We start from the raw sequence: 58073 nt of genomic DNA on the forward strand, positions 1-58073 counted from the left end.
GGACATCTGTATGGGGTGTCCCCAGGCCCCTCCGCCCCAGTGGGTCCTCAACTACACTCATCTCCTGCCTCTCAAAGCTGTTTCTTCTCCTCTGTTCTCTCCTTCAGTGAATGTTAATTACTAAGTCACCATTACTGAGTCACCATACTGAGGCTCGGGGCATCCTCTAGCCTCTTTCCCTCCCTCCCACCTGCCTCCTTCTGTCGCCCTGTCATTCGTAAAATCTGGCTGACTCTGCCCCAGAAACACCCTAGTGCTCCCCATTCTCTGCACCACCCACAGAATGTTCAGTATTTCCTTCATCATGACCTCGACAGCGGCCTAAGTGGACACTTACCCCTGGCCACGTGCACCCCACCATTTCTCAACAGTTCTCCAGAGCCTTCTTTCTAAAACCAGGCATTCACCCCACTAAAACTTTGGTTGCCATTATTGCTAGGAAAAGAAGCGGAGTGTAGGCACTAGGAAACAGCAGTCTTCGTCACAGGCAATGAGAGACAGGGACTGTGCTAAACAATTTACATAAACCTCTCAATCGTCAGGTGTTTATGAAACAGTACATGCAGAGCCCCACTTCAAGGCCATTCCCTTTCCTTTTCCTGAGTTAGCCTCTCCTCAAGTACAACTTCCTCCTTGAGGCAGCAGCTAGAGGTCTTTGCTCAATGGCTGGGGAAGCTCCCTTAGGGAAAACATTATCATTATTTCCACTGAGACTCAGAGGCTCAGAGAGTTGAAGTAACTAGCCAAAAATCACACAGCAATGAAGCCTTCATCTTATCTTAGATAATCTGACTCCCCAGGCCATGTGGTTAACCATTTATACCACCCTCAGGATGAGTAACGAGGTCCTTGCACCTCAGGAGCACCTGGGCTGGCCGAAGAACTAGACACAAACAAGTAACTCCTAGAAAACATGATTCCTACATTAATGAAGTCTGACATTTTCTGGAGCCCCGAGGAAGTAGTGGGCCAACAGTTGTTTCCCTTAGCGCCTCTCTGCACCTCACAGTCTGGCTTGTGCACCACATCAGCACCGTCTTCACAATCTTTAAGTCTAAATATTTCCTTACAAATATTAGGAAATACTGTACAATTGGAGAATGGACCCAGCACAACGACTATGCTCCCGTGCCCCCAGATCACACCCCTGATCAGTGCAGGGCCTTTTTATCCTGCTATTGGAATCATGAGTAGATTCTGACAGGATCTGTTCTTGGGCTGCTGGTGAAGTCGCAAGGGGTTCTCCCTTTGTGGGGTTACAGCAGGAGGTCTGACAGCTCACAAAAGCAAACCCCACAGATCATCCATCAGCTTTTCTCGCTCAGAAATGTAACTGGTGACTAAACGGGCCCTGGTCTTCATTTCCAGGAGATATGTTCCTGAAACTGGTGTCTCTCCTTTCTCTCTTATGTCTCTCTTCTTTCCTCTTTGAACTTCTAGGAAGCATCTATCTCTGCCAGGTACAGTGCTGGGAGCTCAGATGCAGGGATGAATAAGACATAGACCTCATGCCTGGAGAGACTATTTCCACAGCAGCAGGAAAGAATGGACTTTAGAGCCTGAAGGTCGTCACAGTTATAATTCTAGCTACACTCCTTACCAGTTGTGTGACCTTGACAAGTAACTTAGCCTTTCCAGATCTTAGACTCCCCATCTGTAAAATGGTATAACATAGGTATCTACCTTCTGGGGTTGTTGTGTGAGTTAAAAACAAGATTATATATTCTGCATGGAGGACAGTGCCTGGCACATGAAAATGCTATGTAAGCATTTATTGTTATTTGCATACACTACAGTATACTTCTGAAAGCTGTGATTTGATCCCTTTTATTCTCCCGAGATACATCACACAACATGCTAAGAGTTGCCTGGCACACAGCAACCTCTCAATGAATAAAGTTAGCAATCATCATGATTGTCCCTGGTGTGATTTGAATGGAAAAATCCGGATTATTTCAGGGAAGCTGGTATTTCATTACTCGTTGCTAAGTGTGAGGAACATAAAACTGATTTGTTCGGGGGGTTTTCTGAGCATGACATCTGTTATGTCAAGAGACAAAACAATGGTGAAAACCTAGTTGGGAGGAGAAGCTGCAAGACTTAACAGTAGAAGGAAACATGACATCTTTGATGGCCTGTGGTGAATTCTCTCTCCAGACAGCCAAAAAGTGGTGCTAAGCCATGTAGTTAAACTGAAAAGACTGAATTGTTGGCCTGCTGAGTCTAACTGGGGCTGGCCTGTGCGGTGGACTTCAGCCCTGCTCCGCCTGGAGGAGGTGAAAGGAAGAACCAATTTCAACCAAGCTTCACCGTCCACAGGATGCAGATTGTGTGTTGCGTGTGTGTGAGTTGTGTAATGCAAGTGTGGTACGTGCGGGGGGTGTGGTGTGTGGTATGTGTGTCTGATATGTGGTGTGTGTATGCGTGTGTGCATGTGTCTAGTACGTGTATGTTGTGTGGGAGTTATGTGGTTTGGATGTGAGTGTAGATGTGTGGTATGTGTGATATGTGGGTGTGGGGGGTGTTTGTGTGTAGATGGGTGTGGGGGTGAATGTGTATGTGGTGTGTGTGGTGTATGATGCATGTGTGGTATATTTGTGGTGTGCGTGGTATATGTGAGGTGTGTGTGTGGTATGATGCATGTGGGCTGTGTGTGTGTGTATGTCCATGTGCATTGCGAGTAGAAGGCAGGGAACCTGATCTTGCTTTATCAATGAGGAGGCAAGCATTTTAAATTATTCTTGGACTGGATTTTTTCTGTTAGTTGGGCCATTTCTTTAAAGGTGCTGTTAGCAATAATTATTGCTCTCCTGGGGACCTTACTTTATTTTTATAAACTGAAGTAATCATATGTGTTTGAAGTAGGTCAACAAAAAGGAGTTGTCTGGTTTTGCTGTCTAAGCAACTCTGCCTGTATTGTCATCAGCATGACTTTTTAATTAAAGCCCCTTCCAAGTTCACAAGTTAGAACTTCACCCCCTGCCTGAAACCACAGAATTATTCACACTACCAGATGTCCCAAGAATGGCATGTCACAAACATGAGTAGACAGAAAGATTATGCATGTTCATATGACTTAAAGCCTTGGTTCAAGTGTCTCTACAGAGATGAATGGACTGGAGCCATCAATATTATTTTGGAAATCATAATATAGCTTGGGGCTTAGTAGGACTCAGGTTGCTTACCTGAAGTCAAAATTGAAACAGAATGATGCTAAGGGTGAGTCAGGCAGATTGACAAACATTCCAATCCTACCCACACCACTTACTGTGTGTCCTGGGCGAGTTTTCTTTCTTTCTTTCCCTTTCTTTCTTTCTTTCTTTCTTTCTTTCTTTCTTTCTTTCTTTCTTTCTTTCTTTTTATTTTTAAAACATTTTCATTTATTTTTGAGAGACAGAGGTTGATCTTGGGAGGGGCAGAGAGAGAAAGGGAGATGCAGAATCCAAAGCAGGCTCCAGGCTCCAAGCTGTCAGCACAGATCCCGATGTGGGGCTCAAACCCACAAACTGTGAGATCATGACGTGAGCCGAAGTCAGACACTTAACTTACTGAGCTACCCAGGTGCCCCATGGGCAAGTTTTCTGAGCCTCAGTTTCTTTGTCTGCAAACCACAGCAAATAATATAGCCCCACAATGTCTTATCTACAATCCCCAAATCCAAGCCCTATAACAACTGGCATCCTTTTCTTAACTCATTTGGCAGTGAAATCTAATTGATCTGAATTAATTTGGCCATAAAACCCTTCCCTGAACTCACATAAGCCTTTTTATAGTCTGTTTATTTTACTTAATGTGACTATACATGTTTTGCTACAGATTTATGAATGTATTAGTTATGGGGTATAGCCCCAGACCATTGGGTACATAACATTAAATGTTTGGTGCACTTCTCATGATGAGCACCAGGTATTGTATGGAATTGTTGAATCACTGTATTGTACACCTGAAACTAATATAACACTAAATGTTAATCAACTGGAATTAAAATAGAAACTTAAAAAGCCAAAAAAACCTTAATGCTGTCTATTATGATAATAAAAATATACTAAATTTCAATAAATACCATTAGAGTAGAGCCCAATAAATAATTTCCTGAGTTGATAAATGGTATTATCAATTGGCTCAAATAAATATATTTTAACAAAAGAAATAATAAATTCTTGCAACATATTATTTCTCTAAATTCCAGAAATGTCTGAATTCCAAAACACATTGGCCCCAGGGAGTTTTGATAATGGACTGTGGACCCATGTCTTCGTCATAGGATTGTGAAGACCACATGAAACAATATTTGTAGAACACCTCGAACACCCTAGGTCATGCTATTTCCATTCCCCTTTCTCTCAGTCAGGTGCAACTTCCTCCTTCAGGTAGCCTCTCAGAGGCTGGCTGGTCAGGTTTATTGCACTTCTGGCACTTCTGGCTATTTGCCCACTTGCTTGCTAGTCTGTAGACCCCTTGAGGGTAGGGGTTCAGTGTTAGTGATTCACAGCACAAAGTCCATGAGCAGCATTTAAAAAATTAAAATTTAAACATTTAAAAAATGAGTTCAGCACTCATTTAGTGGGCATCTGCTGGGCCTCATGGTCTCCAGATCACCTCTCTTTCTGGCAAAGGTGTACTGCGGGAGGGAGCTGACGTCAGGTGTCAGAGAAGACAAGGTGCGCACTCCTGGGAGCACCAGCAGGAGAGGCCAGCCCTGGGGAGGCAGTGGCAGGGGCTCCTATATCTAGGTGTGCCCAGCACAGTTCTGGTTTGCCTGTTATCACAGGGTAATTGTTAACTCCCACTTTTACTCTTTTATTCTCAAATGTATCCTCATTTGGGTAATAAATCATGTGGTCACCTTATGCAATGAGCATCAGTGGGAGTCTCAGGGTGCAAAGCTTTTGTGTGTGTGTATGTGTGTGCCTGTCGTGCCTAAAATGGTAAGGATTGAGGGATAGAAGAAACACAGAGGTGAGGGTCACTAGCAATAAACTTGACACCCCAGCAATGATTTAGAGCATAAGCTCTGTAATTTATCAACTGTGGAACATAGGACATTGAGTTGAATGGTGCCTTCTCCTTTCCCCCTGAAAAAGAGAAGTCTACCTTCTAATCCCAGAAACCTGTGAGTGTGAGCTTATTTGGAAAAAGGGTCTTTGTAGATGTAATTAAGTTAACGATCTTGGGGTGATATGGCCCTAGATTATCCTGGTGGACCCTAGATTCAATGATACTATCCTTATAAAAGAAGCACAGAGTACCCACAGGGAGAAGGATGAAGCTGTATGAAGGCAGAGTCAGAGACTGGAGGGATGTGGCTGTGAACCTGGGGATGTCTGGAGCCACCAGAAGCTGGAAGAGGCAAGGAAGAATTCTTCCCAAGAGCTTTTGGAAGGAATACGGTCCAGCCAACACCTTGATTTAGGATGTGTGTCCTTTATAACTGTGGAAGAATAAATTCTTGTTGTTTTAAGCCACCAGGTTTGTGATCATTTGGCACAGTGACCGTAGGGAACTAGTTCACATAAGGGAGTTACCTAACCTCAGTTACCTCATCTGAAAATGGGGATAAGACTCAGACCTACTTTATAGGGTTGCTTGGAGGAGGAAAAGGAATGAAGCATATAAATTGCATAGCACTATAATCGATAGAAATTATAATAATGGCTGATGAGTGGCCATGAGGAAATGCTGCTTTCACCCAGCAGATGGCAGAAGATGGATTTGCAAAGGAGAGGACTTGGATAAGGTTTACTCCCTAGCAAAGCCTGGCTGACCTAAAGTGGTCACAAGCTGAAAGGGAATTAACCCTCACTGCCTCAAAATGAGCTTTCGGTTGTGTTGAAATTAAACTGATTCTGTTTGCCTTTGACATTGTAAGCAAGACTGGCATTGGGGGCAACAAAAAAAATTGGGGTTATAGGTTCAGCTCTGTGACCTCAACAGGACTCAGTTTCTGCATCTGTAAAAATAACAATAAAGTGAAATACAAAGGGCAATATACATTAGAGGGTGCTATGAGGACAAAATGACCTAATGTGTGTAAGTGCTGGGAAAGCAGCATGCTACACAGCCCAGCAGGGGCCCAGCAGGGATTAATTCTGCGGGAATCGCAGGTCATGGTCGATCTGCTCGTTCAGTTACTCACTTGGCAAACATTTATTTGTGCCAGGCATTGTGTTACGGCCTGGAAACGCCGCTGCGATAAGCTCACATTCTAGTTTGGGAGGACAAACATGTGACAAAGGCGTGCACAGGACATGATTTTCTCCTAGATGCCAGGATAACATCCCAACTCTGTATTTTGGCTTAAGAACACATTTGAATGAACAGACTATCGAATATTTATATTTCCTTCTTAATTGCTTTAAAAACTTCCACCCTTTGGGTCACCTGGTGGCTCAGTGGGTTGAGCATCCAACTTCAGCTCAGGTCATGATCTTGTAGTTCATGAGTTCCAGCCCCACATCGGGCTTCCTGCTGTCAGCCTGTCAGCACAGAGTCTGCCTTGGATCTTCTGTCCCCCTCCTTCTCTTTCTGCCCCTCCTCCACTTGCACTCTTTCAAAACTAAATTAAAATATTTAAAAATAAATAAATAAATAATACAACTTTCCACATTAAAAACAAAAACAAAAACAAAAACAACTGTTTATGCTTAAGCGAAAACAGAAAATTACAGGACAGTCTTCACAGAAAGCTCCATACAAGTATCTGAATAGTGGCTACCTCTGGGAATGGGTGGAGGTGGTATTTGGGAAAATGGGGCTTTCCCTTTTATTTTCTATACTTTCATACCATTTTCATTTTTTTAACAAGCACCTATTGGTTTTCCCATTTTAATAAAGAACAATGATAATGTTTTGAATAACCCTGTCCCCAGAAAACTCTTCTGCACTTGGCTAATTCAAACACTGTGATGTGCATTAATGATGGAGTGAGTTCTCTCCCTTTTTAAAAGAAAATTAAAAGGAAGAGAAAAGTTCATACGTGCTCTTTGTACTCTTGTAGGTCATCTAACCGGAAGTGATCTAGTTTTGAAGCCCTTCTCCTCTTCTAAGTGGTTTGCTAACAGTAGCTCAGTGACCCACAGGGCCTCCTAGTGAGATGGACTTATAATAAGAGGCCCGTGAGTCACTCAGAAGTGCCAGGCTGTAGATGCCCTGTGTCAGCCGGTCATAACACCCCTAACGTGTGTCTAGGGTTTTATAGTGTTCAAAGGGCTTTCTCCTGCATTATCTAGTATGACCCTTTCATGACCCTTGGGAGGTCAGGTTAACATTCCTATTCCTGTAGTGTAGATGGGGGTGGGCACGGAATGAACGTAAAGTGAAATGACAAGCCCAAGGTGGGGAAGCTAGTTAACAGCAGAGTTTAAAATCACTTACGTGTCAGTTACTGCTCAGCACAGAAAAGATGACCGTTAACATCAAATTCTCATATAACATACCTTGTGAATTGAGGGGGTAGGAGAGGGAGAAAAGGAAGAGGAGACAGTCTTCCTGTCTAATCTTACCCTCCCTTCCTTTCTCCCTCCTTCCTCCTACTCTTCTGGGAAAGAAGAGGCGAGGAAGAGGAGGACCCTGTGAGAGAAGTAAACAGATCATTACAGTTCAGAAGTCAAGTTGTGTGCAGTTTTTAATTACACTGCAGATTTGAAGCAGTGTGGTAGAAATATAGTAATTGAGTCCAATTTATGTGCCAATATTGAGGAAATGAGAAGCTTCTCAAATTATAGGGGCGCCTGGGTGGCGCAGTCGGTTAAGCATCCGACTTCAGCCAGGTCACGATCTCGCGGTCCGTGAGTTCGAGCCCCACGTCAGGCTCTGGGCTGATGGCTCAGAGCCTGGAGCCTGTTTCCGATTCTGTCTCCCTCTCTCTCTGCCCCTCCCCCGTTCATGCTCTGTCTCTCTCTGTCCCAAAAATAAATAAACGTTGAAAAAAAAATTAAAAAAAAATTATAAATTGGTTGAGTTGCTTAAGTTTAATGCAGGCAGACCTGGTGATTTGCAGATGACGTCCACACTTTTGCCACACGGGGTACCACCATTACTTGTAGATAGACACACGTGCCATCCCATCAGGGTTGGTGCTGAATTATGGGAGTTTTGCATTATACAAGGTTGTCAAGGACCTCTTCTGCCTCCTCCTCCAGCCCACCAAATACAACCACTCGATTCAGCGTGATGAAGGCTAATGGAGACAGACAGAGCTCAGAGGAAGTCACCTAGCTCAGCTTGGAAGGTAGAGAGAGTGAAGTGGCTCTCAAAGGAGATGATACATAGTCCTGAATCCTACAGTGATGGAAATGATTTCCATTCGGGCGTGTCCTTCTCTGCATAGCCTGCTGTCTGTCACGTGGATTTGTACAAGCCAGTGATGTGGTCTTGGAGGATAACAGAAGCTGTGGAGTCCATCCCCTTCTCCCAGGCTGGGCAGGGTGCCCCACTGGGCCCTTACTTGGACTGTTTACTCACATCACTCTGCTTAAAATGACTACTAACACATCTGTCTCTTCCACTAACTTGTGAATTCCTCAGGGACAGGGACTAAACTTATTCTTCTTTTTTTTTTTTTTTTTTTTTTTTTAATTTTTTTTTTTTTTCAACGTTTATTCATTTTTGGGACAGAGAGAGACAGAGCATGAACGGGGGAGGGGCAGAGAGAGAGGGAGACACAGAATCGGAAACAGGCTCCAGGCTCTGAGCCATCAGCCCAGAGCCTGATGCGGGGCTCGAACTCACGGACCGCGAGATCGTGACCTGGCTGAAGTCGGACGCCTAACCGACTGCGCCACCCAGGCGCCCCTAAACTTATTCTTCTTTTAAGCTCTTTCTCCTTGACCAGTGTCTAGCATGTAGAAACTTACCAGTAAGATTTTTTGTCTTTTAAAATATTTTTAACATTAAAAATTTTAAATACATACAGAAATACGGAGAACAGTAGAATGACTTCCCATGTACCCATTATCCAGCTTCAGCAACTATCAACTCATGGCCAAAAATCTGTTCTCTATATTCTCCATTTGGCTACTTTCTCATCTCATTAGATTAAAGTAAATCTTAGACATAAATACATAGAGGTGGATATTTGGGTGTCTATAAGTCATTGTAAGTAAAAAACAAGAAAAATGTAACTTCTAGGTCTCTCTCACTGTCTTAGAAATGCCTAGATGGGCAGGGGTAGGCAGCGGGAAGGAGGAGCTTTTTGTGAAGGTCTAAGGCTTTTGTGGGACAATTTCCAACAATGAAAACAATTGGAAAGGGAAAGAGGAAGGCATAGTGCTTACTGTGTGCCAAGCACTGTGCATTATAATTTTATTCATCCCCCTAGGAGATACAGTTGTGCTTTTTAAAATTAAATGTTTAATTGTTTTTGAGAGAGCATGTGTGCAAGCAGGGGAGGGGCAGAGAAAGAGGGAAAGAGAGAATCCCAAGCAGGTTCCGTGCTGTTAGCGCAGAGCCCAGTGTGGGGCTCAAGCCCATGAACTGTGAGATCTTGACTTGAGCTGAAATTAAGAGTCAGATGCTTAACCAACTGAGCCACCAAGGCACCCAGGAGGTATAGGTGTTATTATCCCATTCGAGGATAAGACTGAAAGAGATAGAGCACTGTATCTAAGGCAAAGCTGGGATTGGAAGCCGGCTCTATGTGGCTCCAGGGGCTGTGTTGGTAATCCTATGACAGGATGACACCTGCAATGAAGACCCAACAAAACCCATCTCTGGTATGAGGCTACTAATGAGAATTTCCTAGGCTACTGGCTCTTATCTTCCTTTTCTTTTCATGTAAAATCCAGCTTACTTCACAGGGTCCTAGAAACAAACCCTACAGGCTACTCCAACCATAGGAGGAGGAAGGGCTTCCATGCCCAGGATGAAAAAGGGGGAATTAAGTTCCTTATCAAAAAGAAGGCCATTTCCTCCTGGTGCTAGTCCCCAGGAAGTGACAGCCAGGAGTCCTGAAGGACTTGTAAATAAATTTGTAAAGGGTTAAACACTGAAATAGACATATAGAGTTGAGATAAGCCATTTGTGGGAAAAATCCAGGAGATTACTTTAAATGTGTTTTTGAACAGATGAGGCTGGATTTGGTTGTGACTGAGAGGGAGTCAATAAAGCCCCAGTTACTTAGGGGGCAGGACGACCACATAGTAAGAGATGGGGACCAGCCAGTCGTGGAAGCTTAATGGCAAGTCTCAAGGGCAAACGGTGGTAGTGTCCGTCCATTCTGCATCCAAGCGAGAAGCAAGGTTGGCAAGCCGACCTGAGCAATGAGGTTGACTGGGCACAGCCACCCCCGTAGGTGGGTGAGAGTGCCACAGGCAGTTCATCTAAGAGAGAAAAGTCTAATGCTCAACCATCACCCTGCCCCCGATTCCTTGCTCACAGTCTTCTGGATAATTTGGCATCTACAGTATTCATTTTTCAACCAGGAAAGAACAAGCCATTCTGGCCAGTGTGAACTTCCAGTACTCTTGAAAGTTGATTTTCTCATTATAAGCAAATACATTGGCTTTCTCATTGTAACTTAGCTTTTGCAGCAATTTGCCTTCGGGGAGGGAATGGTCAGATCTCCCTACTAGCGTGTGCTGTCTGCCCGCCAGCTGTATTTCTCTTTGTAAAATAACGAATGGGAATTCTGTAGTTTAGATATCAGGTTCTTGAGTGTGTCTGGTTAGTGCCTGGATGCCTGGGTAAAAAGGCCCTGGCTGGGCAGTGCCAACAAAGTCGGGTCTCCAGGCTGGCAAGAGAGCAGGCTCTGTAGGGGGAGAATCCATCAAGGCAGTGAATGCAATGTCCTGGGGTCTCATGGGAGAGAGCTAGCTGCCCTTTCCCGAGGATAGCTTCTGGACCACAGTGACACCTGGGCCTTAATACAGGGAACTCCTTCCTGCCCTCAAGGAACCGAGTTTGGATCCCCTTACCCCTAAGTAGGCCTGGTAATGCCAGTTCAGTTGAGGAGTGTCCCTGCCTTTACTCTCATGGACATGAGACAAAGTGGTTCAGGGAAGCAAAACTTTGCGGTATTACTCCTTCGGTCCAAACCTTCCCTACCACTTACAGCATAAAGTACAAACTCCTTGGCAAAACTAGCCCTCGTGGAAGAAGAAATAAAAAGGTTATTACCACCCTATTTCACCAAATGAAATCCTCTTATAATTGTAAGGTGTATTATTATTTGAAGTACTAAAAAAAATCGCCAAATAAGCTGTGATACCTCACTGGGGATAAGACACATCCAATTTCAGAGAGGTTAAAATATGGAAAACGTTTCACTGAAATATGGTATTTAAAACAAAATCTGGGAGTTGTTTTTCCCTCTAAAGGGAGAGACACAATTCATTTTAGAGGAAAAGGATTCTGTTGTGTAGGAGCATCATTTATTTGTTTGTTTATTTTGAGAAGAGCTGCCCTGATGGACTAGGCCTGGATAAGTGAGAGCGAGTCAGAGAGAGGGAGAAACAGACAGCAAGAAGAATTGCTCTGTATAATGAGGTAATGGGAACCAGAGCTTTCTTTAGTTAACTAGGACAATGGGGGAAGGGAGGATCTGAGCAAGGTCTAGATACAGAGCAGTATCCCCAGCACTGGAGGCCCCCTAGACTCACCTGGAAGCTTTAGGGTATATACCTGCCCAGTCCCACTCCCAAAGATTCTGATGTAAATGGTTTGAGGTGGTCCAGGGCATTGGTATTTTTTTAAATGCTTATTTATTTATTTTGAGAGAGAGAGAGCACACAGAGCGTTAGTGGGGGAGGGGCAGAGACAAAGAGAGGGAGAGAGAGAGAAACAGAGAATGAGAGAGGGAGAGAGAGAATCCCAAGCAGGCTCCACACTGTCAGGGCCCTCTATGTGGGGCTCCAACTCATGAACCGGTAGATCATGACCTGAGCCCAAATCAAGAGTCAGACACTTAACTGACTGAGCCATCCAGGCACCCCTGGGGCATTGGTCTTTTTAAAAGCTTCTAAGTGTTGGGACAGAGAAGGGGTGGTCACAGGAGCCTATGAAGGTAAAATTGGCTGGTAAGAACATTCCTTTGCTGGAGGTGGTCAAGGCAAGTCGGGGCCACCATGGCTAGTGTTTAATAAGAAGCTGTTTCCTTTTGCTCTCTCATGCCTGTAGCAGAAGTTTGCCATGCCTGCAGTTGTGGAAAATGAGTTGGTGCCCAGAAACGATCAAGGGGATGCACAAGATGAACTATGGCAGTGGAGACTTAGAGCCATGATGAGTGACACCCAGTGACAGGGGAGTGGGCAGCCAAGGTGCCAAGTGGCCCAGGAAAGTCTCACCTCCACCAGAACCCCATGAAGACTTGGAGATATCGGGCTTCCCACTGTTCATGGCATGGCTGCTTCGGCTATTTCTATTTGAATATTGAACAAAAGGATGTTTCTAGAAGGCTGGTGGACATGGGGGTCACTCAGGACCAACACTTTGGTTACACTAAGTCTTTCACGGTCTGGTTCCTGCCTATCTTATCATTCCCTCTCTGCATCCTATACCCCACCCCATCCCACATGCACCCCATATTCCTCGGAAAAATGCCCATTCACCTGTCAAGACAGTCCAAGGTTTACCTGCTCTGAGAACCCTTTTCTGTACCCTTTCCCCACCCCCACCTCCACTGGAGTAGATTATTTCTTTCACTGCCCCACTGAATCCTGTGCAGACTTCTCTCAGAGCACCTCTGATCTGGGCTAAATTGTGTCCCCCCCAAAAAAAGTTATATTGAAGTCCTAACCCTCAGTACCTCAGAATGTGACCTTATTTGGAAATAGGGTCTTTACAGAGGTAATCAAGTTAAAATGAAGTCATTATGGTGGGGCCTAGTCCAGTATGAGTGATATTCTTTTAAAAAAATGAAATTTGGAAACAGAAACAGGCACACAGAGAGAACACCATGTGAAGACTGGAGTTCCACCACCATGAGCGAAGAAACCATCAGACGCTAGGAGAGAGGCCTGGGACACATCCTCCCCCAGTGCCTCTAGAGGGAGCAGGGCCCTGTTGACACCTCAATCCTGGGCTTCTAGCCTCTAGAACTGTGAAACAATAAATGTCTAAGCCAGTTTGTGGTACTTTTTTAGAATACCCCTACAAAACCCATCCAACATATCACTGCCTTTATCTTTCTAGGACTTATTACCCCCATTAAGCTATAAGCCCCTTAAAAACAGAGACTTCTTTAGTCACCTTTGTACCCCACTTAGCTTCACCTAAACATTTATTGAATGAATTAGTGATTGTAGTGCATCCACCACTTTTCTGAATCGGCTTTCAGAAACAGCACCAGGTGGCAGAAAATGCCCTGGGGCTTAGCCTGGTTGCTGTGATCTGCTTGGCCACCAGCTGTCCACAGTCATCGTCAATAACCACAGCAACAACAATAATCCCATTTTCAACTAGGTTTCAGTGGTCATCAAATTGTAAGTATGCTTTCAGGCAGTCAGTCACTGGACAACCATTCACTGAGTGACTCCCACAGACTGGGTTCTGTGGTAGGAACTGGGGATATGGTGGTAAACAAGACCAGCTGGGTCCCAGGTTTCATGGAGTTTCTACACTAGCAGGAGAGACAGATTAAGTAATTATGTAGTTACGATGAAGGTAAGTGCTAAAAGGAGAAACACAGGATACCAAGAGAATAATTAACAGAGGACTCTGGCTAATTCCAGAAAGCTTCTCAAAGAGAGTGGTATCTGAGCTGAGCAAAGAGGGAATTGCAGGAATAAGCTAGGCAAAAATTTAGGGGAAGCATGATCCCTGTGGAGCGCATAACACATATGAAGGCCATTCACTCATCAATTATTCGTTGAGACTTTGCTAGGGGCCAGGCTGGTGTTCTAGGTCCTGGGTATGTGGCAGAGAACCGATAAAAACCCCAGCTATTGAAATGCTCACATTTAAGAAGCCAGAACGAGCTGAGGAAAAAGTACCAAGGAAGGAAAAAGCGTGGTGGGCGTCTTCAAGGACATGAGATGTAAAAGGTCTGACTCACCGAATCTGTTTTGATCATTGCTACACTTCCCCCACATATAGCAGTGCCTGACTCATGGTAAGAGCTTACTACATTATTTGCTGTGGATGAATTGGAATCAGTGAGGAGGGTGGAGATGGGTGCGTGTGGTGATTCTAGCACAACCTGGGTGAATGAGCCCTGCACTAAAAAGTGCTTTAGCGTTTGCAAGAATGCTCTTGAGCTGTAACGTTTGCAGCCCGATTTTTCACTGCTATTCAGTGGTATGGGTTGGTCTTGGTGATCTTAAGAGCTCTTGTGGTAATAAGGTGTTCTCAGCGAGTGAGTGGCACCGTGACCTGTCCAGTTTCAAGTCTAGATTCATGACTGTTGGCATTCCTCACCTAAACCAGATTGTATGGCTCTCCAGTGCTTAGAAACCTCAGAAGGAAAATCTCTGTCCTTCCCATTCTGGTGGCTTCCTCCCTTGCTCAGGTCATTAAGACCTTTACTTGGGGCTATTACATAAAGGGAGAGGTACAATCTAGCTCCAAGGTAGATGAGTCTATTGTTTAGAAAAATACTTTGATGGACTTTTTGGTTGATAGATGCCCCCTTTTTTAAACACATGATATTGTTCATTGTAAGAAATAATATACACAAAGTCAAATGAAAAATAAAAGTCTTCCATAATCCCACCTACTGAAAATAACCAGTGTTGCATTTGGGCGTATTTCTTGCAGAGACTTTTTTCTCTGCAGATATACCTGGTACATGTGTGTGTATTTATATTTACCAAAAAGTGAGATTTTACATAATATCAATTTGCAACAGACTTAAGCTTAGAAATTTATATTCAACATCTTTCTGTGTCAGTAGATATTCATCAACATCACTATTTTAAATTTTGGCCTGGCCTGGTGTTACAAACTCCCTAATTTTCCATTTCTGACTTCCCCTCACCCTGGGGGCAGTTTATTCCTCCTGAAGCATCATCCTAGTCCTGTCACTTTCCTGTTGAAACCCTTTCAAATGCTTCCCACTCCTCATTTCCTACAGATGCAATCTAAATTATTTCACCCCAAATTGGAGACCCTCCCTGACATGACCCTGCCCCCAAGCTACTTGCCCATTTTTATTTTCCATTTCTTTCCTAAATGGACCCAATGCTCTAGTGAACGCTGGAGTTCACAGCTTTTCTGGGTTACCTGTTCTGTGCAAGCAATGGCATTCAGGGACCAGACTCCCTGAGAAATTGAATTTCCTCAGCTTTTAGCTTGGTGTTTCCCAAGGTCCTCACTGTCCTTTCCCATCCCTGCTCAAACTGTTCCCTTCCACTTAGAACGCCATCTGCACAAACCCCCCAGCTACTGGAACCTCAGGTCAACTTCTAGATCTAGCTCAGGTGCTAACTTCCTTCAGAAAGCCTTGTTCCTCTCCAACAATTGTCCTCGGCACTAAGCCAACTGCTTTTCTCATTGTGGGGAAAAATATCATTTACCACACCTTGTCACTGCTAAAGCATACTTTGCTGCTTTGAATGTGCATGTGTGCACACACACACACACACATACATGATGGTAAATTGTGCAAAGGAGGGTTAGTTACAGGACAGACTTAGGACTTCACTCCCACAAATGCTTTTCTCATTTCCATAAAGTATTTGCATACATCTACATATCCACGTAGGTATGTCCATAGAACAGATATGCATGTGTGCATTATGTGTTCATATGTAGGCATGTATGTATGTGTATATATATATATATATATATATATATATATGCAGTGCATATCAAGATTCTTGCAATTTATTTTCTGGAAGCTGCTACTTCTAAGGTAAAAGCTAATCTTCTTACAGCATTTATAGGTTTCAGTCAACCATAGCATTGTATTAGGGAGCTTGCAGGGAAAAGGCACCTGAGTCATACACTGCATAAACCTGACCACCTCATTCGAGAATCTGGCTCCTCCTTGGTTTTATGCTATTAAATTGACAAATAGCTCTTAATAAATCCACTGAGCTTACATAACCCAGTTTGGGCACTGTGAGACTTGACAGCAGGATGGTATGCTGATTATGGGTAAATTCATATTTCACCAACTAGCTTTCCTGAGTTACCTGTTCTGTGCAAGCAATGACATTCAGGGGCCAGCCTCCCTGAGAAATTGAATTTCCTTAGCTTTTAGAATTAACCCTGTAGGAGTCCAGCATTTCAATACTGCAGAAATAGTAAGGAGGAGCACAGGAAGGAGGTTGACATGGAGACTTTACCAAGAGAAGTTTAGAGTTTCAGTAGTACCCCACTCGGGAACTGACTTCTTTCAGGGTTATCAGGTTGTAAGAGTGTACTTCCTTCCCTCCCACCTCCCAGCCAAGGCTGCCTTGCCAATTGCTTGGCTGACCTTCACTCATTGCTGATCCCATAAGCTCCAAGCCCTACACGAAAGAATCAGTGTTGGCCACACGTGATCATCTTCTGGCCCAAGTCTTTACTGTTGATGATGCAAGTATCATGAGGACTTTATTCCAGACTGACTCCTGTCTGTTTTAACTTTCTCTTTTCACTCTGGCCTCTCCCTGAGTGATCTCATCCATTCCTATGGTCTTTAATGCCACCTGTATAGTGACCACTCCCACATTTATACTTGCCCTTTCAGATCTGTCTTCTGAGCTCTGTCCCACGTGTCCAGCCACCTATTTGTCATCACTATCTGCATATCTGCCTGGCGCCACAGACTCGATACAGGTTTAAAGTGAATTTGCCAGCTGTTCCCTAAACTCATTCCTCCTCTTTGGTTTCCTATCCAGAGGATGACACCACCTCCCATCTAGATACCCAAGGATGAAATCTGGGATGTGTCCTCATTGACACCACTTCTCCCTTTCACCTCCCCTGCACCCAACTATATGATTGGATAATCATCAAGCCCTGACAATCCTGTAATCTCCTGAGGAGTTCCCAACTCTCTCCGTGGCTCTGCATTTCTCCTGCCAGCTCCCTGCTCCCAGGTACCAGAGTGTCTTACCTGGACTACTACAAAAGACTTCTAACCAGTTCCCCCACATCCATCCTTGCATTGTCTAATCTAGCTCCCACATAGGAGCCAGGGAGACTTAGAAAAAACAAGAACAACAACAACCTAACCGGGATGCCTAGGTGGCTCAGTCGGTTAAGCATTGGACTCTTGATTTCAGCTCAGGTCATGATCTCCTGGTTTTCTGAGTTTGAGCCCCGTGTCCAGTTCTGAGCTGGCAGCATGGAGCCTGCTTAGGAGTCTTCTTCTCCCTCTCCTGCCCCTCTTCCACTCTTACTGTCTCTCTCTCTCAAAATAAATTTTAAAAACTTAAAAAAAATTTTAACTAAAAAATAAAAAATCCAATTATATTACTCCCCTATTTAAATACTGTCAGTGGTTTCCCATTTATTTTATTGAAAAATTCAAATCCTTTGCCACAGCTCACAGTGCCATGCATGACCTGGCTACACCCTCCTTATCAATGTCACTCACTATCCCTATCTCCCTTTTTCTATCCTCTTGGTGCTCTTGCCACACAAGCCTACTCTAAGTCCTTAGATGTCATGGATGGACAGAGATCCTTCTATTCTTTCCTCTTTGGCTAATTCCCATTCATCTTTTAGGTTCCAATTTAAATATCTTCTATAGCCCCTGGGACCAGATTAACTCCTGATTATGCTTCTTTGCACAACGCCTCTCTGTGCTTCTGATCATAATGGCTGTTATCTGAACAATGATTTGTTTAATGTCAATTTTTTAGTATGTAAGCTTCATGAAGTTCGGAATTGTATCTTCTTTTTTCCCAAGTAAATGTCTTTCTAACACCTACCACAATGCTTGATATTTAGCAAGTGTTCAATTAAGTATTTACTAAATGAATAAAAAATGTTCTAAGTCTAGATCTTTCTGATATAGTGGAACACATTAGTAATTTTTGTTAGTGTCCTTCTAGTTTTGAGTAACTAGCTTTAATCATTGTTTGTGTGTGGGTTGGTTTTACCTTTCGTTGAATGAACCCTAAGTAGTTGCTGTATCCAGATAATGCACTGGGTACCCAGAATCAAAATTGAATTAGACTTTGATCCTGCCCAGGAGGAGTTTACCAATTAGCAGGGGATAGTTCAAGTTTATATTTTCCATGGGAGGACACAATGAAAGGTTTGGGGATTTTCATAGAAGCAAGAACACCTACACCTGTTATATTCAGTGAAATCATTCATCTAAGAGCAGGCAGGGCGCCAGAGAAAGGGTTATAGGTTCTCTTGGCTGAGCCACTATGGCTGTGGCCAGGTTAATTACAGTCAGAGTACAGCCCAAGGTCAGGAGGGTTGAGTTGACTCATTCTGCAAAGAGAGCAATCCAGAGTCAGGCCAGGTAAGGTTAGGAGGTTGGGGTTCACCCACAAGGGTACAGCCACAGAGAACTATGGGTGCTCAGACTCACTTTGTCAAATACCTGGCTGGCCCTGGCAGCATCTCCCTGGCCACCACAAGGCCCCTTTGCAGTTGCAGTGTCCAGGTTTATAACTTCTCAGCAAGGGCTGAGCCAAGGTCTTCAGGCAAAAGGTTGAGCAATAAGCCCAAATTCAGGCAGAGCTGGATTTGCATCTGGCACTGCTGGAGCTCCATGATTCTAAGCAAGTTTCATCAATTTTCTGAAACTCAATGATGAGTTTCAGTAGTAAGTGAGACAGTTTTATATCCATCACTCATTGGGCAGATAAAACAATGTATGGGAAGTACCTCTCTATGGTTGCTACTCATTATTTTTTATTGAGTTATAGCTGACATACAATATTAGTTTCAGGTATACAACATAGTAATTCAATATTTGTATACATCACAAAACGATCACCATGGTAAGTCTAGTTACCATCTGTCACTATACATAGTACTACAATATTAACGACTATATTCCCTATGTTGTACTTTACATCTCTGGGACTTGTTTATCTATTAACTGCAAGTTTGTACCTCTTAATCCCCTTGAATCATTTTGCCCACTCCCCTGCCCTCCTGCAACCACTGGTCTGTTCTCTGTATTTATGAGTCTGTTCCTGGTTTGTTTTGTTCACTTGTTTTCTTTCCCAAAATTCTACATATATTTGAAATCACAAGGTATTTGTTTTTTCATGTAGAACTTATTTCACTTAGCATATTGCTCTCTAGGTCTATCCTTGTTGCAAATATCCAGATTCCATTATTTTTTTATGGTTATCTTTATCCATCCATCCATTGACAGACACTTAGGTGGTTTCCATATCTTAGCTATAGTAAATAATGTTTCAATGAATATAAGGGTGCAATACATATTTTCAACTTAGTGTTTTTTTCCCTCAGGTAAATATCCAGAAGTGGAATTGCTGAATTGTATGATATTTTTATTTTTAATTTTTGAGGAAACTTTGTGCTGTTTTCTCCAGTGGCTGCACCAAGTTGCATTCCCACCAACAGTGCACAAGTGTTCCCTCTTCTCCATATCCTTGCTAACACTTATTTTTTTGTCTTTTTGATTTTAGCCATTCTGACAGGTGTCAGTTGATCTCTCATTTTGGTTTTGATATATACCTCCCTGAGGATTAGTGACATTGAGCATTTTTTCATGTGCCTGTTGGCCATCTGTGTGTCTGCTTTGGAAAAATATCCAGGTTACGTGCCCATTTGTTAATTAGATTGCTTTATTTGGTGTTGAGTTGTATAAGTTTTTAAATATATTTTTCATATTACCTTCTTATCAAATAATATTCTTTGAAAATATTTTATCCCATTCAGTAAGTTGCCTTTTAATTTTGTTGATGGTTTCCTTCACTGTCCAAGGCTTTTTAGTTTGATATAGTCCCAATTATTTATTTTTTTCTTTTGTTGCCCTTCACTGAGGAGACAGATCCATAAAAATATTGCTAAGACCAATGTCCAAGAGTTTACTACCTATGGGTTTTGTTGTTGTTGTTGTTGTTGTTGTTGTTGTTGTTGTTGTTTTAGGATTTTTATGTTTTTTGTTTTAGGTGTAACATTTAGGTCTTCAATCACTTTATTTTTGTATATGATGTAAGGAGGTGGTCCAGTTCATTCTTTTGCATGTAGCTATCCAGTTTTCCCAACACTGTGTATCGAAGAGCTGTCTTTTGTCTTTTCCCCATTGTATATTCTTGCCTCCTTTGTCATAGATTAATTGACCATATAAGCAAAGGTTTATTTTTGCGTTCTCTATTATGTTCCATTGATCTCTATGCCTATTTTTGTGCCAGTACCATGCTATTTTTGTGATTACTACAGCTTTGTAGTATAGTTAGAAATCTAGGAGTGTGATATGCCCACTTTTGTTCTTCTTTCTCAAGACTGCTTTGGCTATTTGGGGTCTTTTGTGGTTCCATAAAAATTTTAGGATTATTTGTTCTAGTTCTATGAAAAATATTATTGGTATTTTGATAGAGATTGCATTGAATTTGTTTTGCTTTGGATATTATGGACATTTTAACAATATTAATTCTTCCAGTCCATGATCACACAATATTTTTCCAGTTATCTGTGTCATTTTCAGTTTCTTTCATTAAGTCTCAAATTTTCAAAGTATAGGATTTTCACCTCCTTGGTTAAATTCTTAGGTATTTTATTCTTTTCTTTTAAGTTTATTTATTTATTTTGAGAGCAAGAGAATGAGGGAGAGAGAGCATGCTCACTAGTCAAGGAGGAGCAGAGAGAGTGGGAGAAAGAATCCCAAGCAGGTGTCATACTGTCAGCAGTATGCCCCCCGACAGGGGGCTCAAACCCATGAACAATGAGATCATGACCTGAGCCCAAATCAAGAGTCAGATGCTTAACCGACTGAACCAACCAGGTGCCCTGGTATTTTATTCTTTTTGATGGAATTGTAAATGGGATCGTTAATTTCTCTTTTCTTTTTTTAATTTAAATTTTATTTAACATACAGTGCAATATTGGTTTCAGGAGTAGAATTCAGTGATTCGTCACTTACATACAACACTCAGTGCTCATCACAAGTGCCCTCCTTAATACCCATCACCCATCTAGCCTATCTCCTACACCTCCCTCCATCAACCCTCAGTTTGTTCTCTGTCATTAAGATTCTCTTGTGGTTTGTTTCCCTGTCTTCTCTTTCCCCCTCTTCCCATATGTTCCTCTGTTTTGTTTCTTAACGTCCCCATATGAGTGAAATCATGTTATTTGTCTTTCTCTGATTGATTTATTTCACTTAGCATAATACATTCTAGCTCCATCCTTTTAAAAAAAAATTTTAATGTGCATTTATTTTTGAAAGAGAGAGAGAGAGAGAGAGAAGGGGAGGGGCAGAGAGAGAGGTAGATACAGAATCTGAACAGACTCCAGGCTCTGAGCTGTCAGCACAGACCCTGACCCAGAGCTCAAACTGTAAGATCATGAACTGAGTTGAATGAAGTTGGACGCTTAACTGACTGAGCCACCCAGGCGCCCCTCTAGCTACATTTTTCATTTCTCTAATAGTTCATTAATGTATAGAAATGCAACAAATTTCTGTATGTTAATGTTGTATCCTGCAACTTTACTGAATTTATTTATTCTAATAGTTTTTTTTGGTGGAGTCTTTAAGGTTTTCTATATATAGTATCATGTCATCAGCAAATAGTGGCAGTTTCACTTTTTCCTTACCAATTTGGATGACTTTTATTTCTTTTTCCTTGTCTGATTGCTGTGGTTAGAACATTTAGTACTATGTTGAATAAAAGTGGAGAGTGAGTATTCTTGTCTTGTTCTTGGTCTTAGAGGAAAAGCTTTCAGTTCTTCCACACAGCTAACATCATACTCAATTGTGGTTTGTCACATATGGCCTTTAATAGGTTGAGACATGTTTCTTCTATACCACCACCTTATTGAGACTTTGGATTATAAATGGATGTTAAGTTTTGTCAAATGCTTTTTCCGTATTTATTGAGATTGTCATATGATATTTATCCTTTATTTCATTAATGTGGTCTATAATGTTGATTGACTTACAGATGTTAAACTATTCTTGCATCTCTGGAATGAATCCCATTTGGTTATAGTGTATGATCCTTTCAATGTATCATTGAATTTGGGTTGCCAATCTTTCACTGAGGATTTTTCCACCTACATTCATCAGGGCTATTGGCCTGCAATTTTCTTTTCTTATAGTGTCTGGTTCCTTATAGTGTCTTTGTCTGGTTTTGGTATCAGGATGATGCTGACTGTGTAAAATGAAGTTGGAATTGTTACTTCCTCTTCAATTTATTGGAATAATTTGAGAAGTCCAGGTATTAACTCTTTAAGTGTTTGGTAGAATTTTTCTGTGAACTCATCTGAACCTAGACTTTTGTTTGTTGGGAGTTTTTGTTTACTTATTCACTTTCATTATTAGTAATGGGTCTCTTCACATTTTTTATTTTTCATGTTTTAGTCTTGAAAGACTACATGTTTCTGGGAATTTATCCATTTCTTCTAAGTCACCTAATTTGTTGGTGTATAATTATTCATAGTATTCTCTTATGATCCTTTGTATTTCTGTGGTATCCATCCTAATTTCTCCTCTTTGACTTTATTGGGCTCTTTCTTTTGTTCTGGATGGGTCTAACTAAAGATTTGTCAATTTTTGTTTATCTTTTCCAAGAACCAGATCTTTGTTCCATTGAGCTTATTTATTTGGTCTCTATTTCATTTATGCTCTGATCTCTATTTTCTTCCATCTACTAACAAAATCTTTGTTCTCCTTTTTCAAATTTCTTTAAAGGTAAAGTTATATTATTTGAGATTTTTCTTGTTTCTGGAGATAGACCTGTATTTCTATTAACTTCCCTTTAGAACTGCTTTTACTGTTTCTCAAAGATTTTGTTTCCATTTTCATTTTTCTCAAGCTAGTTTTGTTTTTCTCTTTGATTTCTTTATTGACCTATTGGTTGTTTAATAGCATGTTGTTTAGTCTCTATGTATTTGTGTTTTTTCTCAGTTTTCTTCTTATAATTGATTTCTAGTTTTATACTGTTATGGTCAGAAAAGATGCTTGATATGATTTCAATCTTTTTAAACTCATTGAGATTAGTTTTGTGTCCTAACATGCAATCTATCCTGGATAATGTTTATGCACACTTGAAAATAAGGTATATTCTGCTGTTTTTGGATGAAGTGTTCTGTATATATCTATTAAGTGCATTTGGGCTAATGTGCTGTTTATTTATTTATTTTTTTTTTTTTAATTTTTTTTTTCAACGTTTATTTATTTTTGGGACAGAGAGAGACAGAGCATGAACGGGGGAGGGGCAGAGAGAGAGGGAGACACAGAATCGGAAACAGGCTCCAGGCTCTGAGCCATCAGCCCAGAGCCTGACGCGGGGCTCGAACTCACGGACCGCGAGATCGTGACCTGGCTGAAGTCGGACGCTTAACCGACTGCGCCACCCAGGCGCCCCATCTAATGTGCTGTTTAAAGCTAATGTTTTCTTATTGATTTTATGTCTGGATAATCTATTCATTGATGTTAGGGGGCAATAAAGTCCCCTATTGTTGTATTGCTGTTTATTTCTCCCTTTATTCCTGTTAATATTTGCTTTATATATAGGTGCTTCTATGTTGGGTGAATAAATGTTTGAAAATGTTATGTCTGCTTGTTGGATTGAGTCCTTTACTGTTATATGATGCTTTTCTTTGTCTTTTGTTGCCATCTGTTTTAAAGTCAATTTTGTCTGATATAGCATTGCTCTTCCATCTTTATCTTTATTTCCTTTGTATGGCATACGTTTTTTCCATACTCTTACTTTCATTCTGCAGACACCTTTAGGTTTGAAGTGACTCCTATCAGCAGCACATAGATGGGTCTTAGTGTTTTAATCCATTCAGCTACCCTATGTCTTTTGATTGGAGCATGTAGTCCATTTACATTTAAAAGTAATTATCAATAAGTGTGTACTTATTTCTATTTTCTTAACTATTTTCTGGCTGTATTTGCAGTTCCTCTCAGTTCCTTTTTTTTTCACTCTTGTAGTTTGTTGTCTTTAGTGTTACACTTAGATTCCTTTCTTTTGTGTATTTATTATAAATTTTTTCTTTGTGATTACTGTGAGATTCACATACAACATCTTTTATATATAATAGTGTTTTTTAAGTTAACCAGTAACTTAACTTTGAACACGTGCCAAAACTTTATATTTGTATCCTTACACACACATTTTATATTTTTGATGTATCCCTTATTTTATGTATCCCTTAACTAATTACAAAGTTTTAATGAATTCTACTACTTTGTCTTTTACTCTTCATACTTGCTTTATAAGTGGTTGATCCACTACCTTTATTATTTTTTACCTTTTCCAGTAAGATTTTACTTTTACATGCTTTCTTATTATTAATTAGTGCCTTTTATTTTTAGCTTAGAGAAGTCCGTTAACAGTTCTTGTAAGGCCGGTTTAGTGATGATTAATTTCTTTAGCTTTTACTTGGCTGGGAAACTCTTAATCTCTCCTCCAATTCTGAATGATAAGTTTGTTGGGTAGAGAATTCTTGATTGGCAGTTTTTCTCCTTCAGTACGTTGAATATGTCCAGCCACTCCCTTTTGGCTTTCAAAGTTTCTAAGAAGAAGTTTCTAAGAAAAATCTGATATCCTTATGGGGTTTCCCTTTGTGCATAATACGTTGCTTTTCTCTTGCTGCTTTTAAGATTCTCTTTTTTTGCTTAACTTTTACCGTTTTAATTATAATGTGTCTCGGTGTGTTTCTCTTTGGGTTTGTCTTATTTGGAACTCTCTAGGTTCCCTGGATCTAGGTGTCCATTTCCTTCCCCAGATTAGGGACATTTTTGGCTCTTACTTCATCCAATAACTTTTCTATTTCTTTCTTTTATCTCTTCTCTTTATGGGACCCCTATAATGCAAATGTTATTCCATTTGATTCCTAGAGGTTCCTTAAGGTATCCTCACTTCTTCAATTTTTTTTTTCATTTTGCTGCTCTATCTTGGTTTTCCACTACATTATCATCCATCTTGCTGATTTGTGCTTTTATTTTATCCATTCTGCTCTTGAACCCCTCTAGTGTATTTTTTTCACTTAGTTATAACTTCCATTTGGAACTTTTTAATATTTTCTCTTTGTTAAAGTTCTTGCTGTGTTCATCCATTCTTCTCCTGAAATGGGTAAGCATCTTTATTGCTATTACTTTGAATTTTTTTACCAGGTAGGTTACTTATATCCACTAAAATCTTTTTCTAGGGATTTGCTTGTTCTTTGGTTTGGAACGTATTCCTATGCCTCTTCATTTTGCCTATCTCTCTGAGTTTGTCTATATGTATTTGGCAAAATGGCTACCTCTCTTGGTCTTAAAAGAGTGGTCTTGTGCAGGAGCTGTTCTATGTGGCCCAGAAGTGCAATCTCCCCTGGCCAACATAGCAAAGCACTCTCTGGGCATCCCTCATGTGGGCTATGTGTGTCTGCAAGTGTGATTGGGCTGTGCTTGCTGTGCAGAGAAGGTGGGGCTCATGGCACTCATCTGGACTGGTTTCAGCTAGGTTGCTGGGGTGGACAGGGCTCTGAGCATTTGTTTGGCCCATCTGGCCCATCTGCTCCAGTAGGGTGTGGCTTGGGGCACTTGTCCATTCAGGATATGGCACAGGGTGGACAGAGTATGGCCTCTGGAGCTAGCAGTTTAGAGGGAGGGCACAAAAAATGGCACCTGTTTGCTCCCACCAGCAAGTCAGGATGAGATTGTAAAAATGGTATCTTCTAGCACTCCCATCCCTGGATAAAGTCTCTGTGGTTTCCTGCCTTTACAGTAGCAGCTTTAAAATTAGTAAGTGAGTCCCCCTTGTTTATATTTTAGTGCTTTCCAATTTGTTGCTTTTGTGCTGGGGTCTCAGGGTGAGTAGGTTTGTATGCAAGCTCTTTAAGAGCTGGATCTCCATTCCCTATAGTTCTACAATTCTTCTGGTCTTAATCCTCATTGATTTTCAAAGCTAGATGTTTTGGGGGCTGGTCTTCCTGGTGCTGGCCCCCAGGATTGGTGTCTTATGTGGGGCACAATCCCCCCACTCCTCAAGGGAGAGTTCCATATTTTGGGGATCCCTCCTGCTTGTGGGGTCACTGAATCTGTGGTAGGGTTCTGGGCAAGGCCATGTCTCTGCCTCTCCTACTCTTCTCAACACACCTCTCTAATCTTTTGTTGTGGAGATGCTATTCATCTAGTTCTCAGGTTCTTTTCAGGAGAAAATTGTTCCATATGTAGCTATAAGTTTGCTGTGTCCATGGGAGGAGGTGAGTTTAGGGTCTTCCTACACAGCCATCTTGAATCCCCTCTGAAAGTCTTAATTTCTAATTCAATTCCACCACAGTCAGCAGACAACCTTTAACTGTCAACTCCTTCAGGGATGGCTTTGCTGTTCAGTCACCTTGCCCAAGGTCCTACCCCTTCCTAAGGTGACCCACAGTTAATGAGTCATCAATGCCTGAGTATATGCCTGTCAACTCTGCCCAGCTCCAATAACTCTGAAGGCTATTCTAGTGCCAGAGTCTGACAGTCTGAAGCTGTCATCATCAGGCCTCCATTTGGCTTGAGTCCTTCTGCATTTTCTGCTCCTTTCCCATCCTTTATTCAAGTGTTCATCTCTAGGAAAGCTAAATATGATCTCTGACCTTACAGTATAATGAGAAGAGAGATCTTAAATAATGGCATATCCAATATGTTAATCATGGTCACATGGGAGTTACCAAGGAAAAGAAGGTGGGGTGAGAGTTTATAATAGGGGACTTGGCCTGGGGAGGCCTCCCCAAACAGGGGACCCATAAGGTGATTTTGTAGGATGAGTTGGGGGGAGCCAGGTAGGGGGACAGCCTGCTGAGGCCAAGGGGACTACACATCATAGGAAGGAGTTGTGTTGGAGCAACCAAAAGGCCAAGATAGCTGGAGCCTAATGCAGCAAAACTTCAATGTAGGAAAGAGCTTCGTTTCACGGGCTTCTTCCATTCTTCACCTCAGCCGCTCACTCGGAATCCTCTGTCTTCATGCTGCCTGGCAGATGCCTGAGCCTTCTCATTCTTTGTCCCTCTTTCTCTCTCTCTCTCTGTCTCTCTCTCTCTGTGCAGACCTGCTGCTTTCCTGACCCTAACTCCCTTTCCTTTGCCCCCCAGAATTAATCTATTCTTCACCCTTTGGATCCCCCTTGGACTTCTTTAATGAATCCAAAAAATGAATGACAATGTGCCCCTTCTCAGATCATCTATCTGGTTTCTTAGCACCTTTGGGGCAATAACTTGGTTGCAGGTGTGCAGAAGGATTATACAGAGAGGAAACGGTGGAGGCAGAGGTTGGAGCCAAGTGGAGAAAGAAAAACCTTTGCTTAAATGCCACGCCAAAGGGGGGTGAGGTGCAGGAGCCAGGTCCTGGCATGAGGGAGATGGACCAGAACCAGGAAACAGGTCAATCAGAGGCCCGATTATTGGAGTGCCGGAAAGCTGAGTGTGGGGGCAGAGTGAGCTGGAAGGTGATTGGTCTGTGGTTGAGCTGCTCTTTATAAGGAGCCAGCCCTGCCCTGGCTCCACTTGGGAGCTGCAGCCAGAGGCCCTGCCTCTGTCTGCAGGTGTGAGTAATGCTGAGAATGGCAGGCACAAGGAAAAGGGGAACTCTCTGGAGCCAGGAACCACACCTGTCTACGTTTTTCAAAGCTTTATCACCTTTGCAATTTAAGCAGTCTCATTTCCACCGAGATTAAAAGTGAGCGTGAGCAATTAGGTAAATTATGTCTGATTTAGTACTCCCTAAGGAAGTGTGAGAGAATAACCTTGAACTTCATCCCACCTATCAAATATCTTGGTCATAATTACCTTCTTTGTATCATAAGAGTTTTGAATTATTTTTTTGTTTTCTTAGGTACACACCTATATTTTTATAGACAATATTTTTTGCATACTTAATATTTTTGTAAAGAATACATACATTTTTGTAAAGATGCTTTTATGTTTTTATCTGTAACCATTCAATTCAACGACCTCTTCTCACCGTGATATTTTAGGTAGGAAATACTGGTTTTGCCTTCCCTTGTATTGCTTGGCAACAGGCCAGGGGTTTGTTTTCTCTCTGCACAGACATTTCCTTCTGCTAGTAGCTCTCCAAGCTTGTCCAGGCCTCTCTCACCCCCAACCTCTGCAACTCCTATTCATCCTTCAACTTCAGCTTAAATGCAACTTTCTCTAGGGAGCCCTCCAACCTCCTGGATCTCCTCTGGCATCCCCCTTTGGGCTTCCACATGGTAGGGGTAGTTTCCTCAGGGTGGCGTTTATACTCTGTTGGAATCGTTATCTGCTCATCTGCCTCTTGTACCAGACCCATTTTTTTGAGACTGAGTTGCAATCACTGATGGACTGTGAAATCAGTGTAATGGGTCATGACCAGTACACTTAGATTTTGTAATCTTTATTTGGGGGATTTTTTTCTATATCGTATTTGAATAGTAATAAAATCACATTTGCTACTTTACTTTTTACCTGTTCAAATGTAATGAGTCAGTTTTGTTTCAGTGTGTGTGTGTGTGTGTGTGTGCACATGTGTATGTTTGTGTATCTGTGTGCACAAAAGTGAATAAGACATAGGCCTGGGCACTTTGGAGCACATGGTGTGGAGTAGTGGTATTTTTTCTTTTTTCAGATTTTTAAACTATGACCTGCAGTAAGAAAAACATTTTATACTGTAACATTTGTATATGGTAAGAAAAACAGTTTATAAAGTGTTCTATACTGTGTGTATATACCCATTCACATACTTTTCAAAGCATATATATGTGACTTTGATATGTGCACCTCACATAAGGTAACTATTTTTAACTCATTTTAGATGTGATGAAATGGAGATTGAGCAATTAAGTGACTGCAAAGGTCCTACCTCTCGAGAAGTTGGAGCTCAGGCTTCAAAACCAAGATTTGGATCTAGTCCTTTTTCTCACTCATGTGATTTTTATACACTTACACACAGAATCAAGGTAGCATGAGCTCTGAAATCCCATCACTACATATAGGATTGCAATTTGTTATACAGAACATTGTTCTAAACCCTAACTGCACGGCTGTGGAGTGAGGCAATAGGCGACAGACAGCCCTGGCACTTGGGAAAGCCACTTAGAAATAAGTGCATGCAGCAAATAGGGTGTTTTTGCAAGTAGAGAGCTGACCTTGTCACAAGTCCATGTTTTGTCCACCAAGAAAAGCCTATTATTTTTATTTCTGGACCCCACCATGAGAAGTAGAGTATGAAGGAGAGAAGTGATTATTTTGTACTTTCCTAAGGGCCTTGTATTTCATCCTGGGTAGCACACTTGGAAACTAAAGACAAATGATAGATTGTTTTTAGAAGAAAATGCCCTGAGAGGGGAAGAGGGCTCAGGACCAAGCCATAGGAGAAGATGGAAGGTCAGAAACCGGGGGGGAGGGGGGAGCAGACTGGAGGTGGGGGTGGAATGGAGCTCTTCAGATATGTGAAGGGCAATCTGGTGGAGAGAACTTAGACTTTGGCCTCATGTGGCCCCATGGATGGGAACAGCATGGGGACTGAGTCCCATGTAGACACACTGGGGTAGAACTTTGTGGGGTTTGCCTGCATGGTGTCTGCTTTTCTTGTCACATAACCCACATCTTGTTCAGGGAACAGCCTCGTTTTACTCTTGGCCAGCACGGTCATTTTGGTGGGGTGAGTCTTTCCCTTCGTCTAGGTGATTTTATGGCTCTGGTCTAAGATAATCAGCATACCCTATCCTTTCTAATCACAATGATTGTCTAAGAATCAGCTTGTGACTTAGATCAGTTCAATGAGAAGTATATTTTGAATGTCTATGAAGATGCTTGTAAAAACCTTCTCCCACTCTGGATTGACAAGTGCATTTATCTGAAGGTGAAATCAACACAAAGGAGCACACAGCTAAGAGAGGGGATAACACTGTGCCCCAACTCTTTCATTCTGAGCCCCTGGAACTGGAACCAGCTGTGCCTGATATCCTATAGATCTCTCAGTTAGGTGAGCCCATATGCCACAATTTTGTTCCCTGGGAAGTGGACTCTGAAATGGAGTCTGGGGTGCAGGATTTTATTGAGAAGTGTCCTGGGGATGTACACTTGAGGAAGGGAAGGGAGCAGAAGTTGCAGAGGAAGGACTCAAGCCAAACACAGGCCTTACAACAGCTTCAGCTATGCCCAGGAGGAGCTCTGAGCTAGGATGTCCTTCCAGAATTATAGGAGTCGGGTGGAGACTACCCAGACATCTATGCTCCAGCATTGATTACTCAATAAGTAAGTCACCCCAAGAAAGGCTGAGGCAGCAAAGCAATCCCTGAAGGAATTGAGGGTTAAAGGCTATTGGCAGCCAGCTCTCCAGCAGCTGGTGCTAAATGTCCTTCTGGTTGGCACATCAAGAGTCCACCACACGATGTATTCCTTAATTTTTTATTTTTTGGTGATGAGTTTCAGCTGGGCTTTTCTGTCGCTGGTACTTGAAGGAATCCTGACAGGCAAACAAGGAAACATTTTCTAAAATTCAGAGCTGTCCATATACGTAAGGGGCTGTCCTGGTGGGGAGCAAGCTCCTCGTCCTCAGTTCAAGCATCTACCTTCTTGCCCTAGAGGGAAATTTGAGTTGCATGACCTTTCATTCTAAGATTCCTTGACTCCTCGTTCTCCAAAGACAAGCTTAAAGAGATTCTGATTACATGGACATCACACAGACAAATCACATGGGAATCAGAGCAGCCCAGATCAATCTGATTAAGTCTATTTCTCCCAGATAATTTAACTTAACTGTTAGACTTGGAAGAATTTGACTTGAATTTGGAGATGAAGGGAATGTTGCTTGGTTTGCTAAGGAAAGATAGTTGTTGTTTTTTTTTTTTTTTTTTTTTTTTTTTGGTCATTAGAAGGAATCCTAAAGGACTACCTTAACTGACTTTACCATAGACTGTTTTCACTTGCCATGTCCAAAAGGCGGATGCCGTCTTCAGTTAATACTACCTTGGGGCCTCTTGATGAGGTTTCCCTCCCTCTATTTCTGCGTTCTTCATGTCTCCTAGTCTCCAGCCTCTTGCTTCTCATGCCACGGTGTCACACCCTGAGTCAGGCTTCATTGGCTGCTTGTTGGGCCATCTGTCCTTTCATGCCAAGGACCTCGGCCTCCCACACCCCTCTGGCCCTCCCTGCCACAGACTCAAGCTCTGAGGCTCCTGAGCTCTGTGCACCCACTCATGCTTATCTGGTGGGCCCCCCACTCCCTATTTGGCTCCCTTTGATGTGGCTGTTTCTCCAGCCCTGAGCTCTCCATCTCAGCTGAGTGTCTGCAGACTTGGCCGGGAGAACAGGCACCATATATATGGTGTGAGGAAAAGGGCCCCAGACCGAGTGCCTAGAGAATCAGAGTTTGAGCCCCAAGAGGCTCTGCCACTCACATGGATCAGTCAGTCCTGTCTCTGGGGCTCTAATTTCTTAATCTATTAGGAAGGCCTGCCCTGCCTTACAAAGTTGTGGTGGGAATCATCATAGTCCTAGCTCTCCTTGACTGAGTTTTTGCCATGTGCCGGGTGTTAAGCTTAGCACTTACTGTTCTTCTTAATCCTCGCAATGCAACACTTTGAGGATGGCATATTTTTTTAAACATTTATTTATTTATTTATTTTTAATTTTATTTTTAATTTTTTAAAATTTACATCCAAATTAGTTAGCTATAGTGAAACGATTTCAGGAGTAGATTCCTTAATGCCCCTTACCCATTTAGCCCATCTCCTCTCCCACAACCCCTCCAGCAGCCTTTGAGGATGGCATTTTTATCCTGACTTTATAGATGAGGGGATGGAAGCCCAGGGAAATTAAGTAATTTACCCATGGTTACATAGTAAGGCTAAAATTTGAACCCTGATCTGTCACCCATAAAACTCTTGCCATTTATACATTTCACTATAAGATGAGGAACACAGAAATGCTTTATAACAGTGAGAAGACTTTTCTGCACATCAGCATTTATTATTATTTCTAAATCATCCATGAATCTCTCTTGGTCTCAAAGGTGCAAGGACTGGCCGGTAGGGATGGCGCTGATACATCTGTGGGCAAATTGTAAAGAAAACCATCGTGAGTTAACAATTGCTGACATCTCTAATTTCTTCAACCTCAAGAAATACATACCTAGCAAGTAGGGGGGACAGAAGACTTCCTGTTACTGAAGATGTACTGAACACTGGAATCTGGAACTTGATCCCCAGATCAGCTTTGAGGAAACAAAGTTTGGCTGGAATCAAATTGTCAGTGTCTTTGCACTATGCAAACGTGCCTGCAGTGGCCACCGCCATCATCCTCCGGAGTCTGTGGGCACCGCAGACCGTGGTGCACGCGTGGGGGCAGGAGCACCCCCCCCCCCCAACACCTCCATGCTGGCTGCAGAAACCAGAAGCAGATGCTGGGAGAAAGTTTGCTCCCACTTACCCAAACATCATATTCAAAGCTGGCTGGAAAGATTCAGGGAATGTTGCTGGAGATTGGCAACTGCAAGCTGCTGCACCTGAGGTGGTTGCCGGCTCCAGGGTGGATGACGCCGCGGTGCAGGCTCACCAGGCCAAGAAAGAAGCGGCCAGAAGGTGGGTGCTGGTGCTGCTGTGCCCTCTTAAACAAGGAAAACCTGATTCAAAAGATAACTCCTCATGGAATCAGCTCAAGGTTTGAAGCTTGTCCTATAAACCTCAACACCCAGAACCACGAATTGCAAATTTAATAGATCATTTTGTATCAAAAGGTCAATTATGAAGTGCCTAGAATTTTTCGATTGGATGAATGTATTCTCTGGGTTCTGCTATGGCCTGGAGGGTGTTAGCATTTTTTCTGTTGTGATTTTTAAATTTTTCTCCCCTAGAAGTGGATTTCATTTAATGTATCCAAGTCTTCAATTTCTCAATAAAGTAAAAATCTATTGAAAAAAAATTTTTTTTTCCAGTTTTGACAAGTTCTGGTGGCAGCAAACCACCCAGCGGATACCAGATGGTGGCGCCAGAGAGGCAGTAGTTGCTGGAGGGATTCGCCTTGGAGGCTCCTGACAAGAGATCTTGAGCCTTCGGTTTCCAAATGCCCGCGCTTAATTTGCCAGGCGCTCTGCATTCTTCATGTGTCAGCAGCCTGGCTGCTCTTGTAACTCATGGTATTACGAGGTGCCTTGGGGTTTGTCCGTCGCTGGTCACCCAGAGTCTGCCACAGAGACCATGCACATTCTCATGTGCCTCAACAGATGTTAACCCAGAACTTCCTAAAGTGGCATTACCAGAGCTACAGGTGGCTCAAATCTTTGGTTCTCTAATTCTTGGCTGTGAGTAGTTTCTTCCATTTCTCTGGGTGCTATGATGTAAAAAAGTGAGAAATATTAGCCTCATTAGACCTTCACAAATTAATGGGATAGATACCACTGATATCCCCATTTTATATGTGAGAAAATGGAGGCCCCACAGGCTTACTTACTGTACCAAGTTCACAGAGCTATTAAGTAGCCCAGCCAGAGTTTGAGCCCAAACAGCCTAATCTCTAAAATTTCCATGCTTTTGACCCCAGACCAGAGGTCATAAACCCTGTGTATTTGAATCTGAAGAACTTTTAAAGAGACCAAAAAACCAAAGCCAAGAAACTGTCAGAGACAAGGGAAGCCCAAGGAGACAAGATAACTAAATGTAATGTGGTACACTGGATAGGATCTTGGGACAGGAGAAGGACATTAGAGAAAAAGTGTGGAAATTTAAATAAAGTATTAGCTTCAGTTGATAACAATACACCAATACTGGTACATTAATTTTGGCAAATGTACTGTACTGATGTAAGATGTTAGTTGTAGGGGAAATTAGGAATGGTGTAGACAGGAACTCTCTCTACAACCTTCATAATAATTCTATAAACCTAAACCTGTCCTAAAATAAAAAGTTTATTATTAAAAAACAACAACAACACACAAAGCCTGGGATCTCACCTCAGATCAACCAAATCAGAAATACAGGCGGTGAGGCCCAGGCATTAGTATTTTTTTTTTTAAAGCTCCTCAGCAGATGAAAATGTCTCTGCAGGGTTGAGAATCCCTGCACTGCCCCCACCCCCACTGCCCATGGACTCCAGGCAGCTAGAGTGCAGGGATCTTGTCTTACGTGTTTTTATTCCTGTAACGCCGCCGAGCTTGGAGTCTGGCCCTGATTAGTCATTCAGTACACATTTGATGAATAAGTGAGTGAGTGAATGAATGAATGAATGAATATTTTAACTTTTCTCCAGTTCAACCCTGGCATAAGCAGCTCTGAAGAGAAGAGATTACAACATATAATGTTGTCAGGCAAGTCTGTCAGTGGGTACTGATGATTTATTATGAGCAAGCTGCTAGGTGCCAGCCACGGCGGGAAGTCTGGTGGGAGGTGATATCTGTCCTCAAGGCATATTCCATAACGACAGGGGGAGGTCCTGTGGGGTAGTAGTTAAGCAGGCATGGTCTGGAGTCAGGTGGTTTGGGTTCAGATCCCAGCTCCCTCATTTAGTAGCGGTGTGACCCTGGGCATTTTCCTAACCATGTTGAGGACTAAGGGAGATATGAAAATGAAGAAGAAACTGAAGCTGCTGCTGTGTGAACTGCAAACCCAAGAGAAGAAATTGGTAAAATGGAGCATATTGAAGAGTTTTGCTCTCACTGGTTTTCCACAAGGTGTATTTCCAGTCATCAAAACTCCACCTGTGCCTTAGCTGAAACCACCTGCAGAAAGAATGGGAATGGATGCTGTGATGACGTGAGCAGCTGGGGCCATGCCTGGGTCCTGGGCTTGGGGAAGGGGCACAAAGGAGACGTTAGGTGCAGAGGAAGTGGGGTCCTCCTGGACCTGCTGGGTGCTGCCAGGGCCATTGCTCCCTTCATGGGGACACCCCATGACCATTGCTCATGCCGACAGAGCCCTATCTCTGCTCCAAGAACTTTTCCAAGTGCTTCCCTTGCTGAAAGTGCTATAAACCTAAACCTAAAGCACTTCCAAGTGCTTCACAACCTTTTCCTGAAGTAATCATTCTTTTTGTATCACTCCCATTTTATTGATGACGGAACCAAGGCCTAGAATTAGGTAACTCACCCAAGGTCATGTAGCAAGAAAGTGGCAGGACCAGAATTCAACAAGAGGAGTCCGGCTCAGCACCCAACCACTACCCCACAACTGGCAAGAGGGACACAGCCTGGTTTTGGAAAAAAAAAAAAAAACCCAAAAAACAAAAAACCAAACAAAAACCAAACAAACAAAAAACCCAAAACAACCCATCAACTTCAGAACGAGGCATAGTTAGGGGTCTATCTAATCTGCATCTGCAACCTTGGATGTAGCACTTAACCGTTCCAGGCCTCACTTTCCTCATCTGTAAAGTGGACCTCACAACAGGGTTGTTCTGAGGGTTAAATGAGATAATGTATTTAGCCATTCTTCATTCCCCTTCTCCATTCCCAAGCATACTTCCCTCTGTCCCTGTTTAGTGTTCACATTTATCTTTGCTTTTCAAAGCTAGGGAAGAAAAACAGAATCTTCCAGGCCTTGATCTATTCTTCTAATGGAGCAAAAACAAGAGCTGAGTTATCAAAAATATATATGTATGTATACACACACACACACACACACATGCACACATGTGTGTATATGATATACATATATACCCATATATATGTGTGTGTAAGGATGGATAGATAGGTAGATATATAGATACCAAAAATGTTTGAAAGCCTGAGTTAAAGATCCAGCTTTGTCTGTTATAAAAGATCCTTGACCAACATGGCACAGTATATAGAGAAGGCAGTCACCCAGTTAGTGATAAAGCCAAAAGTATAAGAAAGTGTGGCAAGAACCACAATTTCAATAGGGATTCAAAAGTGGGAGCGCTTGGTTTGGTTAAAGGAGTCAGGGCATCCTTCTCAGAGGAGGTGACACTGTGTTGGAGGGGCAGGGTTTGGTGAAGCAGAGGGCACCAGCCTATGACATAGAGAAGATGCTATAGGAGGGAATAGAAGGGGCATGCCATGAAACCATCAGTTGAATGCATCGGTGGGTAGGACGACCTGGTGAACTGCAGCATGGAAATGAACCTGGCCCTGCATCCTACCTGTGTGATTTCCTTTGATCATCTGGAAAACTTAGATTATTATGCTCATTTTACACAGGAGGGAACTCAAGTTCAGGGCGTTCAAGCACTTGCCCTAAAGCACAGAGTAGAGAAACAGAGGCACCAAGATATGGTGGTACCACATGGTTTTTCACACTGAACATATGAAGGTGAGGAAGCATGCTGATGTGGAAAGACAGGCCAAGAAAACAAGAGGACAGAGTTTTGGTGCTAACTGTCCTTTGTGGCCCACAGAGTTATTTATCATAGGTTTAAGTGAGATAACACATTTTTATTTTATTTTTTTAATTATTTTTTTAAGTTTATTTATTTGTTTTGAGAGAGAGAGAAAGACTGTGAGCAGGGGAGGGGCAGAGAGAGGGAGAGAGAGAGACAGAATCCCAAGCGGGCTCCGCACACTGCCAAAGCAGAGCCTGACGCAGGGCTCAGACTCACAAACTGTGAGATCATGACCTGAGCGGAAACCAAGAGTCAGATAGTTAACTGACTGAGCCACCCAGGCACCCCAAGATAATGCATTTTTAAATGCTTTAATGGTAAAGCGCACTGCAATTGGCAAATGGTACCAGAATATGGGGAATCTCATGATGTCTACCTACATTTCAAAAGAGCGTCTAGTACAATAATGCAAACCAGGGGCTTACAACCCCCTCAAAATTGGAGGGTGCTGGAAAGTATATGAACTTTGGCATCAGACAGACCTGGGTTCTAGTTCTCGTTCACTCACTAGCTCTGTGGCTGTGGGCACATCCCTTCTGTGGGCCTCAGTTCCCTTCTCATTGAAATGGAGAGGCTATAGCCAGTGTGGTCCAGGGTCTCATCCAGCCCCGTGTGGTCACGTTCTGGGTCTGCCCTCATCAGACAACACAGCTGGGCTCAGATTAACTTTCAAGCTGGCCTACAGTGACCCCAAAGATAGCCAGCCAATCTCAGAGAAGGAAACCTAACTTTACCATAACTTAGAACACACTTGATCAGACTCTTTGATTGTAAGTATAGTCTATGGGAAAATCCAGGTGATATTAAACATATAGAGTCTATACATAAAATTTAGAGGATGCAAAAAAGTGTAAGGATGAATGTAAAGTTGACCTAGACCTACACACTATTAACTTTGTGGTGTGTGTCAACAAAAATTTACATGTATTGATTTATCCTAAAATCAAAAAAGCCGTATCTAAAATCTAGATCCTCTTCTTTTGTATAATCTTCTTTCATTGGTTAAATAACATAAATATAAATGATACTCTCTACATATAGAAACTAATTTTTTAAAACTCTAGTTAGATTCATTTAACCAATCAAAAATGTTTTTGAAAAATCAGTTGAGCATTTTTGATGCCAATATAAATTGTTTTACTGTTACTGCATTTGCCAAATAGAAAGTAATAGGCCTGTTAGGTTATGTAACTAATTATCCTTAAAACTCATTACAACCTTTAAAAAATCAGTCAAATACATATCTGGCCAATTACACCTGACTCTGCATCTTTAGGAGATATGGCTACTAATCTCAATACTTTATGAAAAGCTTTATGAAAAGCTCACTCTCTCTAAAATATTCTATTCACTAAGACAAATTAATACAAGGCACACTTTTAGGAAGGGGGTAGGTATCTGGTATATCAAATAAGCAGAGCCAAGCTGTCAATGTCTGTCTAAAACCTGTCAGGGGCTGGAATTCTGCAGCTGTCTTCCCTTCATGCCATAAATAATCCACTTCATTCAATCCAAGAATAGTCCAGTGGGTGAGGGGGAGAAGTCATTGGTAGGTAAGACTCGTGAGTGTCTATTGTTGACTGGGACAAGGTAATGCAACAGAAGTTGTATGAGGCATTCGATTACTTGGGCTCCCATTCTTAGTTCTACCTGTCTCAGTCAGGAGAACCCAGGCTCTGCTGTGATAACAAAACCTTCCCAAATCTCAGTGGCTTAACATCATAAAAACTTATTTCTCCCTTAATACTATCATTGGTAGGCAGGTGGACTATGCTCATTTTAGTCACTCAGTGACTTAGGCAGATAGAGGCCTCATTTCAACGTGTGCTTCTAAGAAATGTGGCAAGTTCTTAAAGCTTCCATCCAGAAGTGCTATATGCAATTTCTACCCACATTTGATTGGATAAAGTGAGTCACATGGCTACATCAACTTCAAAGGGGGAAGGGAAGTGGAATCCTGCCATGTCATGATCATCTTAGCTGTTAAGTTGACTGTGTGACCTCGAGCCAGTCATTTATACTCAGTCAGCCTCAGCTTCAGTACCTGTGGAAAAGAGGGGTACCTGGTCTCTATAGTCATTCGTTCATTATTCGTTCAGTCAGTCAAAGTCAGTCAGTGAGTGCAATGTTCCGGGTAGGAGTCCAAACTCTGGAGCCAGCTTAACTGGCTTCATCTCAGCTAAGTTACATACTACCTATGACATTAGGCAAGATATTTAATATCTTCTGGAGTCTGTTTCCTTAGGAAACATCATGGGGAAGTTAATAATACCCAGTTCATAGAGTTGTTGTGCAAATATAATGCACATAACATATAAGCTAAATAGAACAGGTAAAGTACTTAGAACAATCCTGGGCACATCGTAAGTGTTCTGTGTTTGTTAGTTTTATTGTTGACCCACCCATGTAGCCATTTATTCAATGAATATTTATTCAGAGTCTTCCCTAGTTATTTTTGAAAGCTCTTATGAGTCTTGAAGGGGAAAACAGATGTGAGTCCATGTTGCAAATGACAGGGTAGCCACAGAGAAGTCTAAGAGGAAGGGGTAGCGTTTCGTAAGGTTGGATTTATCTTTTGCTTCCACTTATTAAGCACCTAGTATGTGCTAGGCTCTATTCTAAATGCTTTCATAGTGACCCTAAGAGGTGGTCTTATAGATGAGGAAATTGGGGCTTTAGGAGGTTAGGTGACATGTCCCAGGCCCCACAGAGGATGAAGGGTGGGGCTTTAGTAGGATACAAAGCCAGGATGTGGTCAGTTTTGCATGAAAGCCTTTGTTCTTTCTCTCAAGCATGTTATTAAGGATCATCTGCTCATCGTTTAATCTGCTCATTTCTCTACTAGACTGAAAGCCCCTCAAAGGCAGAAGGTGTTACCCTTAATTCTTGGTGCTCTTACTTGCCCAGAACCATACCAGTGACACCACGGGGTGGCCATTAGGAGGAGGAGAAGGAAGAGAGAGAGTTAAGCCAAAGATCAGAGTCTTGGATTTAAATCCTACTCCTACCCCAGCCCCTGCCAAAGCTGGCTAATAATCTTCAGAATGTCTCTTCTTCTCTGAGACTTTCATTTCTTGACTGTTAAATCAGTTCCACAGGACTTTCTGACCAGGCTTCACAGCCCCAGTCTTCCAACACTTACAACTTAATAGATACTTGTTGACTTGACAAGAAGATAAAACCACACTAAAAGACTACTTATTATCAATTTTAGGCCATTTGGCTTTTCTTTGACACACTTCAAAGTCAGAGAAGAAAAGATATTATCTAAGACATTACACATCTTTTTTCCCCTGGAGCATAAATTTTCATTTACGTCAGATTCTGCCAAAGAAGGGGGGGAGAGGAGGTAAGAGGGGAAGGGGACACAGCCAAGGCTATGGAGTTCATGAGCCCTCATGCAATGTGTCCAGAAGAAATTTCTCCAAGCCAAGGCCCTCTTTGGGTAAGAAAGCAGACTCTGCCTGACCTCTGGAGAAAAGGGCCCCTGGAGATAATGTTGTGGGGTCATGCACTTCCAGCTTGCCAAGGCAAAACACATGTGCTGTAAACACAATGGGCTCAGGCTGAACCAGTCCTTCCTGCAGATACCAGCCTGCAGAAAACACACTTTGGGAGCTGCTGGTCAGAGGAACGCCGTACGTGCTGCTCGGCCCGGGAGTAGTCACAATGGCACAGCAAGTAGACTTGCTCGGTCCTTGAGCAATGAGGGATCGGCCAGAATCCTGGCCACCCTGGTGTTGGGGTCTCCCCTCAATGGTTTTCCTTTCCTTCACTCACACAACACCAGCCACTATTCTCAAGCGTCTACTAGGTGTGCTAATTGCTCAGCATCGTGTAGAGCTTAATTCTTTTAATCTCACAGGAGCCCTATAAAGTAGGTACCTTTCTCTTCCCCATTCTGCAGAGAGGACTCCGAAGCCCAGACAGGCTGTGTCACTGGCTGTTGTCTCACTGCCAGGACTCTAACCTTCTAACCCAGGACCCGTCGTCTAAGCCCATCCCTGAGGTTTCTTCTAGATGAGAAGTCATGGAGGGGAGGAGAGACACACACTTCCAGACCTAGCCTCTCTTCCCTGAGTGACAGTGCTCATTCTTCAGACCCTCCTGCCCATCTCCTCCACAGGGAGGCTCCAAGGACGCTGGGCTGCCTGTGATTTCCTGCCCTGGCTGGACAAAGACGCATACAGCAACCTGACTTCCTGGGAAACTTTAGCAGCCCTGGTTTTCCATGGGCTGAGTCATTGTAGCTTAGCTCAATGTTCTTAGCTGGAACAGTCATAGGAAAGTGTCTGGAAACTCCCCCATGTCTTATCGACAAAAGAATTTGTTGAAGACAATTCAGCTGCATTCCTCAGCTTTCTCAGACCTCACCTTGCCCTGGGAGGATGAGAAAGGCCGGGAAGGTATGAGGGTGAAAATAAGCCCTGGAATTAGGAAGAGCTTTGAGTGCCAGCCCAGAGAGCTGGCAGCTCCTGAAAACACACCACAGCTGGCCTGTGAGGACCCAAAGGCAATGAACCTCTGTCCACTGCTGTACTTCCTGTGGAAAACTTGCTGGTCCCTACCCCATACCATCCATTCAACTTGTCATCTGATACCAAGTGCTTAATATGAGCAGAGAACTGAGTTAGGCACTGGTGATTGTAGAGGAGCCCAGTGGTTAATAGCATGATAGGCAGATCTGGACTCAAAATTTGGATCTACTGCTTACTGGCTGTGTGACCTTGGACAGGATATTTAGCCTCTCTGAGCCTTGTTTTCCTATCTGTCCTTAGACTTCATGAGTTTGTTGTGAGGACTAAATGAGATAATATATATGCTCAGCATAGTGCCTGACACATCATAAGCACTCAAGTAATCATATCTATTACCAAGTCAAAATAATCATGTTATACTTTCAGTTCCACAACATTCTTGGAGCACCTGGTATGCGTCGGGACTGTTTGGCTCTGGGGGAGGTGGAAAGAGAGAAACAGTCCTTTCAAGGAGCTCATAGAGAGAGTCCATTAGTAAATTATTATAATAGTATGAGGGAGATGTAGCAGCAGAAATACATAAGGGGTGTTAAGAGAATAGAAGCATATAAGAAGGGTCAGTACAGATTTCTGGAGGTGATGCCTGAGTTAGGTACCCAAGGAGAGTAGGAACTTGCCAGGTGAAGAGATGGAGGGCCGAAAGGCCATGGCAGTGAGGAAAGGGCATTCCGGAAGAGGGGACAGTTTGAGCAAAGGCTTATTGCAGTACTCAAGATGTAGAAGGAATTATCTCAAGGGAAGCGGAATGGTCTGGGACAGAACTCGGGGCTTGATGAAGGGGAGCTGGGTTCAAGATTATTGTCCTTCCCTTTCTAGCAATTCACATTTGGCAGGTCCTACCCCTCAGAGATGTAGAGAGAGATAACACTAGCTACTTAACAGGGTTAGCTCCTCGCATAAATGCTGCCATGCTTGCTCAGAGACAGGTATGTTTGCGGCTGTGTCTTTTGCACTCCAGCAGGGCCCCAGGTGACTTGGGATGGGGTGACTCGAATACCCCAACACTTCTGGGTCCTCAGAAGGGCATCATACTAGCTTACTTAGCGGAGCACTCACTGTGTGCCAGGCACTGTGATAACCCCAGCAGGGTCATCTTCACGGTGGAGAAGCTAAGCATGATCGTTATCTTCTGCATGTATCCAAGCAGAGGGGGCTCCCAGCACTTGGAAAATCCTGGGCAAACCTGAATGAGTTGGTCACCCAACAAACAGGGACATAGAAATTTACCCAGACATAGTTTTGATGCTCAATTTGGCTGAGCTGGAATTTTAATCCAGGCCTATTTGCCCTCAGCACCCAAGTTCTTAACCACTGCTCTATTACTTCAACCCATAAACGATGTCCTTTCAAAACAGAGTCATCGCTGGGTTCTGATTCATTCCCAAACAGACTGATGAGTCTTTCTTGTCTCTAAACAGACTAACTCTCCTTCCGCACAAGGGGCCTGGCATTCAGTTCTGGGCTGTGATGTCCATATTTTGAATACTTCAAATATCGTCCCGTGAATAGACTGTAAACAGAGAGGCAAGAGGGAGGAGGAGAGGAAGGGTGGGGGGAATAGGATGAGACTTAGCCACCAGCACCTGTCCTCCCGGGACCACAGCCGAGTGCTGTCTCAGGCTCTCTGCCCCCGTCCCCTAGCCTCTCTCCAGAGCTGGGGGCACCAGATCCAAATATTTGGCTGGCCCACCCTGTGAGCCCTGCAGTTGGACAGCAGCTGTGAAATGAGAGTTGGGGAGGGACCCTCAGCTGAGCAGAAGCCATCAGGACTTTTGCTGTCTTTTCCAAAGCACATTTTAAACCAGCAGCATGGTGTGAGACTGGCGGCCCACAATGAAGCATGAACGGGATGCCTGCTGGGCGACAGGCAGGCGTTATGACACAAGGGCCAAGTATTATTTACTCCCTGGGAACAGGTGCTGCTCGGGACTCGCAAGCCTTTCTTGCCGGACTCCTCTGCCCACATATTCCAGCCCTTGTCAGAGACAGCTCCTTCCAATGCCCCACACGGCCCCAGCCCTCAGCACTGCCTCATTCTTGGCCCTTGGAAGCACGCAGCTCAATGGCGCCTGGAAGATGCCAGCAGTGGGCCGGCTCCTGTCTGGGACATGTGCTTGCTGGAATCAGCTTGTTTTACATAAGCTGTTGGCACAAATGTCAGGTGATAACAACTTTTCGGCCCTAGTTAACCTGCAACCACCTTATCTGTGCCCACGCAGATGTAACAGAGGCAGCAAAGGGAAAGTCATGGAAGAGGGAGGGAGAAAATACTGCCTACAAGTGTGTTTGTGTATGAGCAAATTCACCTCTGGCAAATGCCCTAGGCTACAAACCACGATTGACTTTTCTGTTGGAGGAGAAACAAACAACCATGCAGGCAAACTCCAACTACCACCAGCTGGCCTTTCCTCCCCTGATTATACGTTATTTCCTTAAAGCTCTGGTTGGTAAACATTGTAAGACTCTTTTGTTGATTCACAAAACAATACAGAAGTCAGTTAAAACATTTCTTTGCACAGTTTGATTAGGGACAAATAGAGAAGGGGAAGTGAGCAGACGGCCTGGAGGTCTTGTTTGGCTCATGAACTGGACCGCATGCTGCATTCACCTCATGCCCTTCTTTTCAAACCCCATGACCCTCAGAACTCATCAGTGCCAACTGTGAATGAGCTCTTGGGCCCAGTGTTGCTGAGAGGGAAAAGTGCTCCCAACCTGGAAGTGGCGGGATGACAAATAGACAGATAGTCCCAACACAGGCAGGGTCACAGGGTCATGAGTGAGGGATATGCATGCTGTGGTTTCGAAGAGGACAAGATTGCATATGGTTGCGAGGAGCTTGGGAGAAGACGGTCACTCGGTTTCCTGGTTCAGACCCTTGCTCTATCTCCTGGACCATAGAAACTGTGTCTTCACTGGCATCCTGCCTCCAGGTTTTCACCCATTCCAAAGCACCTCACATTCTGCTGCCAGAAGGGTCTTTCTAACTGAAAAATTGGACAGAGTTCTCCATTCATTTAAAACCCTTCCTTGGCCCCCATCACTCCAGGAAGAAGGCTAACGTGAGCCATCATCATCTAGACGCTCCCTCCCTCCCGGCCTCATCTCTCAAACCCTTTTAACTCCAGCAGTGGTGAGCCTTGCATCATTCTCCCTTCCATAGATTGCCTCCCTGAATTGATCTATTCATCCTTCAAGACCCACCTTCCATATGACCTCCTCATAACATCAATCATGCTGTCTTCTGTGTTATCTCTCTTGTTCTCATTTAAATTATTTGGATTCTAATACTTTATTTTCATACTAATGTTTACCAAGAGCCTGGAGCTTCTTAGGGCAGGACTCATGCGTAGTTCAAGGCTGTCTCCCCGGCATCCAGCCCAATAACTGGCACTTAGTCATGCTCAACACATGTTGGTATCCTCCCTTTCCACCAAAGGAAAGCTGACATCCTGCTTACGGCTGGCCATACCTAATGTCTTCAGCACCTACCTCCCCCTTTCTGGGCTTTCCTTCTGTAGTCCTCACCACAGCCTTTTCTAACACCTTATGTTCCCTTCACCCTCATCCTCAACACTTTCTTCCCATTGTCCCCCCCCCCCAAAAAAAAGAAAAAAACCCTTGTCTCAGGACTTAGGGGAAGATAATTTAAACTCTTCCAATGATTTAATTTGATTTGTTCTCTGACGGCAGCTTCCAGCCTGTCCCTCATTCCAGAGGTAGTAAAGTACTCCTCAATCTGGTAGGTCAGGGAAGAGGGCCAAAAAACATAGGTGGGGGGAGCAATTGATTTTATTTGATCATCTTGTGTCTCTCATATACTAGCTCCTTTGGCCCCACAATAACCCTGTGAACAGGGTATTTTTACCTCCATTTTATTGATTAAGACGCTAAAGCTCAGAGATAGCAAGTGACTGTTCCAAAATCACTTAGCTGAGAAGCAAGGGGGCCAGGCTTTCAATCTAGATTGTCTTATTCCAAAGGGCTTGTTCTTTTCACTGTAATGTGGAGGGAGAGTCTGTGGAGAAGGAGTATCTAATGTTTCCTAATCAACCTTCAGCCAAAAAAACCAGAAAGCCACTGTTCTAATTATTTCTTCACCTTACAAATCCCAGGTTGAAATCCCACTTCTTCCAGGAGGCCCCAGTTTTCTCCAGCTGCCTGGTTAGGAATGCATCCTATTGCATTGCACTGGTCTAAAGTTGTTTCTTGTGTATGCATCTTTTCATCCCAACCCAAAGGCTGGAAGCATGTTCCCCAGACAGGATCTAGGACAGTGCCAGGCACATGAGAAGAAGCCAACCAGTAAGTCCTTTTATTCCAGACAGTTATTGATTCACAGAGGCCGAGAACACTCAGTTCCACTTTCAACTCCTTTTACGACCTTGGACAAGTCACTACCCTTTCTTTGGATTTCAGTTTCCTAACCTCTAAAGGAGATTGGACTAGCAAGATCTCTTATAATATCTAACACTTTATATAGAGTTTACTCTGTGCTAGGTATGCTTCCAAGTGCTTTCTATCTACTAAATCATTTAATCCCCACAACAACCCTAGGAGGCAGCTACTCTTGTGATCTCGTTTTATAGAAATAGGAAACCAAAGCATAGAGGGGTTAAATAACGTTCCCAAAGCTATATAGTCAGTAAGTAGCAAAGCCTGGATTCAAAGCCAAGCTATCTGCTTCCAGAGTCTATGCTCTAATCATTACACCATACCTCCTCTCCTAGATATCTTTTTAAGATGTAAATGTATTATGGGTCACCTGTGTGGCTCAGTCGGTTGAGCTTCTGACTCTTGATTTTGGCTCAGGTCATGATCTCCTCGTCATGAGACTGAGCCCTGTGTTGGGCTCCACATTGAGCATGGAGCCTGCTTGGGATTCTCATTCTCTCTCTCTCTGTCTGCTCTTGCCCTACCGCTCGCATTCTCTCTCTCAAAATAAATAAAAATTTAAAAAAAGAGATGTAAATGTCTGCTCATTTATTCCATAGCCATCTGCTGACCTACTCTGTACCAGTCACAGGTACACATTGTGATGGGCCCCAGAGCTACAAAGCCCAATAAGCTCCTGATTTCGCCCTTGGCGTCCCCATGGTGCAGTGAGGGAGAGGTAGCCGAGTAACCACAAGCGATTCTAGGTGTCCTGAATGTCTGTACCAGCTTTGGGACAGGCACATTCATCATATGTGTCCCCCAAAGTAGCCCTACATTGGATTTCTCAGTACTTAACTGTTTTATTTTCTCATGGATTCACATTATAACTCAGAGATTCTCTGTTGGGAACAGAGATTAAGCACTGCTGACCTGTGGGTACCTCTGACCTGTCATCTGTAAAGCAGTTTGTTGGACCGAATTTCAGGCCTTATTCCAGGGCCCCTCCCAGTGTACCTCCAGTTTTCGCTCTATCCTCATCACCCAGCACCACCCTCCATACGACTTTCTCAGTCTAGACTGAAGCCTCTGTGTTCCCACAAGCATGTCGCTGTCTCGCCCTCCCTCCCTCGTCTCTGCCTGTTACAGCCCCACTCATCCTCTTTGGCTCATCATAGAATCCACCTCCGTGAAGCCTCTCTTGATTCCCTAACCAGATGCAATCACTCCCTCCTTACCCTTCTGTGCAGAGTTCAAGTTCCTCACAGGCTAGAACATGTTTTATAGGCAATTTCCCAAAGTGTGCATGATAGCAATTCCTGGTACAGAGCAGAAACTCTGAGGCACAGTAGAAGGTACAATTAACTTGGCTGCAAAGTCCTCATTTCTAGCCTCTTTTCCGCTATTTAATACTTACGTGACGTATGACAAGTCATTAATTTTTTTTAGTGTTTGTTTCTTCTGACTAAAGAATACAGAAGAGTGTAAAGAAGGTCTAAATTATCCATAATTCCTACCATTCAGCGATAACCACTATTGTTCTTTTGGTATATTTCCTTCTTTTCTCTATGCGTATAGCAAACATGGAAATAAATACTCTCTAAATATTGTTTTGTAAATGTCTTCACTTAATATTTTGTGAATATTGCCTTTGATAAAAATCTTTTCTATGGAAGATTGTTTTAAAAAGTTATTGAGGTATAATTTATGTACAATAAGTGCCCCCATTTTAAGAGTATGGTTTGATGAATTTTGACAACTGTGTAACCATTACCACAGTCAAGATTTAAAACATTTCTATCATTCCCCAAAGTTCCTGAACACCATTTTGAAGTCAGCCCTCATGTTACTCCTGGGTTTAGGCAACCCCTCATCTGTTTCTACAGCCTGATTTTCAATGACCACTCAGTGCTCCATCATGTGGGATGCCCTAATTTGTTTGGCTGTTTCCTGACTGTTAGACCTTAAGGATGGTGTTTAATTTTTTCTTGTAATAAATTAAAGCCCAGTGAGCAATCTTTGATCATACATGTGATTCTTTACTTGGGATAAATGCTCAGACCTGGAATTGTTGGATCAAAGGGTATGTGCAGTGTTAAGGCTTATGATAAATATTTGGGCCAGTCACTTTTAATCCTTCTGCATCTCAGTTTCCTCATTTGGAAAATAGGAATTAAAAGTTCCAACCCCAAAGACTTGTGAGGATTACATGAAACAATCTATAAGACACTTTGAGTAACTAGTAAACTGATCCACAAATCCTTGGGAGATGAGTAGAAGGAAGAGTTTCTCGGATGGATCTGAATCCTGACTCTCTGCCTCTTTTCTACGTGTTGACCTTGAATAAGGTACTTACCCTTAGCAAGCCTCAGTGTTCCCATTTGTCGAATGGGAATAACAGGGTCCGTTCTCATTGGGTTCTTATGAAGTTTAAGTAAGATACTCCACATGAAGAGCTTAGAATAATTGCTAGCTCATAGCTGCTCACTAATTTGCAGTGATTAGTTCCAGCCAAGGTTCTTGGTTATAACTAAATAGTCACCGACTCTGGTTAACTTAAGGAAAATAGGAAGTTACTGAAGGGATATTGGGTGGCTTACAGAATCAACAGGAAGGCTAGAGAACCAGGCGTGGAAAATGGGCAGGAACCAAGGTAGACTGGGCAGTTGAGAACATAGTCCAGCCTTGCCTCTGGAACTGTCTGGTTGTGACCTGTGGCTGGTATTGCTGCTGCCAGACACCCAGACTGTGTGACTGTGACCATCTCGGCCATCCCCCTGTCTTTGTGCCACTTGCTCCCGATTTAAAGTTCCAGATGGAGGCATCTGAATGGCTGAGCCCAACATACAGATCAGAGCCCTGGCTATCAGGGAATGGGATGGAAAATGCCTGCCTTTTTTCCGCTTTCTGTAGGGGGAGGAAGTTTCCTGCTTCTTCCCCAAACTCACAGAATGAGAGCATTCCCTGAAATGGGAGGCCTACTCAGATGCTGGGTAGCTGAAAATGATGCTATTATTTTTAATAATGTGATGACTGAATAAATATTTAGTATTTGCATTTATTCTATAACTATATGCTTGATGCTATAGGACATACATTTTAAAGAAACTTCTTGATGAATGCTCTGATAAAATATACAGCAAATTTGCACATTTGGATAGTGTCATATTGGGTTTTCTTCCCATGGGAACAGGTCTGCACAACCTCTTGGTTTTAAGGCGTGTGTGTGTTGTGGGAGGTGACGACAAAGAATGCACAGGAAGAAGGTGGACTCTGATGTACTGAAAATGAGCACTCTTGATCAAATATTTAAATTCCACTGTTCATTTCCTTTTGGTTTGATTTAATTTTTTCACTAAAAGTGGTGAAGTACAGTCAGTTATATTGAGGTAGACAGTCCCCAGGTAAGGGTAACCTGGGGCTTGTTTGATTTTAGTGGGGATGAGTTGAACACAGTCAACAGCTGATTTCTGTTATTTATCTTTTCAAAGCTGTGATTTATTCAGCCCTTACTGGGAATTGCCTTATTTACTTCTCACGATCATCCTGTGGTGGGAGAACTGAGGCTCAGAGGGTAAGGGTAGTTTTTTCGAGGTCACACAGATAGTGAGTGAAAAATTTGGGATCTGAAGCCAGGTCTGCTTGCATTGAACCCAAATCTCTTAGGTACAAGTGTAGCAAAGTAAACAGCATGCACATGACTGTGGGGAGCTGGGGCAAGCCACTGTGTAAATGGACATGTCGGCCAGGTGGACAGAGCATGAGGACCAAGGGTGGGAGGTGAGTTCCCTGTTAGTCAGCTCAGACACACAGAGCAGATTCCCAGGGCCCCAGGGCCTCAAGCTTATGGGTGGACTAGCCATTCATACAAGGGATGTTTTAAAAATTTGTTTTGCCTTAAAAACTCTTTTGTTGTAAAAGATTAAATGAATATATGCATCTGTATCTAATATCCCTGTCTCTCCTCCCCCATCTTGCCAGGCTACTAATATTACCAATTTTTATACATCCTGCCAGAGTTCTTTCTATGCATTCACAAACATAAGTAACTATGCATATATCCTCATATTTATAACATAAATGGTATCATACTATGTGCATCTTTCTAACATTTAATTTGTTCACTTAAAAATACCTCTTGGAGATCCTTCCATGATGGTATATATGAATCTACCTCATTTTTAACAGTTTCATAATTTTCCATGGTGTGACCATTATATGAATATATTATAATTCACTTAACACCATCTATTAAAGATTTGGGATGCTTCCAGGGCAGCTGGGTGTCTCAGTCTGTTAAGCACTCGCTTTCGGCTCAGATCATGATCTCACAGGTCTTGAGTTTGAGCCCTGCTATCAGCACAGAGCTTGCCTCAGATCCTCTGTCTCCATCTCACTCTGCCCACACCCCCATCCTCTTGTGTGCTCTCTCTCTCAAAAATAAATAAACATTAAAAAAAGGAGGGGGGGGCCCTGGGTGGCTCAGTTAGTTAAACGTCCAACTTCGGCTCAGGTCATGATCTTGCAGTTCATGAGTTTGAGCCCCGCATTGAGCTCTGTGATGACAGCTTGGAGCCTAGAGCTCCAAGATTCTGTGTCTCCCTCACTCTCTGCCCCTTCTTCACTTGCACTCTGTCTCTCTCTCTCTCTCTCTCTCTCTCTCTCTCAAAATAAAATAAATGTTAAAAAAAATTTTTTTTAAAGATCTGGGATGCTTCCTTTTTTTTTTTTTTTTTTTAGCTATTCTGAACAAAATTGCAGTGATCCATAAATGATTTTTCAGCTTCTGAAAACATATTCAGACTGATGGCATATATCAACCTATTTCACTGATTTATAGGTTTGTAGGTGTCTGTGATTTGTAAACTCAAGGAGAAGATTGCAGGTTTAACTTGGCTCCAATCACTTCCCCAACCCCACCTCTCCCAGACAAGCGATCTCTGACCAGCCCCCTTCCCTTGAGTTAGTCACTTTTTCCCTGTTAACTTTCAGTCTGTATACATTTTGATCACTGCACTATCACTCTCAGATATAATTGTTTATACCCTTGTGCTTTTCCATCAGATTGTGAGTTCCTTGAAAGCAGGAACTCTATTTTCTTAGTTTCTAGGCCAGCGCCTGGCACATGGTAGGATCAATAGATATTTGTGAAATTAAGCTGAACCCATGCTTAACACACCACCAGTCCCCTCAAGAACTTTAAAGGCATGGTTATGCTCTGTCTTGTACCACATCATACATATAATCTGTGTACAACATGTACACTATCATAGAGGAAATAAACTGCCCTGTGAAATACTTGAATTTACCAATGATTAGAAAATGGATGAAATCCTTTTTTCTTGATCTAAAGAAGAGTTGTTATTAATTTTCTGTATTAGTTTCCTGTACCTACTGTAACAAAGTACCACAGACGGGGGGCTTAAACAACAGAAATTTGTTGCATCAGTCCTGGAAGCTAGAATTTCAAAATAAAAGTGTCATGGGATTGCTTCCGTTAAGGAAGGATGTGTTCCAGGCCTCTCTCCCTGGCTTGTAGATGGCTGTCTTCTCTCTATGTTTCTTCACATTGTCTTCCCTCTATGTCTTGTCCAAATTTCCTTTGCTTAGAAGGACACTAGACCTATTGGATTAGGGCCCATCTTAATGACCTCATTTTACTTGATTACATCTGCAAAGTTCCTATCTCTAAGTAAGGTCACATTTTGAGGTACTGAGAGTTAGGACTTTAACATATGCCCACTATGAATTTGGGGATGGGGAGACACAATTCAATCCATAACATTCTTCTTTTGAAAATTATTTTTAAAATCATGTCAAAGAACTCTGATTAGGAGTCTTCTGGGGGTATAAAAATTAAAAAAAAAAAACCACAATCGTCTTTGAGTATGTGATTTGCACAAGACCAAGGCTGGTGAAATATTCCCTTCCCAGCCAGGAATTTGAGGGTCACCCCCCACCCCCTGATTCTGGCCCCATAGCATCTGGAGCCCAAGCTCTCTTCTCCCTTGAAAGCTGGAGGTGCTCTACTTCCTGCAAATTATACTGCCAGCCGTTCCCCATGGTTTTGAAAATATTTCTCTGATGATATCAAATCTGAGCTCCTGTGACTGATAAAATGTTTTGATTTCACAAGAGTTTGGTTCTTCAGGTATTTTTTCAGCTCAGGATAAATCTGACAGTCTAGCTATGTGTCATCTATATGCACTTTATTTAAGATGAGGCTCTATGATGGAGCCTAGCTTTAGATCTAAGGGGAACTCCTGCCCAAGGTATGGGTTATGGGCCCCTCCTCTGTGGCCCCACTCCTGGGCTTCTCTCTGACCCAGATCCAATGCAGATATAATCATCTCCCTTCATCTGTCTCTCCCACTGTACTGTCTGTCTCCTTCACTGTGTCCCCTTAACAGCTGACAATGGGCATCTGATTTTTCTGAATTAGTCAACAATACCAAATTGCTTGTGTAGGAACCCCACCTCTGAGACAGTTCATGGCTTTGGCAAACTAGGCCAACTGAGGGGAAAGGAGCAAGAGAACAAGTCTGCAGCAGGAGTCAAGGGAAAGTGAGGGGAAGCCTGGTAGAAATGGACACAGAAGCTTCCCAAAATGTTCATGGATCTACCCATCCATCCACCTACCCACTTACTCATCCATCCACCATCCACTCATCTAACCATGCACCTACCCATTCACCATCCAACCATCCATCTATCATTCACTCATCCACCCATCCATCCATCCACCATCCATCTAACCATCTACCAGCCACCTACCTATCCACCATCCACCCACCCACCTACCTACCCATTCATCCATCCACCATCCACCCATCCATCCACTCACCTATCCATCTACCATCCACCCACCCACCTACCTACTCATCCATCCACCCACCCACCTACCCAATCACCCATTCATCCATGCATCCATCTATCCATCCGCCCATCCATTCAACAACTATTTCTAAGCACTTGCTATTGGCAAACATTCTATAGGGCACTAGAAATGATAGAGTGAGTAAGGCAAAGTCCCTACCTTCTTGGAGCTGACATTTTAGTGTGGATACAAACAAAACTCAAAGTAATATACAAATACTGTGTCTGGCACTATAATACTATATACTATACACATGAGATAAAACCCAAAGTGTTCTTTTAGATAGGGTCTAAAGGGAAGGCTTCTGAAGAAATAATACTTTAGCAAAGACCTACATGAAGTAAGGGAGGAAGTCACATGACTGTCTGGGGAAGAGCATGCCAGGTAAGAAGAAGAGAGATGCAAAAGCTCTGAGGCAAGAATCGACCAGTACCTTAGAGCAATAGGAGGAGGTCCATGAGGAGGGAATACAGGAAGTCAGCAACAAATGATGACAGCTTAAAGAGCTGATTCTCTTCTAGGGCTTTGAAAAATGTCTTAAGCTGACATTTATTAAGAGCTTATTATATATCAGACTTTGTTTTAAAGACTTTAGATATATTAACTTATTTATTTCTCACAAAAGAACATTAGATAGATACATAGGTAGATCATCATCCCTATTTTATAAATGAAGAAATGGCACCAACATTAAACATCTTGACCAAGCACATGCCTAGTAAGTGATGGAGCCCAGATTCACACCCCAAGCACACTACATAACCAGTAACCACAAAAATTGAATAGAGCCTCAATTTTGGTTAGTGCACACAGTAACAACTGTACCGCTCCCTCATGTGCTCCTCCCCAAGCACTTCAAGGAACAGCAAGTATTCATTCATTCACTCAACAAAGGGAGGTGTTTGTTAGCCTCACTGTGTACACATAAGAGTACTGGGTGCACAGGAAAAACAGGAAGACAATTTTGTCAGGAAGGCAGGAAATCGAAGAGGCAATAACTGGGTACTTAAAGCCATGAAGGAGAGAAGAACAGGATGTTATGAAGACACGGAAGAGGACACATATCCATGCTTGAATGGGTCAGGAGTTGCAGAAGACTTGCTAGAGAAAGGCGACCTGGGGTTAGGTCATCCTATGCCCCAGGGGACAGGCTGTAAAAAAGTCTCTTCCTCTTCTTTTCTGGAAAAAACCTTGCGTGCAGCAAGCCTCATTGTTGACCTATCAGTATGTAGCACTCACCAATAAGTCCATTTTTTACTGTTCACTAATCACTAACCACTATTACTCCCCTTCACTAAACATGCCTGCTTTCCTCCTACCCTCCTGCCCATCCCTACCCCCAGCTGGGCTGTCAAGTGTTGGAGCAGCTAAAAAGGGACTCCTTTCCTTTGGGGAAGGGCTTTAGTCACTGATGGCAAGAGGATTTCAGATGTGACAGCATCTTTTGCAAGCCCCCTGAAGTCACAGGATGAGGGCAGCTCATGATGAGGATGAAGAGGGGGTTGGGGAAGGCCATGCCTACTCATCAAGCTGGTCCTGGAAGAGAGACAAACAGGCAGGAAGGAACCACGAGGCCTTGGAAGCACAAGAAAGGAAAAACGACAGCAGAGTCCAGGAGAACCCCCTTGGTCTGGCCAGCCCAGAGGCCTTCTATGCCAACAGTAAATCCTGGGGTGCTGCAGCCCACAAACCCTGGCCCTTACTTTCTTCCTCGGAGAGGAAAAAAAAGGTAAGGAAGTGGGTAGCTCTTAGAAGACTGTTATGATTTCAAAGTAAAAAGGAGTTGTTTTTGAAGTCTACCCAGAGATACAGCCAGGTCCCAAGGGGCTGCATTTGCGGTTCCAGTAAAAGGAGCGATGTTGACATGGAATTCTTGGATTGGCCTCATTTCATGAAAAACAAGCTGCCAAACCAAATGGGAAATGGAGTTCAGCAGAGAAGTATGTGCTGACTCCCCTCCCCCTCACCAAACTTGGCTTCCGACAACAATCAGCACACGACTTAACGTTCTCTAACCAGAGTTCTAGCATCAGGGAATTTTGCTGGCAGATCCCTGGGTTCACAGGACATACGGTTTGCTCCTGATGGGCTATTTCTTCCCAGCACAGTCAGCCTGTGCCCATTCCCTGTCACTTCTCAAACTTCCTGTTCTTTAATGGAAAAAAAAAAAAAAAGCTAGGCAGAGAAATGATTGGAACCAGACCAGTGGCCCTAAGAAGGTGTCCAAGAATCCAGAGATATCTAAAGAAGCTTCATACTTGTAGTTCCTACTCACCATGTCCCAGGGTAGAATATCTGCCACTTTTCACAGTCTGCTTCCATGGTTAGAAGTCAGGCCAGCTTCCTGTGCATCAATCACTGGAGATGGAAGATTAATTCCATTCCTACTTTATCAACCTCCCGGCTCTGTGACCTTGGACGACTCGCTTAACCTCTTTATGCCTTGGTTCCTTCAGCTGTCAAATGGAGATAAAAGATCTATATTGTAAGGTTCCTATGAAGATTAAATAAAAGCATGAATACAAAATGCTAAGGCATAGTGTTCATGCACATAAGCCCTCAATACATTGTAATGGTTCTTTTTTATTATTAATATCAGTCAATGTAATTAGTTAAGATTCTTTTGAATATAAAAAGTAAAACGAGGACTGAAATCTATGTCAAGAAAAAGATAGTGTGGGAGAGGTAGAGTGGCAGGTGAAAATTATAAGGATACAAGTAATCTTATGGAACATGGGCAAGAGGATTCCAATATGTGAATTGGAATTAGGAATGCAAACTGAGAACTAAGACTTCGTATTCTCTATCCTAGTGCGTCTCTTAGACCAGTGCCATCCAATAGAACTATCTGTAATGATGGAAATGTTCTACATCTATGCAGTGCAACTGAGGAACTAAATTTTAAATTTCTAATGTTATTTAAATAAATTAATTTAACTTTAAACAAACTAAACCAATCAAATAAAATTATTATTTGAATAGAATTAAATAGCCCCATGCAGCTACCAAACTGGACAGCATAGTTCTAAACTTTGCTTCTCTCTCTCATGCACACATGTGCACCCCACCCAGCTTCCTCTGAATCCCACCCCTCCCCCCACGTGGTCAGCCACAGTCGTTGGATCTACCTTTACTGTTTCACCTCCCAGCCCAAGGCCCACTTACGACTGACTACCATGCCTCTGCTTTTGGGTTCCAAATCCTGGGAGAGTAATTTGATCACTTATCTTTTCATGCCATGCTGCAAGGTAAAGGTCACTCTGTAGAAAACCCTTTTGGGTCAGGGTTCACTGCTGAACCATGGGTCGTGGAATCTTACACTCTCTCCATAAGGGCTGGGTGGGGATTCCCCCAGGAGGGTCTGGGTGGGTACCCCGTGACTTTTGTCTGAAGATGACAGTGATCCAGTGTTTGGCTTCGATGCCTCAGCCAGGCCCAGGAACTGGATAGCTGGGAGAGGAAGTATGACGAGGCCTTTCCTGGGCTTCTGTAGTGATTCAGTCCCTGTTTGTGAGGAAAGCCCAAAGGTCCTGCGTTAAGTCTCGAAGCTGGGAGGAAGCAGATAAAGAAGGAGCAGCCTCTGCCCAGTGCGCCCTGCTGATCCACACCCAAGCCTGGGGGTGCTCCTAGTGAGGCTGGATGATGATGAATGACTAAAGACTTGAAAACACCAGGTTTGACAAAAAATGTTTTGTTTTCTCCAGATTCCTGGAGGTGCAGAGATGCAGATTAACGTTAGTAAGAGAGAACAATGGCAGACTTGGGGAACTCTTGTGTCATTGTGAAGTCTTAGCTTCACCCTGTTGATTGAGCTTGACAAGCTTTCTCGGTCAAGCAACTGACCAGGGCTGGCAAACAGCTGCTATGTCTGGGCTTTGTTTTTAGGCCTTTTAATTGGTTTGTCTGAGTCTTTGAATACATGGAATCAATGGGTTGTTTAACTTATTAATCAAACATCAAACATTATTAAAGGGACAGCGACATGCCCCCAACTGCGCTTGTCTTTGTAGAAGACGATAATAGGATCCTCCGTGAAAACTGGGCGTGATAACCCCCACCTCTCCTGGCTGTTTTGAGGAAGAGGCTGTGATGAGGTGATGGGAGCACAGAAGTGAGCCTGAGCAGAAGGGGGATGTGGGTCCTCATCCCTGCTCCCCGGGGCCCAGTCCACCCTCCAGGCCACAGCCAGAGGGATTGGGCATGTGAATATGCACGAAGGCTACTCTCCTACTAAAAGCCTCCAACGGGTCCCCATCACACTTGGAATAAAATCCCAGCTCTGACCTGTAAGACCTTCTGCCCTGGGCCCTCACCAACCTCTCAGACCCCATCTTCTGTGGCTCTTCCCCCTGGCTCACCCCACCTGACCACACAGGCCTCCCACTGCATTTCCACATGAAACTCAGTCTTACCTTAGGATGTCTGCTCTGACAGGTCCCTCCTGGAATGATCTTCTCCCAGATTTTTTTTTTTTCTTTCCTTTTTGCATGGTTGGATCTTTTTGATATTCACAACACATCCTCAGAGAGGTCTTTCTTGATTATCCAATTTAAAGTATCTCCCCTGTCACTCTCAGTCCTTCCCACCTGGCCATAGTATTTATCCTTCACTACCTGACATTTTCTAGGTTGTTGTTATTTGTTGACTTTCTGTCTTGCCCAATTAAAATAACCTCTTCAATATAAGAAATCATTCAGGTGAGAATTTGCCTTGTTAGCCTCATATGTTTGCAACTCCCGGGACTACACAAAGCACCTCTCGGTTCTCAGTTAAGGTTTGGTGAGAAAATGATTGACTTAGAGGATTAACTGTATAGGTTAGCGGTTTTGCAAAGATCCAGGGTTTTATGTTGGGTTTAGCTGTATGGTCTAGCTATTAATTGAATTTAATTTTTAGCACACCTAAGGGACTAACCCTCTAACTTCCCTGATTGTAGGTTTTGGATCTTTCTGGGCTCCATTTCCTCTGCTATAAGTGGCGATTCCCTTATCACTAACCTAATGTGGCTATTCAGAAGTGTGCCTAATTCACTTTTTCAAAATGCTTTGAAAAGACTCATTCTGGGTTGAGTACAAATCCATACGTATTCCCAGACACTCGCATGAATAATGTCTAGTTGACCCCTGAACTTGAACATTTGGATGTTTTTTGCAGGTTCCACCAACTGAGTGTGTCTGAACTGAGATCAGCATCTTCCATGTTCCTCCTCAAACCCACTCTTCCTCCTCTGTTCTCCGCCTCCAAGAATGGTTCAGTCATCCTTCCAGGGTAATAGCCAGAAATCTGGGCCTACTCCACAACGCCCACTTCTCCCTCTGCCTTCATATTGAATCAATTGATTCTACCCCCGGTTATTTGAATCTGTCCAAATCTGTCTTCTTGTGTCCATCCCCACAACCCCTACCACAGTGCAGGCCCCTTTGATATCTTGCTTTGATTACTGAAACAGCTTCCTTATCGGCCTCTTTGGTTCTATTCTCCCATCTCCAGTCCATTCACCATTCCACAAACACTCTCAGTTAAAAATCAAGTCACAGCATCTTCCCTTCACTGGTTCTCCATTGCCCCTGAATGAAAGTCAAAACCCCTTAACATGACCTCTAAGGCCTTGACATTGCTTACGTCACCAGCCTCACTTCTTGCAACTTCCTTCCCTCCTCTATCCCCGACTCTTTCTGTTCCCCAAACTCTGCATGTGTATCCCCTTCATTGCTGGTGTCTATGCTGTTTTCTCTGTCCAGAACATTCTTGCCCTTTACCTTGGCTGAATGCCTAATCGCTCCTTCAATCCTGTGTGTGTGTCAGGACTTCAGGTCCCCAGGTCTGAGATAGGTGCTGCTCTTCAACACACCATAAATGACTGCTGTTACTAATTGCTGCTGCTACTGCAACTACCACTAGTAGTAGTAGTATTAATGAAACTAAGAGGAGTATTGGTTAGAATATAAGACACTGCCTGCGGCACAGACAAGATC

At 43.0% G+C, this 58073-nt stretch overlaps 1 long non-coding RNA gene across 1 annotated transcript; it reads right to left on the minus strand.

The window, feature by feature from the left end:
- Nucleotides 1-31926: 31926 nt before the first annotated feature.
- On the minus strand, nt 31927-54549 carry LOC123598040. Its single transcript, XR_006712358.1, has 3 exons — nt 54374-54549; nt 54105-54248; nt 31927-33309 (listed from the first exon to the last, which is right to left on the minus strand). It is a non-coding gene; the product is annotated as an uncharacterized LOC123598040 (long non-coding RNA).
- Nucleotides 54550-58073: the final 3524 nt, after the last annotated feature.

Source organism: Leopardus geoffroyi, chromosome C1 (assembly GCF_018350155.1).
Source record: "Leopardus geoffroyi isolate Oge1 chromosome C1, O.geoffroyi_Oge1_pat1.0, whole genome shotgun sequence".
Taxonomy (NCBI): Eukaryota; Metazoa; Chordata; class Mammalia; order Carnivora; family Felidae; genus Leopardus; species Leopardus geoffroyi.